Genomic DNA, 71,173 nt, shown 5'->3' on the forward strand with positions numbered 1-71,173 from the left:
GGGATTAGCCTTCTTGGCGAGGTCAACCGGATTGTGACACGGTTGATAACCAGAGGAGACGTGGTGCTAAGGTTGTAGGGTTTGGGTCTTTGTGATCTGAAGCCGGATCGGTGTGTCGCTCTCCGAACAAATCGTTGTTTATCTTGAACTTGACGGAAGATCGGGATCCCCGTCCCCATTAATCACTATCGCTATCATCATTACTAGCATGTTCATCACCACTACTCTCATCACCATTTGATACCTTGCGTTCACCCTTAGTCATAAGGCATAGGTGTGTAGAGGATGATGGCGATGGTGGCGGTGAAGATGATGAAGAGTCAATAACAATGGCGGCCACATTCTCATTGTCACTATCATCATCGGATGAGCCACTAGATGAATCAATGTCCGTGAGCCAATCACCGATGATGTATGCCTTTCCACTCTTCTTCTTATTGTGGAAGTCCTTCTTCTTGCCATCTCTCTTCTTGTATGGCTTGTCTTTCTTCTTCTCATCTTCATCACTTGAGTCATCTTTCTTGCCTTTATTCTTGTTCTTGAACTTGTCTTTCTTGGGCTTTGTGCATTGGTGAGCTAGATGACCAAGTTCTCCACAATTGTAGCAATCCATCTCGGAGATTGGCTTCCTTCTAGAGCTAGTGAAGAACTTCTTCTTCTTGCCATCAAACTTGATGCCACTCTTGTTGAGCTTCTTTAGCATCTTGGCGGTTTTTCTCACCATGAGAGCAAGGCTTGCATCATCAACTTCATCATCACTTGAGCTCTCATACTCAAGCCTTGCTTTGCCCTTCTCTTGACTAGCTTTGAATGCTAAGTCCTTTTCTTTCTTCTTGTTAGAGGATGAGCCATCTTGAGGTGTGATGTGTATGTACATCTCATGAGCATTGATCTTTCCCAAGATTTGTGTCGGTGTAGCGGTGGAAAGATCACCTTAATGAAGCACGGTCACAATATGCCCATATTTATCAATGGGGAGGACACTCAAGATCTTTCTTACAACATCGAATGGTTGCATTTGAGTTAGTCCAAGCCCATTGACTTCCTCTACAAGAACATTCAAACGTGAATACATTTCATTAGCACATTCTTTAGGAAGCATCTCAAAAGAATTAAGCTTTTTCATGACAAGATGATAGCGTTCCTCACGCTCACTCTTGGTTCCCTCATGGAGCGCACAAACATCTGACCATAGTGCATGGGTGTCTTTGTGGTCCCTCACCCGATTGAACACATCTTTACAAAGGCCTCTAAATATGGTGTTTCTAGCCTTTGCATTCCATTTTTCATAGTTCACCTCATCGCCTTGTAGGTTAGTAGCATCCCGAGGTTTTGGGAAGCCTTGTGAGGCGGCTCTAAGTATTCCAACATCTATAGCTTCTAAGTATGCCTCCATGCGAATTTTCTAATATGAAAAATCATCCCCCTCAAAGATAGGAGGAGGTCCATCCCCGTGAGACATCTTTCTCTAGGCGGTTAAGCCTAAATACGTGAGCACGAGGCTCCGATACCAATTGAAAGGATCAAGATGCCCAAGAGGGGGGTGAATTGGGTTAATTCTAAATTTCTTTGCAATAATTAAACTCTATGGTTAGCCCAATTAACCCCTTGTGCCTAGAAAGTGTTTCTATTGATCTAACGCACAAAAGTTTAGCACCCTAGGTTCCAATCATACTCTAGCATGGCAATTCTAGGAATGTAAATGACAAGAATTGAATTGCTCAAAGTAAATGCTCAAAGTAAAGAGAGGAGGAACGCGGCGATGTTTTGCCGAGGTATCAGAGAATCGCCACTCCCCACTAGTCCTCGTTGGAGCACCCGCTGTAACACCTCGGGTGTTTAAATATTAAAATCTGACATGTCATCATATGCATTGCAAAGCATTTGGCATTTGGTGAAAACTTTGATGTGCATTTACTAAAACAAGTTTACATTTGTGTAATGAGTGTTGAATTGTATTGTTTGACTCTAGTTCAAAGTTTGTCTGGGTTTTGAATTTTTCGAGAAAACCCCGCGTTTCAACATGTAAATCCTACCCTAAAAATCCATTTCAAAATCTAAGCATATTTTGGGGTTGGGCCCAAAAGCAAAAGTGTAGAGCTTGGCAAGTTATACAAAGTTTGTTTTTGGAGTTTTTCAAGTTGTTTAGAAAATTTTTGAGTAAATCAAAAAGGCGTAATTCGGTAAATTTCCCTATTCAAATTCAAAAGTTCATTTCAAAATCTAGACCGAATTAGGAGATGGTTATAAAAGCAAAGTTGTAGAACTTTTGATTTTGAACAACTTTTATTTTTGGATATTTTTGAGTTGTTGCAAAAATTTGGAAGTAATTTAAGTTTCAAACTGGAGGGCAATTTTGTAAATTCGATGAACAGTACTCACCGCTCAGGCTACACCGGCGGCGACCTTCGGTTTGCTTCCAGGCGCGGTCGTGGCCGTCTTTGGCGTCGCGCTGGCGCGGTGAAGGCCACAGCGCAGCTTCCTTGCGCTTCTGAGCTGCTCTATTTAGCCCAGGCCGTCGCCGTTGGTCCCGTTCTCTTGCTCTGTTTTCCCGACGCCACCGCCATAGCTCCGGCGAGCCCGCACCGTCTCCCTAGCGCCGTGGTCGTCTTGGTAAAGGCCGTTCCAGTTCCGTCTTTCTCTTGCGCATCCACCCAGCCAACTGTGGTCGGCTGATTTCGTCGGGAACTCGCTGACCACGCTCTTCTTCCTCGCGGCCGGCAGAGTCCCCGTCGAGCGAGCGCCGTCGTGGCCAGTACTCTACGGTGAGCTTCTGATCTCAGGAAGCATTGTTTTAGCTTCTCCATGATGCCGTGGTGCTTAATATCTTGTTGATTGCTCGTTTTGTCCACCACAGCCACTGGAACACCGCCGTCGCCATTGCTCGCACCGCCGTGATCGCTGTGAACGCCGCCCCGCTTCACCGTTGCTTCTCCGGCCTTAATTCTTGCTTGAACGTGTTCGTGGTGAGCTACTGGACCTTCCCATGCCCTCTGTTTCCCCGTTTTCAGCTTCGTTTCGCCGGCGTAGCACTGCCGTGCCACCGCATCCGCCATGGCCGACGTTGAGCTAGCATAGGACCGTTATCGGATCCAGTAGGGACGTCAATCGATGCGCCTAGACTTGGTGATCATTTTGGTACATTGGCCATCGCCGTTGATCTCACCGTCGGCGAGTTATCTCCGGTCAGAGCCGTCGCTGCCGTGGTCAACGTCGGAGGTTGAAGATGACATGTGGGACCCGTTGTCAGTGACTCAGCGTTCTAATGGATTTTTCTATTTTCAGATTTGATTGAATAGTATCTGTTTTTGTTATTTTTGTATAGATTTATTTAAAGCTCCAAAAATTATGAAAATTTTTGTGTGACTTCTCTGTGATGTATAGTATTTAATAAAAATATGAAATAATGTTTTTCAGTAATTTTTAAATGTGATAAAAATTGCTTAATTAATTCATAAATGGATTTCCATAATTTTTCTAGGCTTATTTATTTATCCAAAAATTATGAAATTTGTTTTGCCACTTAGTTAACATGTAATGAACATGTACTAAAATTTTGAGCTCAATTGGAATAAGTTGATTTATTTCATAATTTTGAATTAAATAATTAATTCATAAAAGCGAATAGTAACCTTTAATCAAGCTGTTGAAGAGGTTAATCCGTCTGTTGAGGTTGGATCGAAACTTGTGTAACGTCGCAGGAACCGGACTTTTCCGTCAACGAAGGCAAGCCCCGGATGCATACAACCCTACCTTGTGTTTTATAAATTAATTTCGCTTTTCCTTTCTGTTACTGCATTAAGTGATTAGGAGTTAAGTAAAAGCCTAATCGGTGCATTACCACCCTTGTTATTCCATATTTACCATATTACCAGTTTTAAACTCGTATATGCCTAGTTTTGCTTAGCTATGCGTAGAACGATGAAATTCGGGTGACTACTTGCCACCTGCAAGAAACAAATGGAACATTGGTTAATATTGTTAGCATGTGATATGGGAATGTGGAGTAATAAATCTAGACTGGGCGGACTCGGTGTGCGTGAGCCACAAGACATGGAGGTCTTGTGAGCGGGTTCTTTCCGCCTGTGTCGATTAAGGCACGTCCGTTGTTGAATTGTATGAGGTGAGAATTTGTAGTACTAACCACATACTCCGGTAAGCCTGAACTTGGCAATTCTATTACGAGAATGGCTACTCGCGCACTGGGAGTGGAGAGATGGCGGAAATAGCGTGTACCCACGTGGCCATGGGCTGGAATGGTGGAGTGTTGTGTTCTCGGGTGGCGCGGACCCGTTCTTGTTTTAGAGGATCCGAGGGTAGGTTGGTATATGTAAGTCGGGGACCTGCATATGTCATGTGGTCTGGAATTCCCAGCTGGGTTTTTAATCGGTTCGAATCGTCGTTGCTCCTCGGTTATGGAGACTCAACTCACTGTTCATCATCGTAGAATTAATAACCGGAACTTGAATAAAGCTTGTGAAGGTGTTGGATATGAAGTTTCATGATCTCAGTGCGGATCGTGTCAGCTTTGTATATAATTCTCGAGAAGTTTTCTATATAAAGAATGTTGTTAAAAGAGCTTTTACGCAAAAGAACTTTGATCATTGTTAAAGCTATACCTTGAATCCCTGAGCCTGCATTACTGAGTTTATCAGTTAATATTTCGGATAAGTCTTGTTGAGTACTTTTGTACTCAGGGTTCGTAAGTCTTGTTGAGTACTTTTGTACTCAGGGTTCGTTGACCCCTTGTTGCAGGTGAGCCTCATGAGCAGATCTATTTTGGATCGTGTTGCATGACTATCGTTCGTTCTGACGATGAGAAGTAAATGTGTGATCCTTGGGCAGGATGTTTATTTTGTGTGATATGTTTATATTAATTATGCCACTCCACTACTACTATGGTTTGTAATAATCATCGAACTTAGTTTATAAGGTTTGAAACAACTGATTTGTAAACTATGTTATCGTAAGACTTCCACTGTTTTTACTCTGGTTTTGATATTTGAATAAATGTTGTAATACTGCAATGACTCTGTAACGTGATCCTGCTCAGAAATCGTGGATGATTCGGGGTTCACCGAGGACACCCGATAGTCTTTTTAAGTTCATGGAAACATATGCATAAATGTCAAAGGTCGTCGGACAGTGACAGGTGCATGTGGGCCCTATAACTTAGGAGGTTCTGCCACACCCGCGCAAGGGTGTAGCTCCCCCTTGATCTGCGCAAGGATCAAGTGCTCTCTACGGGTTGATTCTTCGACACTCCGTCGCGGTGAATCACCCACAATCGCTCACAACTTGAGTTGGGTCATCCATAAGCTCCGCCGGATGATCACCAAGCTCCCAATCACCACCAAGCCGTCTAGGTGATGGCGATCACCAAGAGTAACAAGCACGAACTCTCACTTGACCACGACAAGCCTAATGAGAAGGATGGATGCACACTTTGCTACTCTTGATCTCACTAATGAGGGCTCTCTTTGGGATTCTCAAATCTCAATCACCTCACTAGGACCTTGCTCTTCTTGGCACTCTCAAGGATGTTTCTTAGCTGTTGAAATGAGCAAAAGTACCCCCACACACGAGTGGAGGAAGTATTTATAACATGGGCTAAAAAACGAACCGTTATGTACCTCTGCGGGGTGATCGGACGCTCCGGTCAAGTTGACCAGACGCGCCGATCAGTTCACCCCAAACTCCAGTGTTTACAGTGTGACCGGACGCTGGCCAGCGTCCGGTCGTGATTTTCTCTCTCTGGAACCTTACTGGAGTCGACCGGACGCTGGCCCTCAGCGTCCGGTCACTTGACCTCTCAGCGTCCGATCACTCCAGACGAAAACACCTTGGTCAAATGAACTGACCGGACCCTGAGCCAGCGTCTGGTCACACCGGAGCCAGCGTCCGGTCAGTATTTGACCCTCCATTCACTTCCAACTCTCGATCATACGTGAATGAAGTTTGCTCCATTGGATCTAAGGGCTATTTTGGAGCTACCTAGTGTTAGATTTAGCAAGTGTGCACCACACCTAACTCACTAGACTCACTTAGGTCAAGCTACCCGTCCATACCCCCCTTAATAGTACGGCCAAAGAAAAAACAAAGTCATAAACTACTCTAAGTGTCTCTTCAACTCCAAACGACACTTAGAACTAATCCATCCTTAACATTGTCGTCCATCCTTTGAAAACCGAAACGATTCCCATCGTAGGGGCATGACCACCATGATTGCCCAATCGATCTTCATTACCGTGACCTAACTTGATCGCCTCTGCAAAACACACGTTAGTCACAGTAATCACGTATTGTTATTAATCACCGAAACCCAACTAGGGGCCTAGATGCTTTCACAAAGAAAGTGTTACTTTGACACGGACATGGGTGTCGGAATCCGACTCGGATTTGGGTGTCGGTTTTGTCCGAGTGTGTAAACTCCTTTCCTCTTAATGAAACTCATGCGGTGGCACGTTCGCGAAAAAAATTGGGGTGCCGGTTGGATAAGAAAAAACTTTATTCAAAGCGGGTAATGTTAATGTCTCTTTGGTGACATACGATAAAGTTACTAGGTATAGTGACAAGTGTCAAGTCCAACTCGAATTCAGCGAATTCTTGTTGACATAAGAGTTTTTGTAAAGGGACGGGTGTGAAAGGTCGATTCCCCTTTTCTATTGAAGTAGAGAAGGAGGTGATTGATCTTTTCTTAAAAACGTCATGGTGGTACAAGCTTCACTACGGATACACAAAAAATCCATATTGCAAATAGGTGATAGTGAGCTGCCTTTTCCAACTTAAAATCAACACTTGACTACTCGTTCATGATTTCTCTTTTGGGAACGGGCACTTAAGGAGTTCAAGGAACAATAACTAGAGTCTTAAAGCTGTGTTTTTTTACAGTAGGAGACAGATCTAGAGCCTGGAGAATCTTTGGTTGCCCTTGAGACTTGCAACAATTCTATATAGCCGGTTAAAACTGAAGCAAGCATGACGGCAAAAGATTTCTTGATTTCTCCAACCTAAAGAGACGGCGCTGCTAGTTTAATGAAATAGGTACTGTAAGGATAAACAAACCTACATTCCTCGGCCATCAACGGGCATTATTTTCTTCTATCACTTGAGAAAGGGTCATCGTCATGGCTGATAGCCACATCCCATCACGGACTCCTTCAACCTCAAGCTAGGGCATGCATGCCTACCTCACCTATCAAAAGGCAAACTTTGTCAAATTGTGGCGCGTCATTCCACCACATAAATTATGTTCAACCTGCTGATTGAGCAATAGGATAGGGCACCCACATTGGCCATAGTTTTTTATACTACTAATCAAGATGACTCCAAGAGGTTATGGCTTGTAAAGCTCTTGTTTCATAGCAGCGCAGATGCCTTGTTTGTCGCTGTCAAAGTGCATTAATTTGTCGAGCTTGGTGGGCTACTTGCGCTAACACGACAAAATACCACTTTTTTGGGCAGCAGCAACGTCAAGGAGATGGCATCTTGGCATCGACTTTTGGGTTGGTTCCAGATTTGTCTTCGGGTGCGGAGCCGCCATGGAGCTGGAAAAGATGACATATTCCAGCCGTGTTTTGGGAGGAAAACCTGTGGCGACCAATTCTTGCTCATTGCTGATGTCAGAACTTTTTTGCAGCGAAGAGCCGAAGATGATTTGAAAGGCACCTTTCGAATTTGTTACGATTTATTCTTCTGTTGTGACGAATTTGTGATTTGTATACAATTTCAAACAAGGACTACCTGGCTATTTGGAAATTGGGGGACGGTATACAAGCTCCACATGATACGGCTTAATTGGCATTAGGTAGACGGGATAAGAATTTCAGTTGGGAATCCCCAACCGTCGCGAATCTTCAATTCCACCGCGGATTTTTTTTATGCCACTCGTATGCAGACAAGGTCACAACAACCGAAGCAACCGCTGTCAGCATACCACCAGATGGGAATTTGCGACGGTTTTATCTCTGAACATATTAGCTATTTGATGCGGTTTGTTCACTGAACAAATTAGCAGAGAAGCAAAAGTTAACAAACGACACCAAATACACACCTGTTTGAACGATCCGGCTTATATTTGAGCAAATCCAAGGTTTGCTCAGAGAGGTAAAACGGCTTTTTATACAAAGCTGGTAAACATTTATTTATCAATTACTATTACATGATACCGGGGCAGGTGCTTCTTCATCTTCAAACACAGCACATTTTAATAATTTGCAACTTAGAAAAATAAATAACTACAAAATTAAATAGCATCGAAGAGAAGCAGAAAGTAATCACTCCACTCAAATGTATAATGATCTCATTACCAAAACTGCATGTGTCCAACCCATCCAACAATAAATACAACCATTTCCCATGCACCTCTGTTGCAGCACACATCTCAAACCATATCTCGAATACAAGACAATATACACTCTATATCAAAACCATGTGTGGTGGCAGCTTCTGGTTCGTTGAAGCAAGCAATGCATTCACAAATTACCCCACCCACAAAAAAGATTCCACATAAAGAATTGGCTGACAAAACATCAAGAAAAATAACAAGCCCAGACCTTGCAGCGACAGAAAAAACAACTATGTCGACAAGATGGACTGTAGCAGTAGCTGTTGCTGCGGTTGCAAGTTGGAAAACGCTGATGCAAGAAAATCAGGAGGCAAAGTCTGCTGGAAACGCCTCAAGACATTCACCATCCTGTTTCTAGTTTCATCAGTGGCAAGTTCTGTTCCATTGCACAAAACCTACAAAATATACAGATTGGAGAATAAAACATTCAGGTATTCATTCATGACAGTTGAACAAAATTACATGGATATGTAGGAAAATAAAATAAAATAAAATAAAATAAAATAAAATAATGATCAGCAGAATCACAGATTTCAAAATCAACTGCTCATGCATTACCTCTGCAAAAATTGAAACAATTTTAGGAAGATACTGACTATGAGGACCGAGAATTTCAGTATCCGACCTGCAAGCAGAAATGGTTATGATAAACTGCAAAAGCATTATCCTTGTTGGCAGAAATTTCAGTCATGAGCCTACCTCTCCACCATTGAGCAAAGTTGTTCATGTACAACTTTAGCTTCAATCTTGTCGTCTTTTATAGGCAAGCAGCTAAGCCAGGCTGGAACAACCTGAGAAGCATGAATTGATTCAGTTTGGAATAGTTCCATGCGCAAAGTAACTTTCTCCTGGCAAAGCTAACAGCAAAATCAACACCATGCAATACAATTTTTAAGCTTAGGGTGTGTGATATGATGAATTTTTGTTGTCCATCATCTTCTCAATCCTCACTTTTTTTGTTTGGTTGTGGCATAGAATAAGTTGGTTCTCCACCATTTTATACCTCGCAAGCAACAATTAGTACAAGCATCGGGAAAGGGTAATTCCACCAAAATTCATGGGACAAACTCGATGCACCACCTCATCTAGGATGGGCTGGTTCCTCAAACCAAAAACCCTCCCTAAGGTCTCTGTCTCACTAGTCATTCCCTCGCTCCTCGAGTGTGTTTTTTGAGGATCTAATCTGGCCCCACCTCACCTTACTACTCTCCAGTCTCCCCCCTCCTTTCCCTTATGATTTATGACCACCTAGGGTGCACCAAATGACTTCTGCGAAAATGTGTCACATTTGGTTGACAGTGGATATAGCCTATAATTTGTTTATCATATCGCAACTACACAATCATCTCAAGCAAGTTGTGGAAGGCACATTACTAGAAAATATTGGCCATATCATCAGGAAAAGATGCTGAGATTAGAGCATACCTGAGCTGCATCAATACCATCACGATGAAATTGGCATATTTTTCCAAGTGCCGAGACAGCATTATCATATGCCATGATATTGTCAGGAAGTCGTGCCTCAGGATGTCTTATAACATTGTTTAATTTCAATAGGGCCTCTGAAATCGGAAGCAATACATTGTTGGATAGGTTGGAAATGTCACGTAAAATATAAGAAGTGTAAACACTTAAAATGTAAAGAACATACCTCCTACTAGAGGGCGAAAAACATGACCACCAAACTCAGCACATACACCCACACCATAGACAGCAGCCTAAATGAAGAAATGATTCAGCATTATATCAGTGTTCAATTTCACCTAGTAAAAAGGGTGAATGGATCAAGGGAACATGACAGAATAAAAAACAGACCTGCCGAACATCTGAATTTTCGTCGTTTGATGCCTCCAAAAGGAAAGGAAGGTATGTGTCATAATACTTCAAAGCTGATTCACGACATTGCTCTGCAACATCATCAAAAATACAGATAGCTATCCTTCTCTCTTCGGGTGTTTTATCTTTTCCCTGCAAAACCACAAGGTACCAAAATGAGATAGAATAAAACCCAAAAAAGATAGCATGGAGGCACCACACAGCAAGTTAAGAATGGAAAAACAAACCAGGGTAATACTGATAAAGAAAAAACTGCAAAATTACTTGCAATAAAAAAGAGCTCTTACAAATAACAAAATAGGGCAGGGTTCAATTGACTTACCAACATTGGTGTAATGTACATAGAGAGCTCTTCAAAAAACAGCAAGAAAGAACCTTTGAAGGTTTTAATCAAAGTCCCTAGGCACTCGCTGACCTGGAAGTTTAAAGAACGTAAATTTAAAAAGAAAAAATAGGTTAGCCTTTTAACATAATTTGCAGAAGACAGTATCATTGAAAGACTCAGGATAAAACAGACAAGCGATTTCTAGACAAATAAACCTGATCAAATACTTCCTCCTCCTGTTCATTCTCTTCTTTGAGTAGCTCTCCTTCATCAGCATCAAAATCTTCCGCTTTTGTTCTCTCAGAACGTTCTCTTTTCCGGGTGGCGCTGGCTATAATGACATTTTTAATCTCATCCGAGATAGCTCGTACTTGGGTTTGATCAAGCAGAAGACCAGAAAGCTGCTCAATGAGTAACATCAATGTTCAGTGACACAGCCACAAACTATTTCAGAATAGAGAATATTTAAAAACTACAGCACATTTTGTTCCATACTTCCATCCACAGAGCATAGCTAAATATTTCCTCCCCATTTTTAGAAAATCAAGAGGTGATGATCACACATCAGCACAAAAACACAACCCAGTAGCATACACCCTATTACACACTGACAAATAAAACAGCTGAAAGCACAAGCATGTGCATAAATCGTGAGCACTAAGATTAAATCCCTAGGAGGTGGAGCAGTAACTTCATGTTCCGCCACCACAAAAGGTGGCACCCTCTGTTCTATTTATAATAAGGTGCATCTACGCTCAGCAAGGTCTTCAAATTCATTCTGACAATTTATTTCTTCAATACAAAGTCATGTTCTGGTAGAAGAACAAAGATCACTCATCTAAACTCCATATAACATCCTAAAGTTAGCAGCTTAGACCCCAATTGGCAACCTTTGGCAAGAGTACCAAGCTTAGACTGGCTGAGCAAGAGTGCAAAAAACTGACTCCTCAATGTATTCAAACTGTTTTATTTATCACTACATGAGACTACCATCAGCAATTCTGAATAAAAAATGGATGAACAATCTCAGACATACTGAACAATAGAAGATATTTTTAAACACTTTCTACAAAAGATCATTTTCAACAAATAGAGCAATAGTTTTATTAACTCCGCCTATGGTGGGGCGCCTTTGGTGTCCCAGCATAGCAGGTCCCAAGCCCTGGTAAAGGAGGAGGGTTGTGTTAGGCGCGGCGAGCCAATGTAAAAACTTAGCCACTTTAATGGAGATGAAACCCAAAAGAATCCCGTTGGGGCATAACCCTCCTAACGACGCGCCATGTCGGAACCTGGGTATGGTGTTAAATGAGCAAGGGTCGGGTCGTCACCCCCGTGACGGAGTGAGCAAAGATCGGGTCGTCGCATCCTTAGTGGCGCGCCACATCGGCGCCCCGGTGTGATGCAAAATGAGCAAGGGTCTTCACACCTACTTCGGCGGGTGCGAAGGGTAAGGAAGCTAATCGAGCCAACTAGGATCCGTTTAGCTAGCTGAAATGTAGGGTCCCTTACAGGTAAGTTAAAAGAGTTAGTGGACACAGCGGTTAGGAGGTGTGTAAATATTTTATGCGTCCAAGAGACTAAATGGAAGGGGCAGAAGACGAAGGAGGTGGACAACTGGACAATACCGGCTTCAAGCTCTGGTACACAGGGACAACTTCAAATAAAAATGGAGTAGGAGTTTTGATTGATAAGAGCCTCAAGGATGGTGTGGTGGAGGTGAGATGGCAAGGGGATAGGATCATCTTAGTTAAACTTGTCATTAGTGATATGGTCTTAAACGTAATTAGTGCGTATGCCCCCAAGTAGGCCATGATGAGAGTGCTAAGCGGCTTTTTCTAGGAAGACTTAGATCGCTTGGTTAGAACTGTCCCTAGTAGCGAGAAGCTCTTTATAGGAGGTGATCTTAATGGCCATGTAGGTACATCAAGTGCAGGTTTCGAGGCGGTTCATGGGGGTTTCGGATATGGTAGTAGGAACTAGGAGGGAGAGGAAGTCTTAGACTTCGCCATAGCTTTTGATCTGATGATGGCTGACACTTTCTTCCGTAAGAGACAGTGCCATTTAGTGACCTTTAGTAGCGGCCAGTACTCTAGTCAAATCGACTTTGTCCTTACAAGAAGGAGGGATAAACGAACATGCGTGGACTGTAAGGTGATATCTGGAGAATGTGTGGTCGCTCAACACAAGCTGGTGGTGGCTGACTTCCGCTTTCTGGTGCAAGCTTGTGGGAACAAACAAGCTAGGGTTGCTAGAACGAAGTGGTGGACATTAGAAGGAGAGGCATCAAAGGGGAAAAGGTCATTGAAGAGGGCATTGGAATGATGAAGGCGATGCAAACAGCATGTGGGAGAAGATGGCAACAGGCGTTCGGAAGGTTGCTTCAGAGGTGCTTTGAGTGACCAAAGGGAGCGGATGCGACTCGAAAGACACTTGGTGGTGGAATAAAGATGTGCAAAAGGCTATTAAGGAAAAGGAGTGCTATAAGCGCTTGTATCATGACAGGTGTGCAAACAACATAAAGAAGTACAAGGTGGCAAAGAAGACTGCAAAACGAGCGTTGAGTGAGGCAAAGGGGCGGGCCTAGGAGGACCTTTACCGACGTTTGAGTACAAAGAGAGGAAAGAAGGACATTTATAGGATGGCTAGGGCTCGCGATAGGAAGACAAGGGACTTCAACCAAGTTAAGTGCATAAAGGATGAGAGGGAGCAGCTCTTGGTGAAGGAGGATGAGATCAGACATAGATGGCAAAAGTATTTTGATAAATTGTTCAATGGTGAGAACGAGAACACCATCGTTCAGCTGGACGACTCGTTTGATGACACTAACAGGCGCTTTGTGCAGAGGATTCCAGAATCGGAGGTCAGAGAAGCCTTGAAAAGGATGAAAGAGGGCAAAGCGATGGGCCCTGATGGTATTCCAATCAAGGTGTGGAGACGTCTCGGGGATATAGCTATAGTATGGTTAACTAAGATGTTCAACAATATCTTTCGATCGAACAAGATGCCTGAGGAGTGAAGAAGCATATTGGTACCAATCTACAAGAACAAGGGAGATATCCAAAGTTGTACTAATTATCGGGGAATTAAGTTGATGAGCCACACTATAAAGTTATGGGAGAGTCATCGAGTAGCGCATGCGAGGAACGACGCATATATTAACAAACCAATTTGGTTTCATACCCGGAAGGTCAACCACAGAAGCAATCTTCTTAATAAGACAGATTATGGAGCGGTTTAGAGAGCAGAAGGACCTCCACTAGGTTTTCATTGACTTGGAGAAGGCTTATGACAAGATACCAAGAAATGTTATGTGGTGGTCTTTGGACAAACATAAAGTCCCATCAAAGTACGTGACCCTCATCAAGGACATGTACAACAATGTTGTGACTAGTGTCCGAACAAACGATGGTAACACAGATTACTTCCCGATTAAAATTGGACTTCATCAAGGGTCAGCCTTAAGCATGTATCTCTTTGCCTTGGTAATGGATGAGGTTATCAGGAACATACAAGGGGATATCCCTTGGTGTATGTTGTTCGTTGATGATGTAATGTTGGTGGACGAAAGCTAGACGGGAGTAAATAGGAAACTAGAGTTATGGCGGCAGACCCTTGAGTCTAAAGGTTTTAGATTGAGCAGAACTAAAACCGAATACATGAGATGCGACTTTGGCAGAGTTGTACAGGAGGAGGGAGATGTGAGTTTGGAAGGTCAAGTAGTGCCTAAGAAGGATACCTTTCAGTATCTGGGATCGATGCTACAGAGGGATGGAGATATTGATGCAGACGTTAGCCATATAATCAAAGCAGGATGGATCAAGTGGCGACAAGCTTCTGGCATTCTCTGTGACAAGAGGGTACCACAAAAGCTAAAAGGCAAGTTCTATAGAACGGCGATTAGACCAGCTATGTTGTATGGAGCAGAATATTGGCCTACAAAGATTCGACATGTTCAACAACCGAGTGTTGCAGAAATGCGTATGTTGCGATAGATTTGCGGTCACACAAGAATGGACCGTTCGGAACGATGATATACGTGATCGCCTAGAGGTAGCACCAATTGAAGAAAAGCTTGTCCAACATCGGTTGAGGTGATTTGACCATGTCCAAATGAGACCTCCAGAGGCACCAGTGCATTGTGGAGTCCTAAGCCAAGCTAATAATATGAGGAGAGGTAGAGGAAGACCGAAATTGACATGGGGGGAGACAATAAAAAGATATTTGAAAGCTTGGGATATACCTAGAGATCTATGTTTGAATAGGAGTACTTGGAAAGCAGCTATTGAAGTGCCTGAACCGTGACTTGGGGCTCTTGGTGGGTTTCAACTCTAGTCTACCCCAACTTGCTTGGACTGAAAGGCTATGTTGTTGTTGTTGTCGAGCAATAGTTTTATTACGGAAATGGTAATAACTTTCTGCTTCTAGAAGACAAGACAACAACATGTGCAGGGATAAAGACCATGGGCCCATGAAATTCTGCACATATCGTGATACAGAACTTTCAGGATAAAAAATACATGCCTAGCATTATTCTTAATGTTTCATTCACACTTGGCACAATAAAATATTGCAGATAAAAACATATACCAGTACTTATTTGGTAACAAGGGGGTAGGCTAGAAAAAAAATGAAGACCAAAACATCCAAGTGAAGCTTTAAAACCTATCATTTACAATATTTAAAATTATCAAGCAGATGTGCGAAGTTACAAACCTGCATACACTCGTTTAAAGAATCCAGCATGGATGAGCACATTTCTGTTTCTGGCTCCTGTACAAAGGATGCCAAAAAAAGTTCAGGTGTCAGCATGGGTTAGAAAACAATAACCAAACTGCTGAGATATCTTCGAATAGACCTTGTGCAGTGCTTCAACAAGTGCCGGAATTATGTAGTCAGACAACTGTTTAACATAAGACTGATCACGGCCTTGAGCCTGCCCCTTCTCAACAGCCAACTTTGCCGAGCGTAGGAGTTCGGGCATGGCTGCATTATGTCCAGAAATTGTAAAAAGAGCAAATCTATGTGCACGATTAAATCATACTGCAACATTAAACTACCTGCAACAGCAGCTCTCCTGACTTCCTCATGGAAGTAAAACTTCAGCAGAGGGACCAACGTTGGGGCAACCTACATGAAAATTTATAATCAATCACATGCTGGAAAGGTGTAGCCAGAACTTGAGGGACTTAGAAATTAGATACGTTTAATGTGATAATGAACCTGATCAATCCATGGGAAGAAACCCTCCTTAAGCTCATCAGCATAGCAGCTCAGCATGTTGCAAGCTGTTGCTTTCTCTTCCAGCACACTAGTTCGGATTCCTATTCTTTTGTCACCAAGTGTGATTGTTTCTATGCTGTATAAAACACAGAAAGTTAGGGTAAGTGTCAGAAAAAAAAATACACATTTAAATGTATGATGCACTCCTTGACCCACCAGAAAGGGGGTGGTAACAAAACCTTACCATGATACATATATAAATAAATAAATAAATAAATAAAAGCATGTGAGAAGTCCATAAATAAAAAGGCATCTGCCGACTATAGGCATATTACATCTATACAAGTCCATGTATCGTTGCAACTGAGCAAGACAGGTATAGATAGTTCTAGGTGGCAATAGTCTGCCATGATTCAGGATTAGGAACACAAACTCTAATCAAGTAGATAAAAACATTTCAAGAGAATGGATAACAGACCTATCATCATCTGATTCAATATCGTCATCTGATTCGGCTGAAGTAATTGTAACATCAGGCTTCAGCTGAGCAGACTGAAGCAGTGGAGGCATAACAACACTCATGTAAGGAAGGAAATCCTGTCCAAGACATTTGCATAGCCTGGCCCAAGCCTATAACATGTGGAGATAGGTGTTAGACATGTTTAAGGTGCTGTTAAGCCTAGATTCCATTGCTTTGAAGCAATACCTGCAACATGTAGCTGGTAATTGGATCATCAGTTTCCATTGGAGCTCCTTGCAAAGCCATAAGTACTTCCATAACCTAGCAGAGGGCAGATGATTAGAATAATAATATTGCCTGAACAAAAATATCAAAGCTGATGAGGAATGAACATATAGGATGTGTTTGGTTCATGGGATGAGATGGGATGGAACCATTCCATCCTGCTTTTGCCAGTGTTTGGTTCAAGAACTCAGGGATGAGGGCACTCCAGAGTAAGAATATTCCTACAAAGATTCAGGCTCCGCTCGTTGTCGCAAAAAGGCAGAACGCGTTCGTCCCTTTTTCACGGCGTTTCTCACCGTTTCTCTCTCCCACCTTGCTCTCTCTCTCTCCGATGTGGCAGCGGCGTGCGATGTGCGGCGACAGACGCGCCCACAAGGTGAGCGACTGCAGCGCTGGCGGTAGCCACGCATGCGACGGGCGCGGACCAAGCAACAGTGATGGATGGGCGCACGAGGGCTGGTACCGAGCGAGAGCGGACGTGAGGGATCCGACGGACGCTGATGTGAGGAATCTGTATCGGAGAAGAACTTAGAGATAGGGAAGAAGGGCATATTTGTGTGACGTGTTGGTCCCATAGTTAACGGGATTAACTGATCTGATATCTGGTTCAGTCCATTCAACCAAACATGAAAACAGAACCGCTCCATCCTTCCAACTAAACAATAAACTAGGCATGGAACCGTTCCATTCCACCTCGCTCTCCAACCAAACGCACCCATAAAGAGCAAGTGGAGTGGAACTGGCATCCTCAATAACAATTCTATCAAACAGAAAACCTATGCATTTCCTGAATTCTGATGCGTTAGTGGGAACAGGTTGAACAATGAAACTGACTCAACATGAACAGTGATGAAAAAAATCAATAACAAGCTAGTTGCAACGAAGTAGAAGTATATTATTTGCAATCTGCAAGAAAACATGACAGTTGGAAGGAGAGGCCAACCTGCCTTGCGTCGTCTCTGAACTTATCCTTACCCACAGCCATTCCTACCAAACTTATGCACTCCATGGACTTGGCACGAAGCATCCTATTGGACTTATCAGTTGCATGCATCAAGATAGATTTTAGGTATGGCATGACAGAATCATAGTATTTCTTGAAGTGATCCTGCAAGACAAACAAACAAAAAGTTATGTCATAATGCCATAAAATTATTATAAGCTAGACAAACAAAAAAAAACGCTGTCATAATATTATGAAGTTGTTATTATCAGCAAGCTAGAAAGCACTACAACCATAGAACAACACTATGATGCACGATAACAGAGATCCATTATGCATAATAGCATAAAACTCCCATGTGAACAGTTACCTGTGACGAATCTGCTACTGACGCTAGAGCTGTCAATGCTCCCTCCTGCACCATTTGCTTGCCATTCTAGAATATGAACATGAGCAGTTAGCATGTTTACTAACCATGATAACAAACATATTTGAAGCAAGCTGAAACCTAATTCAACACAAGTAAGTGCATACCTGGAGAAGAACAAGTAATTTGTTCACGATTCCATCCAAGTAAGGCGTCAAAATTTCCGGTGTACAATTCTCACTAAAATTCAAAATCGCTGAAGCTGCATGTGCCTGTCAACAAGAATAGCAAATTAGCAATACAGTAGGTAGCCAGGTCCTAAGATGTATGACATGTGAATAGGTACACAGGCTGATTTAGAATGTAGGCATAAAGAATTGTATTAGCTTAATATCTGAATCCACGCAGAACACTTAAAACAACATTCAGTTCAGAAGGCTGGCATCCATAACGTGCTACCTTCTATTAATGCCTCACTTTTTGTGATGGTGATGAAACAATGAACTTAGTAGTTGCTTGGTAATTAAATTACTTTTTATTGAATAAACTTGTCATAGGTCGAAGATCAAAAGGAATTCATTTGACATTTAGATGTGCTAACTGCCCGCATCTATTTGTAACATGTAAAATGCACAAAAGTCATCTTGGTCCACATCAAGCTGTTTATTGATGCAACCTCGATTCTAAAATAAGTATTGCAAGAAAAAGGATGTGAGATAAAGTTTTTGCTGACATGACAACTAACCTGAACTCGTGGATTCTGGAAATCATCCATAGCATTTGCCAATGCAGGCAGCACCTGCTGGTGGTAATGAACTTGAAGATCTGGACCCAAATCCGTAGAGAGCTGACCAATGGCATTGATAGCAGCCCATCTCACACGTGGGTGGGGATGTTGAAATCCATTCAATATCATCGAAACGACTTGTTCCAAACTTTTAAGCATAACCTGCCAGGAAAAACAGCAACCAATGAGAAGATGGCCTATTTCGGAAATTTTCATCCACATGACACAACAGATCAGATAGCATCCTGTGGTCTAATACTAGCCAACAGCTCTTGCAGAATTGGCAATTTAGTATTTGTCGTCCCATTCTACAACAGGAATCCATGGAAAAAAATATTGTTCATAACATCCCATTTCCTGATGCTGTGATGCAACATGCTAAAAATATAAATTTTATAACTACCCAAAAAAGCAAAACAAATATCCTTTGGGTTGATCAACTGATTGGTAAATATTTGACATATATTTATAAAGTCAATCAGGCTAACCTTTGCACATCCTTCCGCAATCTGTGCAAGTGTAATGAGCGCAGCATGGTGCTTCTGCCACTCAGGAGCAGACAGGTACTGTGGTAGCAGCTCAGATGCAATAGGCACAATTGCGTTCCCACCAATGGCAATGGCAAGGCGGTCAAGGCACTCCTGTGCCACTCCATAGTTGTTCCCTTCCCCTGCGTCCTCATCTTCAGTTTCAGCAGAGTGCCAAGCAGGGTCATCCTCGACATCAAGCAGCATCTGCATCAGCACTGCAAACAGCCTACCAACAAACTGTGGGAGTCGCCGCATCATTCCTGGTGCACGCTCCCTGGCCTCTGCAAGGGTAATCACAAACTCCACCGCCAAGTGCCTGGTCCCATCTTCCAGCTGTGCAGCCTCAGCAACTTGCAACATTGCCCCCACCACATCAGCAATCTGCCTCCTCAGGAACCTTGGCTCAGCGCCAGCAAGCTCCACGAGCAGCTCCAGTGCCTCCTGCGCAGAGGCCTCCTGGCCAGAGTTTAGGCAATCAGTGAGCGCCCTCATCATTGCTGGGAGCAAATCCTGCATCTTATCCCGGTCGGAGTTGGTTGGCAGGCACTGGACGAGGTTGACTGCCGCACCCAGGGCCGCAATCCGAACATCAGGGGACGTGGGATGCGCCAGGGCGGAGGCGAGGAGGTTGTGGATAGTCATCAGATGGTCGAGGAGCGATTCCGCGATGTAATCCGCCAGCCTCGCGAAGATGAGCAGTGCTGACTCCTGGAGGTTGGGCGCCTCGGGCCCCGACGCAGCGCGGAAGAGGAACGGCAGCAGCTCGGGCCAGGCGTTCTCGGGCAGCAGCGAGGCGGCGAGCTCAGAGACGGCGTCGCAGACCTTCTTGGCGATGGGCTTGGGAGGATCGGACTGGAGCGCGGAGAGGAGGTGCGCCTTGAGCGCGGTCTGGCCCGCGGGGGAGAGCTGCGGCCAGAGCGGTGCCGGGGGCGTGGCTGCGTTGTTGGAGGATGCGTCGGAGGACGGGGTCGGGGAGAGGACCTTGCGGAGGAGGACCCCCGCCATGGCGCGCAGGTCGGCGGGGGTGGCGGGCGCCCCGAGCGAGGTGGCAAGCCGCAGCGCGAGGGGCTCCGGGTGCGAGGCCCGGAGGCGGTGGAAAGCGGCCTCGGCGGCGGAGCGGTCGGCGTTGGACGACGACATGAGCGTCGAGAGCAGCGCGTCGAACGCCGCCGGGTCGCCCCCCAGCAGCGCGGCGGCCGCGGCCTGGTCCTCGGCGGACGCCATCGGATCGGAATCGAATCCGGGGCGAGCGGGCGGGCGGACGGCGGCGGTTAGGGTTTGAGGGTTGAACCGGTGGTGGCGGCGGCGGGAAGGGGAGGGTACGTGAGGGTGGTGGAGAGAGAAATTGTGAGAGACTCGGGGGTTGGGTTTAATATTATCACCCCGTTCGCTTCATCAGACCTATAAATCGGCTGACGCTTGAGAGAAAAAAACTATATTATAAGGACGAGGATCGACCGAATCGGGTGTATATGAGTAGGTTTTGGGAGATGCGGCTCGAGCGCTCGCAGGCCGGGGGCCCGGGGGATGCGACCTTGCGCGGTGGGGCGCGGACGTGGGGTGGCCGGGTGGGGCTGGGGCAACGCCGCCGTGAGAACGAGAGCGGCTGCCCGCTCGCCTTGCCTGTGTGGGTTTGGTTCGATTTCGTTGCGGGCGCCCGGGCGGGGTTGGGGGTTTTCGGGACGTTGGGTTCGGGCACGGGGCCGGTTTCGCGGGATTCCCTTGTCCAGTTGTCCCCGTCACCTTTCCATCGTTGCCGTGGATTTTCGCAGCGATTCGCTGATTTTTTGCACCGCTCGGCTCGGCTCGTGCCCCCATGGCCAAGGGGAATATGGGCCTGGGATCCGTTTCGCCGATGCTTCCTTTCTCCTTGCCGCGCCGCGTCTTTTCGGCGAGCACGGGGGGTTCTGGGTTTTACAGCTGGTGGTCTGAGCTGGGCGCGTGGATGGAATCGATGGACAGGAACAGGAGAAGGTGGTGACGGCCATGGAGGGCTATGATTGGGCATTGATGGGTACAGGCAAGCTGCCGGGTGCCATCTTCCCCCGCGTCATCATCATTGATGCACGGTTATTAAGCCAACAGTAACGCCACAGCAGGGCTCGTCATGGGTGCTGGATATCACGTGTATGTGCGTGTATAAGCTAACGGTGTATGTGCTGGAAATCCGGCACGAGAAAGTATTTTGATCTGCTGCTAACGGTGTATGTGCGTGTGCGTGTATAAGCTGAGACCAACCTAAGAGAGACTAGTTGGTTTTTTCTATTACATAAGAAAATTTGCAGCAAAATTCAAGTTGAAAAAAGAACTATAGCCTATATTGTTTGGTGCATGACTATACCCACCGTATAACCAATTTAACTAGGCTCACTTGGTGTTCATGCCTGTACATGTTTTTTTTTCGCGAGGATGTTCATGTCTGTACATACAATGCATTAATTTGCATATATGACATCATGTCACCGTGCTACAGGTTATCTAGCAAAATATAAAGTGACGTATTGAGTCCTCACGTGTACATTCCGTTATCACCGTTATAACTTTACCTGAATGAAACGCTATGCGTGTGTATACAATCTTTACGTTTCGTTTATATACAAGCCGCCACAACCGCGAGCGTCGTATACTCGGTATGTGCTTTGTCACATGTAACTTTAATGCATTAATTTGCATAGATGACATCATGTCACAATACTACAAGTTATCTAGCAAAAATATGCGGTGACGTGTTGAGTTCTCGTGTGTACATTCTATTCTCACCGTTATAACCTAAACTGATTGAAACGTGATGCGTATGTATACAATCTTCAGACGGGTGTTTTTGTCACATGTAACTTGGGTAAATGTTGGTTGTCCCTATCATTTAAAATGGTTAGCACAGCTAGCATTATGGAAAATACCACGTGTCAATAGATAATAAATTTAGGACATATTATTATGGAGTAAAACAAGCGATGTATGTAATCCTCAATTAACTATAGTATAGAAGACAAGTTCTACCATATTTAAACGTAAAGGTACCTTTTTTGCGAGGAAACCAAAAGATACGTACCAATGGCAGGGGCACACGTGATTGGTGTCTTAGGGAGTTAATTCACCTAAATTACCTTATAACTTAAGATAAAATTTTGAGAAAACTACTTCAATAGTCCATTTGTAATAGAAAGTGAGTAGAATTTAGCAATCCAACTCCAAGATATGCCTCCTGTAATAGAAAGTGGAAATAATGAATCTTAGTGTTTTTTAAGGAATAAATGAATCTTAGTGTGATCGTTGTGTTAGGATAACTGTTTCCATTTTGTTGTAAAAAAAACTTTTTCCATTCAAGTTATTGCGAAAATATGAGGCAACAAATGAAATTACTAGTTCCATTCCATAGTTTAGGACAATCTAGTAGGGCTACGAAGAAACGATCAATGATACATTTTGGTTGAAGGAAACTATGTGTCTCATGTAGTGTGATTACTATATTTCTTAATTCAATTTTTCTTATAAATTGGACGATTCTGATGGCCAATATTCCGTAAGTTCAAAGTCGTGACATCGCCAAAATAGCATGGGCGTCTAGCTGGGTACCGATCGCGATTTGACAGCATAACACATCTAGCTGGCATCATAGTTGGCCATGTAGCCCGAGCCCGTCGGCCTGGCCCGAGGCCCGTTTTTTTGGCCCGGCCCAAGCACGGCCCCGCACGGAGGCTAGCGGGCCCGGGCTGGGCCGACCCAGAGTAGCAGGCCGTGCCTGGGCCTTACCCCAGGCACGTGAGCCGGCACGACACGACCTGCTATAGTCGAGCCGGCCCGCTAGCGGCCCGGCTTGCGGCCTCCCCGCGCCCCAGCTCACCTCCCCGGCTCCCCCCCCTAACCCTATCTCATTTCCCCAATTCCCCGTATCCCCGGTCGCCGACGCCGTCCCCATTTCCCCAGCCGCGAGCAGCATCGGCCATCAGCGTCACCTCCCCCTCTCCTCTCCCATGAGTTTATACCCTCGCCCTTCTCCGCTCTGCTCCTCGCCCTCGCGACCTCCCTCTCCGCTCCGCTCGGCCACGCACCGCGCCCCTCCTCCCTCCTCGCGACCTCCCTCCTCCATCTCTCCAGACAGTGGTGGCGGCAGCGCCGCCCTCCCCGACCCTCTTCCTCCCCTCTCCCTCAGATCCGACGAGCAGCCAGCGACGGTGGCGCCCTCTTCCTCGGATCCGGCGAGCCAGCGACGGTGGCGCCCTCTTCCTCGGATCCGGCGAGCCAGCGACGGTGGCGCCCTCCCCTACCCTCTCCCTCAGATTCGGCGAGCCCAAGGCGGCCCAGGCGGTGGCATCTGCTGCGGGGGCGCTCACCGGTGGCGGATCTAGGGTTCAAGCGCACGCAGCAGTCTTCCTCCCGCGCGCAGCGTCCCCACCTCCAGGGCGAACGCGCCGGCGGCGGCGGCCGCCTCCCGTGGCGCCCTGCCTCCTGCTCTCCCCTTCCCTCTCTCGTGGGCCTCGAGCTGACACGACCTGGCCATGCCTCGCGGGCCGGGCCGGCACGAAAATCGGCCCATTGGGCCGGGCCGTTGGCTATCGGACCGTGCTGGCACGGGCCCGTGCCGTGCCGGGCCGGCCCGGCCCGTTGGCCATATATAGCTGGCATCAATAGTTTTGCCGGGATACAGAAGTTATCAACGTACACACTTTTTTTTGCACCCCTGATAAAAACAACGACAGTGAGCCTCGTGTATCGAGCGAACGAATTTTGGCTAGTTCCCCAGCATGGCAATTTCCCAACCCTTGGACTCTCTTGTCCACGTATTGGTGTCTCCTGCCAATAAATGTGAAAAGCATCTCGTGTCACACTCACACCAAGAAAAGTTCCATCCTTCAAGCTAAGCAATGGGCCAATCTAGTGATAATGCACCATTTTCCTCGAGGAGCAATAACTGACAACGCACAAACAAACAAGCATAGCAGTCCTTGAAGCACAAACAATTCAAAGGTTTCATCAGCACCCGAGTTCTTTAATCACATCGAGAGCTACAAGCAATGGAGCCGCTGATAGCCGGATGGGCCCACACACACATAAACCCGGCTTTTAAGGTACACAAACTCCACTTAACAAGATAACATGCCGTCCACTTCATATCACTTTAAATATATATAAACAAAAGAACAAACAAATGGTGTTTTCTCTCCAACACTGACACGAGAACGAAACTAATTGTATAGCAGCACTCACACCTTAGTTTTTTAATTTACTTCGACACGTCGGATATTCCATATGACAAGTAGTTGGCAGCAGTCGTCAAAGATTCTTGCCGGGTCGTTACTGGACCGCGTTGCACATTCCGGGGCGTGTCCGGCACCAAAGCGGCTGGATGGGCTCGGCCCGGACCCCCCTCCCCACCATGCGCTGCCGCCAGTCGATGAGCCGGTCGGTGGCCTCGGCGTACCGCTTCCTCCCCGACGCGTCGCGGTTGCCAGACCAGAGCGCCTCCGCCATGGCCGACGCTCTGGGCCAGACCCGGCCGTCCAGGACGGCCGTATCGACCTGCTCCGTCCACATCGCCACCTCGCCGCCGATGACCAGTTGGGCCTCCTCGGGGGTGAGCCCGTACGCGATGTCGTAGTCGTACACCCGCTGCCACGTTTTGTAGGGCCCGCACCAGGACCCACCGTCGGCTTTGTAGTCGCTGTTGGGATCGTCGTAGATGCTGTTGTTGCCGACGAAGTCGCCGTGCCCGCAGTCGAGGTAGTAGAAGGAGGCGGAGGAGACGATGGCGCGGTACCCGGCCTGCACGATGAGCTTGGTGTTGTTGGCGCCGTTGTTCCACGACTGCAGGATGGTGGTGTCCGGCGGGATCAGCGACGTGCTCACGTTCACGGCCGCGTCCAGCAGCACGTCCTCCCAGAACACGGCCGTGCGGTTCCTGGACACCACCAGCGGGTGCACCGCGCTCACGTACCGCTCCAGGAGCTGGCTCAGCGTGCCGCCGCGCTCCAGGTCCGCCTGGATCGTGGGGTCCGCCTGCCAGCAACCCGGGGTGACCTCGTCGGCGCCGGCGTGGTAGAAGCCGTCCGGGAAAAGAGAGGTCAGGTCGTTCACCACGTTGGTGATCACCTCGTACGTCTTGGGCGCCAGCGGGTTCAGCTGGCCGGCGCCCGGCTCGGCGGCGAGACGGCGGTTCCAGTCGCCGTCGGGCAGCCAGAACTTGCCCGCGCAGGTCACGGCCTCCGGGTACGCGCCGGCCCACGAAGCCGTGTGGCCTAAAAGTAATTGGGCCGTTAAAACCAAAATCTAATGCACTAGAACACGAGAAGCTGGCCCGTCGAAAGCAAAGCCGACGAAGCAGAGGAAGGAAGCTGGAAAACAGAGTGGAGAGTAGGCCCACACCGACGGCTTACCCGGCGAGTCTATCTCAGGCACGACGCGGACGCCGCGGCTCATGGCGAACTCGACGATGCGCTTGACGTCCTCGACGGTGTACTTCATGTCCTCTCCGTAGGCGCCCTTTTCGGCGAGAGACGGCTCGGAGGGCAGCACGATGGGGAACGACTGCGAGTCCGTGATGTGCCAGTGGAACACGTTCATCTTGTTGGCCGCCATGGCGTCGATGGTCCGCAGGATGTCGGACACGGGGAAGTAGGTCCTCCCGGTGTCGAGCATCAGCCCACGGTGCGGGTACAGGGGCCGGTCCTCGACGCGCACACCGGCGGCCACCAGCAGGAGGTCCCGGCCCCGGCCCCGGCCACCGGCCCGCCACGACAGCTGCGAGAACGTTTCCAGCCCGCGCATGGCGCCCCACGCGGTGACCGCGGTGACCGTGGCCGCGCCCGTGGGGAGGATCTCCAGCGTGTAGGACTCGTCCACGCCGTGCTGCAGCGGGGCGGCGAGGTCGGACACGGCCAGGGTCAGCGTCTCCAGCGCGTTCCCCGCGGTGACGTTGATCGCCGGCCGAACGATGGGCCGGTACATCTCCTTGAACAGCAGCTTGGCGTAGCGCTCCGCGGCCGACACGAGGTACGGGTTACCCGACGACGCGACGATGTGGAACGACGGCGACACCGGAACGGCCGCGTGCGGCTCCGCCCACGACATGGACGTCGGCTTGGGCCAGACATTGACGGGGAACGACGCGCCCGCGGCCGCGCACGTAAGGAGCGTCGCCGGCGAGCCGAGCAAGAACAGCAGCCGAAGGAGGAGCGTCGCCATTAGAGCTCTGGATTGAGCTGCTCCGCGCTGCAGCTCTTGATTGGTGCGGTCCTCGACGTCAAGGCTCTTCGCTATATATATGTATAACTGTGGTATTATCTAAAGCGATAATTGCACAACCAGCATAGTTTTCGCTACTGCCTCCAAGTGGCTCAAACCAGTGTTCTTGGCACTTTGCGTTAAAAAAAAAGTGTTCTTGGCAGCTGGCACTAGCGTTCGTCTGCTTCTTGTGCCGCTTGTGTCCACAACCTCTTCGTCTCCGGTTGCGTATCATATCTCAAATCTGGCCTTGGAGCATACGCTTCGCCGTTTAAGCCCTTGTTTAGTTTTCACCCTAAGTTTTTACACCACGTCACATCGAACGATTGACACGTAGAGTATTAAATATATACTAAAAAATAACAAATTATATAGATTGCGACTAATTTGCGAGACGAATCTTTTAAACCTAAGCAGTCCATGATTTGACAATACAGTGCTACAGTAACACATACGCGAGTGATGGATTAATTAGGTTTAATAAATTCGTCTTGAGATTTACCGACGAATTCTGTAATTTATTTTTTTATTAGTATCCAAACACCTCATGTAACATCTGATATAACACTCCGAAACTTTATACGCCCGGAACTATACAAGCCCTAACTTACACGGCGGAGCTGGCCTAAACAATTCGCGTTCAGGCTCCATTTGTCCTTGTCGGAACAGAGATCGAGTTGATTTGACGTCTTCGTCGCGTATTCGCGTTGTTCGAGGAGACGCTGTGGCATACCGCATACCTTCCACGGCGTGGGGTTGTTTAGAGCGCAGTGAGCGGTCAGTGGAAGGCCTGCCGAACTGAGGTAGATTGCAAAATTTTACAATCGGGACACTGTAGCATATTTCGTTTGTATTTAACAAATTTTGTCTGATCATGGACTAACTAGGCTCAAAAGATTCGTCTCGTGATTTACAACCAAACTGTGCAATTAGTTATTTTTTTACCTACATTTAATGTTCCATGCATGCGTCCAAAAATTAATGTGATGGAGAGAGAGTGAAAAAACTTGGAATTTGGAGATGATCTAAACAAGGCCTGAGATGCGAATGCGATGTTGCCAGGAACCAATGATCTCTGTATGCGAATGCGATGTTGCCAGGAACCAATGATCTCTGTATGTCCTTCTGTACTAGTAATAGAAATGGTGCGTGCCGGCCCAAAGTTTCAAAATAGATATTTGAATCCCTAAAACGTTAGTTCAGGACTTCAGGTCTCATCCAGATTCAAACAGATGTTTATCTAACCCGATAGGTAACGTGGCATGATGATTCAATGCCTGCATAAACTGGCAAATGGAACCCACATGTTAGTTGCAAGGCACTATCTTAAAAAAGTATTTTTTTTCATACGACCTCCTCAGATGAAGATGATTCTTACATGAAACTTGTAGCCCTCGATGAAATCTATAACTTTCTAGTTTTTAGTTTTATTATTTAAGGCAGTTAAGATCATAAAAAAATAATATAAAGTTTTAGTAGCATATTAATCACGTATCAAGCTTGTCGCCTTAGAAAAATTATACTTCCTCCGTTCCTTAATATAAGCCATATAATTTTTAGCACCAATATTAACGCACGGCTTGGAAAATGATGTGAGACCGAGGAAAAAAAGAAAAATCAAGCCATCTTCTCTCTCCCAATCAGATTGCTTCCTAAATCTAAGGGATTGGTTGGGGCATGTGGTATGTATGGTGGGAAGGTTTTCAAACTAATCGGCGCGGGAGCTGATACGTACCTACATTTTGAAATTTTCTTTAAAAATCTATATGGCTTATATTAAGGAACAGAGGGAGTATCTTTTTATATAATGTTGGAAGAAGATACTCTGTGAAAGGATCAAGATGCCCAAAAGAAAGGTGAATTGGGCTAATTATAAATTTCTTTACGATAATTAAACCCTACGGTTAGCCCACTTCACCCCTTGTGCCTAGTAAGTGTTTCTAATGTTCTACCGCACAAAAAGTCTTGTAACCTAAGTTCCAAACCTACTCTAGCATGACAATTCTATGAATGTAAAGACAAAAATTGAATTGCTCAAAGTAAATACTCAAAGTAAAGAGAGAAGAAGGAACGCGACGATGTTTTACCGATATATCAAAGAGTCGTCACTCCCCCACTAGTCCTCGTTGGAGCACCCGCGCAAGGGTGTAGCTCCCCCTTGATCCGCGCAAGGATCAAGTGCTCTCTACGGGATGATTCTTTGACACTCCATCTCGGTGAATCACGCACAACCGCTCACAACTTGAATTGGGTCATCCACAAGCTCCGCCGGATGATCACCAAGCTCTCAATCACCACCAAGCCGTCTAGGTGATGGCGATCACCAAAAGTAACGAGCACGAACTCTCACTTGACCACGATAAGCTTAATGAGAAGGGTGAATGCACACACTTTGCTACTCTTGCTTTCACTAATAAGGGCTCTCTTTTGGATTCTCAAATCTCAATTACCTCACTAGGACCTTGCTCTTTTAGCACTCTCAAGGGTGTTTCTCAGCTGTTGGAACGAGCAAAAGTGATCCCTTGAGTGAATAGAATAAGTATTTATAACCTCTCATTCAAAACGAATCGTTATGTGCGTCTGTGGGGTGACCGGACGTTTCGGTCAAGTTGATCGGACGCTCCGGTCAGTTTACCCTGAAACCCAGTGTTTAAGTTGTGACCGGACGCTGGGCAGTGTCCGGTCACGATTTTTCCTCTCTGGAACCTTACTAGAGTCGACCGGACGCTGGCACCTGGCGTTCGGTCACTCACCTCTCAGCGTCCGGTCACACCAGATGACTTCACCTTGATTAAATAAACTGACCGGACTCTACGTCAGCGTCCGGTCACAACAAAACCAGCGCTCGGTTAGTATTTGACCCTCCATTCACTTTCAACTCGTAATCATATGTGAATGGAGTTTGCTCCAATTGATCTAAGGGCTATTTTGGAGCTATCTAGTGCTAGTTTTAATAAATGTGCACCACACCTAACCCACTAGACTCACCTAGGTCAAGCTATCCATCCATACCCTCTTAATAGTACGGCCAAAGGAAAAACAAAGTCATAAACTACTTTAAGTGTCTCTTCGACACCAAACGACACTTAGAACTAGTCCATCCTTAACCTTGTTGTCCATCCTTTGAAAATCGAAACAATTTCCATCGTAGGGGCATGATAACCATGATTGCCCAATCAATTTCCATTACTGTGACCTAACTTAATTGCCTCTGTAAAACACACGTTAGTCACAATAATCATGTATTATCATTAATCATCGAAATCCAGCTAGGGGCCTAGACGCTTTCACTCTGTATATGAAAATTACAGCGTTCAATAAAATCTACAACTTTTTAGTTTTAAGTTTTTTTTTCATTTGAAATCGTTAAGATCTCAAAAAATAACATATTATAAAGTTTAAACAACATGTTACTCGCGTACCAAACTTGTAGATCTCATCCTAACAAATAGAAATTTTATATTATTTCTTGCTCATTTTAACAACCTCAAATGACAAAACTTAAAACTATAAAGTTATAGGTCTCATCAAGGGCAACAATTTTTATATAAGAATCATTTTCATTCGAGGTCATATGAAAAAATATAATGATTTTTCTAAGATCGAGCTTTGCCGCTAACATTCATGGAAGCACCGAGTCAGCATATAACATCAGCTATCGGGTCTGCTAAACACCCGTTTGGATCTGGATGAGACCCGAGCAAACTACAGAGGACCTAAATATGCATTCTGAGACTTTGGGACCTATGTGACACCTACAAATAACTTTAGATCCTATGGTAAATTTCACTCTAATACTAGGTACTCCCTCCATTCCAATTTATAAGTCATTCAAAAAATCTTGGAGAATCAAAGCATCTCAAGTTTGACTAAAATTATTGAGAAAAATAGAAAGATTTATGGCATCAAATAGGTTTCCTATAAAAAAATATAATTAATAAAGAATCTAATGATACTTAGTGCTATCACAAATGTTATTATCTTATCATATAAATTTGGTTAAACTTAAGATATTTTGACTCTCTAAAATTTTTAGAACGACTTATAATTTAGGATGGAGAGAGTACTAGGCTAGCAAATGTGCTCGAGCATCAACGGAACAGACACAATATTGCATGGTCAGCTGGAGACGTGTGGATTAAAGATTTATGTAATAGTACGTCACGTTCCACTATACATTGAAATCGAATTTGTTTCGTGAACGGAACAGACACATTATTGCATGGTTAGTTGAAGATGTGTGGATTAAATATTTACTAGGAAATATGTCCATAACTGGAAAAAAATTCATAAGCCATTTTTAGACAAATCATGTTTGGAAAAAAACCTGCTGTGAAGAGACCCATTCTCCCATGGCCACTGACTATCTGACATGGTATATTTAACAAAAAAGAAGGCGTTGAACTGGACAGGTGATTGGAGACTAATCATCTGATCTTCTACCTCGCAAAAAAATTAATCATCTGATGCAGACTATAGAGTTCTGTTATGGTTAAACCCAAATCCTAGGCACAAAGCAGACTATCGAGTTTCGTTATAGTTAAACCAAAATCCCAGGCACAAAAAGCAATAGGTGGACCATGAGTAGAAAAATCAACACAATTAACGATAAAATAAATAAATTTATTGTTTCTACCCCTATTTTAAATTGTAATTGTGATTTTACCTTCACTTCTTTTTTTAACTTCCTAATTTTGTGCTCGCGACTTCAAATTGAAGCCTCCTTTCATCCTGTTTTGTGCCCGTGTTAATTGTCCATAGATAAAAAAAATGGCCAAAAAAATTAAAAAGAGAAAATACCCGTAGGAAAGGACTAAAATACTCCAACCTTATCTCTTTTCTCGGTTTCTCCCTGAACGCTACGCTCCTCACCCATTCAGTTTTCTGACTTCCACACACCTGATCCAGAACTCCATGCGGTGGCGTGTGCCGTGGGCGGGCGCGAGTGGCCAGGCGACCTCAGCATGCTCGGCGGCGGGCGGCCCCTTGCACGGGCGAGCGCTCAGCGTGATGATGGCGCTCACGTAGGTATCTAATTGGATTACAATTAGAATTTCTATTCTTATATTTTTCTATTTAGATTAGAATTAGAACTATTTTTATTCAGATTACTCGGAATAGGAGATATCTAATTGGATTAAGATTACTCAGAATCGGAGATATCTAATTGGATTAGGATTTCAGACTACCTTAAGTAGTCATTCACTTTTATATAAAGAGAAATGCTATATATGGTTTTCATATTCATGAAATTAGTTAAGGAAAGGCAAGACGAAAAAAATTGGTGAAGAGAAATTTTATCACTTTAATATTATTATGTATAGAAGATATAGATGTAACCGTCACGTTCCATTATACATTGAAATCGAATTTGCTTACTGAAGCAAGTGCAACCTGTTATCACCTGCTGGACCTGCAGGTGTTAGGTGGTACGAGCAACAAAATAAGTATTTCTTGGTCCCAACTGGGAGGAGCGCCGCCACCACCGCACCCAGTCTCTATCACCGCTGGTCTCCCTTCTTCCTCCCTCCGATATATCGCCGGAGGTCAAAGGGAGTGGAGATCTATCTTTTTTAATAATTTTTCTCAGTAGATCGAGTCCTTAGGGTTAGGGTTTCTCCATGCCAAGTTTCTTAGTTTTGATGATTTATCTCCTCCTCCTCCTCCTCCTCCTCTCCGACGACGGCGAGAGGACAGGGTGGAATCGTTTTCTCTATGACGGCTCTGTTGAAGATGAGAGCAATAACTACAGCGTCAACATCCTCACTGGTATGACGACATGGATACTTTTATTTTCGGATGATGACATTAAGGCGGAGATGGTGTCGCACACCATGGAATAATTTTCTCCGATCACTTCTCCGTTGTATTGTAGTTAGATTTGGCCACAATGAAGGGTTATGGAGAATAAATTTCAGATTAGTCTTTCTCATTCTTCAGTGGCAGCAAGAAGAAGGAAGACATTAGAAACAAGAAGTTTCTCAACTCCGCCTACATGAATGTTGGCCGTTGTTCGTTGGGCATCTGTTCTCAGGCCTTTTGCCGAGTGTTTGCATGTACGATCATCCATACTACAAAGCGTCGTACATGTTTAGTTTTAAGATATGGAGCTATTCACAGCATAGGTATAATTTAAATGAAAATCAGCTGGATATTTGTGTAATCCAGAGTGCTTGTAATGTGTTGATGTACCTAGCTATTATCTAATATAATTCTTCTTTCGTCGCAAAAAAAAACGGATATGGTTCTAGAATAATGCTCAGTCAAACTATCTTAAATTTGACTAAATCTATATAGAAAGACATTATTATTTGTTACACTAAATAAGTATTATTATATTTATATTAATATTTGTTATACTAAATAAGTATTATTGTATTTATTGTGGAATATATTTTGTAATATAACTATCTTGAGTCTTCAACGTTGATACCATTTTTCACAAACTTGGTTAATTTTGAGTTGGTTTGACTGTGACCAAACCCAGAATTACATTCTTCTAGGACGGAGGTAGTAGAGCGCAATGTTTTTTTTTTGTCCATTTGATGGTATATACGAAGCGAGCTTGATTAGGATTTTCAGATCGGCAAAAAATTGAAACACATTGGTGGATATAAATCGGAAAAGCGGATTTCTATTTTCAAGAACAGACCTTTTGCATTCGAAACGTGTCATACCAGAAAGGACAACCGCATGCGTGAGCTACAGAAAAGACGGATCATCTTCCCTCTGATAGAACACTCACAGAGGATAAACCGATGCTAGTCATGGATGGATGGGACTTGCCTGACGACATGATGTACGAATCAAACCCGTCATTCTGCATCAGCGACATCATGCTGTAGCTCGTGTAGTAGCTCGGTGACAGATCAGGAAGAGGAACCGTCTGGTCGGAGTCCAAGTACTGCACGACCCTACGCATGCTGGGCCTCACGTTAGGCGACGGGTGCGCGCACATCAGACCCAGCTTCAGCACAAGCGTCGCCTCCTCCACCTCGTACATCCCCACGAGCCGTGGATCCACCACGTCCAGGAGCGAGCCGTTGCGGTGGCGCTCGATCACCCAGTCCACCAGCACGACCCGGCCGTCGCGGTTGACGTCGCGGTCGATGGGCCTCCGTCCGCAGGCGACCTCCAGGAGGAACACGCCGAAAGAGAAGACGTCGGTAGAGGTCGTCGCCTTCCCCGTGCGCACGAGCTCCGGCGCGAGGTACCCCATGGTCCCGACCACGTGAGTCGTCTGAGGATCGCTGCCGTGGTCGTACAGCCTTGCCAGACCGAAGTCGCCTAGCCGGCCGTTCATCTCGTGGTCAAGCAGCACGTTGCTCGCCTTGACATCTCGGTGGATGACGACCTGCTCCCAGTCCTCGTGCAGGTACAGGAGGCTTGCCGCGACGCCCTTGATGATCCGGTACCTCTCGTGCCACGAGAGCACCGGCACGTGCTGGTCGTGCAGGTACTTGTCAAGGCTCCCGTTCGCCATGTAGTCGTACACCAAGATGAGCTCGCCTTTGCGCCTGCAGTAGCCTAGCAGCTGCACGAGGTTCCGGTGCCGGAGGCGGCCGATGCTCACCACCTCCGCGACGAACTCCCTGACGCCCTGCCTGGAATCATGCGACACCCTCTTCACTGCGATCTCTAGGCCACTGGATGATGGGAGCACTCCTCCTTTGTACACTCTCCCAAACCCCCCGACGCCGAGCAAGTTCCTGTCGCTGAACCCGTTGGTGGCGTGGAACAGGTCCTTGTACGAGAAGCGGTGCGGGCCGAACTCGTCCTCCCAGTCTTCCCGCACCTCGGAGAACCGGCGCCGCCTCCACACGGCGAAGAAGACGGCTGCGAGCGCTGCAGCCACGAGCAGCGCGGTGCCGAGTGGCAGCAGGACGTCCAGCACCTTGGACCGAGGCTTGGGACCCACGCGTGGCAGGACGGGGAGCTTCGACACGTCGAGAGGTGGGGCCGGTCCGTCCAGGCTGAAGCTCCACCCGAGCACGTAGTGGTGCGTGACCATGACCCCAGTCGCCGAGGAGAAGCCGACGTACATCGGGCCCCGCGCGACGATCGTGGAGAGGTCGACGGCCGTGGTGATCAGAGGCCTGCTGGGCTTCGGCACTTGCACTGGCGCTAGCGTCACGTCGAGCTGCCCGGCCTGGCCGTCGTAGTCGACCCACACCTGCATCGGCTTCCGGCTGTTCAGCTGCAGCTCCCGCAAGGCGCCGCCGGCCGCGTCGTCGTAGTAGCCGGCCGGCGTGGCTTGCTCCGACACGAGGCTGTTGACGTCGACGCCGACGTGGTTGCTGTTGATGTCGCGGAGCTCCGGGTTCATGATGGTGTCCAGCTCCACCGCTAGGACGGGGTCGCTCGCCGTGCCGTTGATCGCGCCGAAGACGCCCAGGTACTGCCCGGCTTTGGCCGCGGAGAAGTTGGTGGTCGGGGCGACCACGAAGGCGAGGCCGTGGTCGCTCAGACCCTCGTAATCGCACACGATGGCGAAGACGAAGCACGTCGAGAAGGACAGTGCCCGCCCCGTGGTGGCGTTCGACGCCGCGGCGGAGGACGCGTTGAGGAAGTGGACGGGGGCTGGGCGGAACGCGTGCGCTTTCGCCTGGAACGTGGCGTTGGTCAGCGCGAGGAGGCCGCCGGGCGTCACGGCGGCGAGCCCGTCCAGTGCGAGGTCCGACGCGGCGAAGCCTTGGTAAATGAACTGGTGGCCGTCGTCGTCCGCAGACGACGAGGGGACATGGATCACAAGGAGCAGGACGACCAAGGATGCCAGCTTAGCAGACATAACTCTGTTCGCCTTGATAAGCCCTTAGCAGGTTCAATGCTCGCTTCGCCTTGATAAGCCCTGGAAAAGCTTTCAGGCTCTATACTCTCTTTGAGATTTTCGGTTGACTGGATGCTGAACTGGTGGCCGAGTGAGAGTTTTGCGGCACTAGGGCTTAGAGAGAGACACAAAGAGGAATGTGCAACGAACATACGGACTACTGTCAGGTATAACCATAAGCGTCAAAAATTGTTATCAACATACGAACATACGCGTTGATTTAATTGTTGTCATTGTCAACATAAAACCTGTCCCACGCGACAATGTGATGTGTACACCCTGACTGTTCTGCGAGCACAGCCTTGGTAGTCGCCGTGCGCTGGTGGGCGCACTCGTTGTCGTTGTGACTGTTCTGAATGAGGTCACTCGCCTTGATGCGGTCGCCACACACCAGCCACCAGCAAGAAAACGAGTTCTGTGAAGACGAGAGGCGCTGAAAAACCTGACTCTTCCACGCAGCTGAAACAATCAGCAGCCTTTTCAGACTGACTGACACTGGAGTGACCCAACCAATGGACTGTTCTTTAGGAAGACTTTTACAGACCTGGCTTATCAGCTATGAAAATGATCCAATGCACTGTTCTTTAGGAAGACTTTACTTGACCCGATATTCATAAGACAAGACATGAGCCGCACCATCAGAGGCTCAGCCCACAAAATCAAGGAGTGCACGGCACTGATCGACGTGCACCACAGGATATTGTATAGTACAAATAAAATATTTTCCTTGTAACTCTACCCCTCCAGAGTATATAAGGAGAGGCAGGGGTCCCCTAGTCGACATCTACATATATCTCATAGTCAATACAATACAACAAAGACACAGGACGTAGGGTATTACATCGATCAGACGGCCCGAACCTGTCTACATCGTTGTCTCTGCGCCTTGTGTCACCATCCGGTTCCTGATTACACGCACCCCATCGACAAATCTACCATCGTTGGATACCCCTCGGTGGACTACCAAACATCTTTTGTCGACACATGCCTATTTTATTTGAGTCTGTCTATTGTACAACCATGTGTTTTATGCAGTTTCAACACATGAATTTTTTTGCACCATAGGATTAAGATCCAACAACCTCCACCCTTCTTCTACCTCCAGCATTCAGCCTCCACAGATCACAGATCACAATTTTTTTCTATGGAATGACAAATCACAGATCCCGCCCAGATCCCGAAGATGAGCACCGACGTGCTCCAGTCGCTGAACCTCCTGCCGCTGCCTCCGGCAATCTAAGCAGCCTCTGGCACCGTCTCGCTCTTCTTCATATCCTCTTGCTCTTGAGCAGGAGAATCGGCACTTGGAGGACCTTGGAGGGACGAGTCTCTGCAGAGTTGGGCCCAGCCACGGCGCCGCACTCTTGGCCGGCACGCAGCGGCGTTGACGAACAGAGGGGCTCTAGCGCCACTAGTGATGGAGGCTGCGGCGGTTCTCGTGACGAGGGCCATCAGCGGTGGAGAGGACGGGAGAGTAAGAGTGTGGGGGTATTAACCCCTATACCCTTACGGCTAAGCTTGGGCTGGCCCGGATCGATGAGTTCGGTCCACCCGAAAGACGACGTGCGGCCCGGTTAACCTGATCGGAGTCCCGCACAAGGAATCAAGACGGATTTGGCGACCAAGCAGGATCCTGGTCGGTTAGAATAGGAATCCTTATCCGGCCACATATGGCAATTGTAACTGACTAGGATTAGTTTCCAGATCTGTAACCCTGCCCCCCGGACTATATAAGGCGGGCAGGGGACCCCTCTAAAAAACATCTCTCATTAACAGACAGCAATACAAATCAGACGCAGGACGTAGGTATTACGCCTTCTTGGCGGCCAAACCTGGATAAAACCTCGTGTCTGTCTTGCGTCTCCGTCTTGTTTGGGGCTTACGCATCTGTCTACCGATAATCTACTACCTTGGGCATACCCCTAGGTAGACTGCCGACCATATTTCGTCGACAGTGGCGCGCCAGGTAGGGGGTGTGCGTACTGCTCTCCAAGCAAACAAGATGGTCATCATCTCCGGCTCCATGGCTACGCCCAACGGCCTCACGTTCACCGTCAGCCAGATCACCTGGACCACCGGCTCCGACGACTCCATCGCCATGACCACGGAGGAGGCGTGGATTCAACCTGCGCCGACGACTACTTCACCTGCATCGGCTACGGCTCCGACCACGGTGAACACGGCCCCGACCACGGTGAACACGGCTCCAACCACGGTGAACACGGCTCCAACCACAACGGATACGGCTCCAACCATGATGGACCTGGCTCCGACCACGGGACATCTGGCTCCGACCACGCCTACAGCCACGCCGACAACCCGTCATCCGCTTCCCCGCTACAGAGGAAAGCAGATCGACAACACCGACCTGCTCGACTCCGTTGATTGGGTTGGCATCCAACTCACTGAAACCCTGGCTCTGGTAAGTACGATTCAAAGCCAACCTAACGAGCAGGTAACAGCTCCCCACAACAGATCTATCCGACCAGCTCGGACCAGTCGTCCTGCGTGACTTGGAACAGATCTTGTGGTCGTATCAACTCCTGAGGGGCGTTTCGCTCGTCGCCAGCCAGCTGTCGCGATGGGTCTCCGACTCTACGAGTACAAAGTCCTGATGGAGAACCACCAGGTCCAGCCCTACGGCCTACAAAACGCTGCCTCCAGCTACGCGTACAACCTGTGACGCCGCTCGGATCTGTGTCCTATACACCGATCTCGGCCGAAGCCATGCAACATCGTCAACATGGTCCGGATTGAAGATTATCAAGAAGGATCCGTCCACACAGTCCGAGAGGGTGACTCCAGCTCCTCATCCGGCATCGCATCCAACGCATCTGTCCACACCGAGCTTCAGCGTCACGAAGATGAAGGCGTCAAATACGATCTGGATCTACCAGACCACGCCCCGGGTTTCCCCCAATTTCCATCTTTCCCGCCAAGACAAGGGGATTTGATCCATGTTGTCAGCAACGACGAGCCGCCAGCAGTTGGCGAAACAGAACAAGAAAAGACTGCACGCGAAGCACGCAATATTGACCGGTTTAATCGCCGACAAATCGAAGCTGAAGCAGACCAGGAGGCACGACGCATAAGGGTCCAACCACGTGACCTCAACAATGCTTTCGACAGGGTAGGGGACAAACAAGTCTTCAAGACCCCAAGCGCCAACGTAGCCATCGCCATGGCGACAATGCAGCGGCTGCCCAACACTCCCGAGACCCAAGCAATCCGTGATGACATACAAGCTTACCTGACGGCTGCTATGGCTCAGACCGTAGAGATGAATCAAGCCCGGGCTCCATCCGTTTCTGTCGAATCAAGCCACAGCCACCAATACTCAAGTCGCTCACAGCCACTCAACCAACGTGGCTCGCGCAATAACGACCCATCGGACAACCGTCAAGGCGGAAACGGTGGTCATGATGGTGGTCGGGACGACAACCCCCATCGGGAGGATAACCGCCACGACGTTCGAGGCGACAACCGCCGAGATAACCGTGACAATCGCCGTGATAACCACAGTCACAGGGCTAATCCAGATGGCAATCGAGATCGCCGCGATGGCAATAACGATCTCCGCCATTACCTCGTCGGACGTGATCTGCGCGCTCTCATCAACCAGAGAGCCAACGATCGTGCATCCCATGAAAGCTATCGCCGTATGGAATATGACACTGCCCACGGCCCGCCGGGTTTGAAGCAGTTCACTCCACACCTTCGCAAAGTCATATGGCCCAAGAATTTTAAACTCGAGAAACTTCAGAAGTACGACGGCAAGGAAAACCCCGAATTATGGGTCATGCTCTACGAAACTGCGTGCCGCTCAGCCATGGCTGACGAGCACGTCATGTCTAACTACTTCCCAGTCACTGTTGGTCATGTAGGTCACCAATGGCTGGTTAGCTTGCCAGCGAACTATTTTGACTCTTGGCAGGAGCTCAGGCAGGCCTTCATCGACAATTTCATCGCTACTTGTGAACAACCCGGCAACAAGTACGATCTGCAACGGATCCGAGATTGGAAGGATGAACCACTGCGTGAGTACGTTCGGCATTTCTTGGAGATGCGCATCAAGGTCCCATCAATCTCCGACAACGAAGCAATCGAGGCTTTTGTCACCGACCTCCGCTTCCACGACGCCCTAAGAGACAAGCTCCTCCGGAAGAGACCCGAATCAGTCACAGCGCTTTTGGCCACCGCTAAGAAATACGCGGATGCTGACGACGCTAAAAAGATAATCGTTGAAGAAGCAGCAAGGGTTCCACGCTCCGACCACCCCCCACACCGCGACGATTACCGCGGCAATCGTGGTCAGAACGACAATTTTGACCGCCGCAACCAGCGCAACGACTCCCGTGACCACCGTGATCAACGTAATCAGCGGCGCAACCACCGTGACGATTACAGGAGCAAGCGCGCTCGGGAAGACGACGGCGAGGTCAATACTGTGAAAAAGGGCGGTGGACGTCGTAACTACGAGGACGACTACGCCAAAGCATTGAAGGGGCCCTGCCAGCTCCATCCTAAGTCAAACCACACCATGGAGAATTGCCGCGTCCTCAAGACTATCTACACGCGTCAACAGGCTCCGGATACGTCCGACAAGCCTAACGACGCGGGAGAACAATGCAACGAGGACAACGACGACGACGATGCAGACCCTCGTCATAAATACGTCAAGCCGACTGATCGCGTGCACACCATCATCGGCGGCAAGGTGTCCATTGAGACCAAGCGAGAACGCAAGTTGCTCGCCCGCGCTTGCTTGAACGTGGCAAACACCGACAACCTTCTCACCGATCCACGGCTTCCTCTGTGGTCTCACCGTGAAATCTACTTCAGCAGGAAGGACCAATGGGCCGCCATACCCGAGCCAGGGCATTTTCTCCTTCCGGTGCGCGCCATCCAGCGAAGGGCCTTGTTGTGGAGCACCCCTATGGCGACGAGGTCTTCGATGGTTTGCTCGTTGCTCCATGTCGACGAAATATGGTCGGCAGTCTACCTAGGGGTATGCCCAAGGTAGTAGATTATCGGTAGACAGGTGCGCAGGCCCCAAACAAGACGGTGACGCAAGACAGACACGAGGTTTTATCCAGGTTCGGCCGCCAAGAAGGCGTAATACCTACGTCCTGCGTCTGATTTGTATTGCTGTATGTTAATGAGAGATGTTTTTTAGAGGGGTCCCCTGCCCGCCTTATATAGTCTGGGGGGCAGGGTTATAGATCTGGAAACTAATCCTAGTCAGTTACAATTGCCATATGTGGCCAGATAAGGATTCCTATTCTAACCGACTAGGATCCTGCTTGGTCGCCAAATCCGTCTTGATTCCTTGTGTGGGACTCCGATCAGGTTAACTGGGCCGCACATCATCTTTCGGGTGGACTGAACCCATCGATCCGGACCAGCCCAAGCTTAGCCGTAAGGGTATAGGGGTTAATACCCCCACAGCTAGTCCCTGAGCATCATGTATTATGCTGCGACACGCCATTTTAACCTTCTCCGACAAGCAAGGCTTGAATTCTTGATGCCTCCAACCACCGTCATCACCGGAGAAGTAGGTTGTCCGAAGAATGTATGGTGCTCTTAAGAAAAAAGAAAAAGATTTCTGTCCTGAGAAGTGTGCCCACTTGTATTTCTAAAAAGAAATGTAAGTGGTCTTGAAGCACAGCATCCTTAAACATTAGAAGCGTAGGGGTCGAAAAACAAACACATTCACCGCAAGGTGAAGTGTGCCCACTTAGTCCCCGAGCCTGGTAGTAGGTGACGCAGGCACGTGGTGCCAGGGTCTAAAAAAGAAATTCCGCTGAGGTTAAGAATCCAATTGTCGTACAGGCAAAACAAGATACACCGACAGGTGCATCGCATCGACGTAATCCCTGAGCTTGCTAGAAGGCGAATTATGAGCCTTGCAGCGAGGTCTAAAGAAAAGTCTCTTAACTGTATGTGAGTACAGATCACATGTAGCCAAGGAGAACCATTATGCAAGCAGTGGTCGGGGCAGTCCCCGAGCACGGCCGTGGTCGGAGCGATCCCCGAGCACAAAAGTGGTCTGGGCAGTATTCAAGCACAGTAGTGGTCTGTGCAGTCCCCGAGCACATTAGTGGTCTGGGCAGTATCTAAGCACAGTAGTAGTCAAGACAAATCCACGATCACTTGCGCTGCTTGTACTATTATTTTGTGTACTTTTCTCTATTCTCTGCCAAGGCCAGTCTGACACGTCTGGTCAAAAAAGTAAATAGGTATAGTACGTCATTCTGTCTTCTTTTTTTTTTGCAAACAGTCGGTTGACACCTGTATTGAGGTGTGTCAGTGTAGGCCCCCTTACACCATCAACGAAGAGGCGCGTACACTGTTAACGAAGGAGCGCGTTTATTGGCGTAGATTTCGAGGTTGTGTGAACAACCGTCTGCGGCGCGTGCGCACGACTCCCAATATTCTCGGGCGGACGAAACGACGGTGCTCTTTGTTTTATATAACGCAGATCTCGTAAGTTACTCATACCATTCCCCATTGTCATCCGCCGCCGCAACCTTCTTCTTCCTCCTGCCGAACCCTATTCCCCCAAAAATCATCACCAATCCCCTCGGTCTCCCGCATCCACCCACTTAGTAAGTACGAACTAATGGCGAAGAGAGACGCCTAGAAGAAAGGCGGGGTCATGGCGAAGGAATGGTGGAAGTCGCGGAGCAACGAGCAGACCATCGAGGACCTCGTCGCCATGGGAGTGCTCCACAACAAGGCACTTGCGGGATGGCGTGCACCGGAAGGAGAAAGCTTCCCCGATCCACAACCATGTGAGATTGTGGTCTTTGAAGATTTCTTCAAACGGGGTTTTGGGATTCCAGTGCACCCTTTCCTTCAGGGTCTCTGCTTGTACTACGAGATTGGGATTTGCAATCTGCATCCCAACTCGATTCTTCTTGTCTCCACCTTCATCCATCTCTGCGAGGCTTATGGTGGCTTCCAGCCCCATTTCGACCTCTTTCACCACCTATTCTGTCTTCGGAAGAAAGGGAGCGGTGGCTCGAAGATCGCCGGTGGTGTTTACCTGAACCTGCGTGACGGCATGAAGGCTCAATACCTGCACTGCCCCTGGAACACCTCATTAGACGAGTGGTACAAGAAGTGGTTCTACATCCGTGAAGAGCCGAACACCATCACTCTGTGTGATGTGGGACTGATTCTAGAGAAGAAAAGCAGCTGGTCGGAGAGGCCCGAGAACTTGGAGCAGATCGCCGAACTGCTCGGGATGATCCCGTGGGGAAGGCTTGATGGCCCGAGCGTTGTCGGCAACTTCATCAGCCGAAGAATCCAGCCTTGCCAGAAAAGGATTCACCCCGGCTTCGAGTACCAAGGAGGCGCTGACCCGACGAGGACCAGGAAGGAGCCGCTCGACAAGATGGAAATCAAGGCCAGGATTGGAGAGCTGTTCAACCTGGCCGATCCCAATTATGTTGCACTGAATGCCATCGAACACGCCTTCAAGCTGGCTTGCCCTCCCCCAAAGGTAAATGACGCCTCCTTTTAACTGTAGAGTCATGTTGCATCAAGAAAATAACTGTCTTTTCCTTCATTTTGTGTCTTAGTGTAATGGCCGTGACCGGGCAGGAGTGTTTGTGTCGCCTCCCCCCAGTGTAGAATGGCCACAAGCTACTGGGCCAGCCGCCCAGACCAGCGCCAGGACCGACGACGTTCACTGGGCGGTACTCGAGACCGTAGAGGACGCCTCGACCAGAGCCGCTGGCAAGCGTCCGGCTGCCAGCAAACGACGTCAAGCCATCTTCCCCCTGTCGGACGACGAAGCAGAGGATGCAGACATCTTCCGGCTCGTCCCCCGAAAGAGGAGAAGGCAGGTGGGACCGTCGGAGCAGGGTGGCTCCTCTGTGCCAGCAGTGGTCACAGCACCGACCACTGCAACACAGAGCACAGACGAAGGGAACATGCCGCATCACACCCTGACGCCCGTACCGGAGGTTGAACAAGTCCCGGTAGAAACTGCTGAGCAAGCGGAGCAGGGGCGGTCGAGGAGACGTTCCTTCGCCACATCCTTCCGCAAGTCAAAACTATAAGTATCTATACTTTTGATGTAAGCTTTGCGTTTTGCATTGGATGCTATTATCTTCTGAATTTGTCTCTGAATGTATTAGATCGGCGTCCACCGAAAGCCCCGACCAGCTAGCTGGGTGCGGAACGTCCTTACCAACAACGGCGGGACAAACTGCTCAGCAACTAGCCGTGGAGGAGCCCATGGCAGGGACTCCGCCTGGGCCTCAGCAGGCGGACGACCAGACGCTAGTCCCCGAGCAGAATACAAGTGCTCCAAGCATGAACCCTGATGAGGCGGATACCACGGCGCCAAGGGAGCTGGATCTAGCCGAGGGGCAGCAGCCAGAAGTTGCCCGGAACATGGTTGCCGACGCGACGGCTCGTGGGAAAGCCCTGGTGGTCGTGGAGTCTGCGAACCCCGGACCAGTGCTGCCTCCCGAACAGGAGGTTGAAGAGGATGAAGTGGAAGAAGTCCTGGGCCGTCCCCAAGATAGGCGACAACATGTTTATGTGTCGCGCTATCGGAACGACGAATGGGTCATGCACGAGGAAATCCCAGAGGTCGAAGAGACCTTAAGAGTCGAACGGGCGACCAAGCGTCTGGTGACTGAAGTCCAGGTATATTTGGCTTTAGTCCTTGACCCTGTTGTGTAGTCGAACTGTCTGACGTAGCTTGTCTGTGTGCAGGACTTGATGAAAACTGCAAGATACCGAAAAAGGTGCTTCGACCAGATAGAAGGAATCATGATGACCAATAAGGAGCTGACGGCTGAAGTGGATCGCCTACGGCGCCAACTTGAAGCCGTCGACCAGGAGAGGACAGACCAAGAAGCACAGAACCAAAACCTGGTCGGTCAGCTCGAAAACAAAGAGCAGGAGAAAACAGATAAGTGTTCACCGTATCATAGCAAGTGCGGGACTTGTGTTATTTTGTTCTTGACAGTAATAGCTGTAATGCAGGTTTAGAAGCTGAAGTGACCCGCCTCCAGGGGGAGAACAGTCGTGCGCTTGCAGAATGTGGTCGCCTGAAGGAGGACAACGAGAAACTGGCACGCCGCCAGTCGGAACTCCAAGACCACACTAACAAAATGAAGGACGACCTAAAAAGTAAGCACTCCAGACCACCTTTCTCATTCAATTGCCCACATTGCCTTGTCGTGTCATCACGTTTGATGTCTTGTACTGTTTTCAGTTTTGAAAGTCAGCGCCAAGAGGCACCTTGAGGCCGTGATCAAGGAGCGTGACGACTGGAAAGCACAATGCCTTAAGGCCATCGAGGAGCGGGACACGTGGAGCAAGCGGTGCCAAGAAATGGCAACTGGCATTGTGCCCGTCCTCGACCTTATCGACCCGGCGCTCACAGAGGAAGAGCTAAGGATGCCTCAGCTCGGACTGGTCGAGAGATGCAAGCAAGCATGGGGATGGTTCTAAGACTTCGTGAAGGAGGCGGGTGAGTACACGGGTGCCCATGTGCTAAGCATGGTGCGTGCTCACTACCCCCTGATCAATCTCAAACGCTTGGAGGCTGGGTACCAAAAGGAGATAGACCCAGACAAGGCCGAAGAGCTTCGGACGGCCCAGCTGGACTTGTCATCAAAGATAATTGGCGATATTAACCTGTGCGGAGGTGGGACAGCACCTGTGCAGGGTATGCCATCGACAAGCCAGCTGGAAATGCCATCAGCTGCAAGCCAACCAACGAAGCCTGCAGTCTCGACCAGCCAGGCACCGGCGGGGCCATCCCCTTCAGCTTGACTAGCTCTAGAGTCCCCGAGACTCGAGTAGGATATCAGAGGCGGCGAGCAGTAAATGCCATGCGCCCCGACCAGCCAATTTAATAGGCTTAGAGCTGTAGAAGGAGGACATAGTTGTGTTATTGTAAACTTGAGCCTTTTCAGGCAAGCTTGTAATAACGTAACTGTATATCATTATAAGCTTGTTTGTTTTATACAAAACGCACTTTAAGCTTGAAATTTTTTGTTGGTGTAACTAAGTGGGAACGTGTTAACGTTCTGTTTAGTTGTACCGTTTTGCTCGACACGTCACCCTAAAAAGTTTGTGCGGCCCTAGTCTGGCATGTGGTCGGAGTATGAGGTACTATGACCTGTGCACACGTGGACGTAGACAAGTCAAACCAGGGGGGACCTACCGATCACCCGCAACATAGAGAGCGGATCCCGTGCACGTGTTGGGAGGAACCGGAGACAGGGCCTGCTCCGAAAACCATAGAAGGAGTGGTGGTCGGCTTGTACTGGCTTAAGTTAGAATAATCATAAAATTCGGAGTGACACATTAGAGTGGTCGGAGAAATCATAGTTGCTTTAGTAAAGTAAATTGAAAATACAAGTAGAGTACATATCTCAGTAGTTAAGCATAGAAGCGTCTAAGCTTGTCGATGTGCCATGAGTTCGGTACGTTCGTGCCGTCTAGATGAGCTAACCTGTAAGACGTTGGACGTGTGACTTCCTTGATCATGAAGGGTCCCTCCCATGGGGTTGCGAGTTTGTGGACACCAGCCTGGTTCGTCTTCCACTTCAGGACTAAGTCCCCGACCATGAAGAAACGCTCTTTAATGTTCTTGTTGTAGTACCTGCGCAAAACAGCAAGGTATTTCGCCGTGCGTACGCAAGAATCAAGCCTTTTCTCTTCTGCGCTGTTGACTTCTAGCTCCCGTACTTCGTCGACCTTGCCTTCGTCGAAGTTCTCTACCCGTGCTGATCTGAAAGCTATATCTGGTGGGAGGACTGCCTCAGCGCCATAAACCATAAAGTATGGTGAGACGCCGGTGTTACGACTGGGCTGAGTTCGGAGGCCCCAGACAACGGCTGGTAACTCCTTGAGCCATCTTCCAGGAGCTTTATCGTTTTCTCTGTACATCCTCTTCTTCAATGCGTCCAAGATCATGCCATTTGCCCGCTCGACTTGTCCATTAGCTCTAGGATGCGCCACCGAGACGTATTTTACAACTATGCTCCTTTCATCGCAGAAGTCCCAAAAAGCGTTCCCGGTGAACTGAGTACCCAGATCAGTAATGATGCTGTTGGGCACGCCGAAATGGTGGATGACCTAGTCGAGGAATGTGACAGCTTTCTCTGAGGATGCCTATACCAGAGGCATGTATTCTATCCACTTAGAAAACTTATCAATTAGCACGAAGACACATGTAAATTTCCCAGGAGCTGGTTTGAAAGGCCCGATCATGTCCAGTCCCCAGCATGCGAAGGGCCAAGAGGCTGGAATCGTCTAGATCTCATGTGCTAGTACATGGATTCTCTTGGAGAAGAACTGACAACCTTCACAGCGGCGGACTAGCTTCTCTGCGTCGGCCACTGCTGATGGCCAATAGAACCCGGCTCGGAAAGCCTTGCCGACCAGTGTTCTTGAGGCTGCGTGGTTGCCGCAGGAGCCAGAGTGGATTTGGTCTAGGAGATGCTTGCCTTCCTCCTGGGTTATACACTTCATCAAGATTTCCTCCTTAGCGTTTTTGCGCCATAACTTGCCATCGACGAGCAGATACTGCTTACTACGACGCATCAGGCGTTCATTTTTCTGTTCGATCGATATAACCGCTACCGTCTGTTAAGTACTTGATGAAAGATGTTCTCCAGTCCTGCTCATGAGTGGTCGGAAGCGGCTCGGTTGTGCTCGGCGCCGGAACCGTAGCCACTAATTGCTGGTCTGAAACTTTGTCGGTCGTTGAATCTTCGTCTTCAATGGAAGGCGTGAGCAGGTCTTGGACGAATACGCCATGTGGGATTTTGGCTCGGGATGATCCTAACTTTGACAACGCATCCGCTGCCTGGTTCTTGTCCTAGACCACATGTATGTACTCGATGCCATAGAACCTGCCTTCCAGCTTTCTTATCGATTTGCAATATGCGTCCATCTTTTCACTGGTCGTGTCCCAGTCCTTGTTGAGTTGGTTGATGACCAGAGCCGAATCTCCGTAGACATAGAGACGTTTAACTCCAAGCTCAACCGCAATGCGTAGACCATGCAGGCATGCTTCATACTCGGCGGCATTATTAGATGCTGGGAAATAAATCCTGAGGACGTACCGGAGCTGCTCCTTGGATGGTGACACGAAGAGAACTCCCGCTCCCGCACCGTCAATGTTGAGAGAACCGTCGAAGTACATCGTCCAATATTCGTCGGATCCCGGAGAGGTAGGCGTGCTTAAGTCTGTCCACTCGACGATGAAATCGACGAGTGCCTGAGACTTGATTGTAGTACGGCTTGCAAATTCCAAGGAAAAGGGGCATAGCTCCATTGCCCATTTGACGATGCGCCCGTTCGCATCCTTATTGCGAATGATGTCCCCCAAAGGATACTCGGTCATGACCACCACACGATATCCGTCGAAGTAATGTCTCAACTTTCGAGATGTTATCAGTATGGCGTAGAGCAGTTTCTGAATCTGTGGGTACCTGGTCTTGGATTCGTTGAGTACCTCACTAATGAAATAAATTGGCCGCTGTACCTTGTAGGCGTGGCCCAGCTCGTCGCGCTCGACCACCATTGTAGTGGAAACCACCCGATCGGTTGCCGCAATGTAAAGTAGGAGAGTTTCGTCTTCTCTGGGAGCAGTAAGTACCGGAGGTGACGTGAGGTATTGTTTCAGCTACGTGAAGGTAGCGTCTGCTTCCTCCGACCACTCAAACTTCTCAGACGATTTAAGCAGTTTGAAGAACGGTAGTCCTTTTTCTCCTAATCTTGATATGAAACGGCTTAGAGCAGCCATGCAGCCGGTGAGCTTCTGGACATCCTTCACCTTTTTTGGGGGCTTCATGTCTAAGACAGCTTTGACTTTCTCCGGGTTAGGGCGTATGCCGTCGTAACTGACGACGTTGCCGAGCAATATGCCAGAAGGGACACCAAAGATGCACTTCTTTGGGTTTAATTTCCATTGGAACGTATTAAGGGCTGCGAAGGTGCGTTCCAGATTGTCAACAAGGGTATGTGCTTCCTTGGTTTTGACAACTACATCGTCGACGTAAGCCTCGACGAGATATGGTCGGCAGTCCACCGAGGGGGGTGCCCGTGGTGGTAGATTATCGGTAGACGGTGCATGTAATCAGGAACCAGGTGGTGACACAAGGCGCAGAGACAGCGATTTAGACAGATTCGGGCCGTCTGGTCGACGTAATACCCTACGTCCTGTGTCGTTGATGTATTGTATTGAGATGTATATGAATTAACCTCTTTGGATCTATCCGCTATGGGACCCTTGCCCCTCCTTATATACTCCGAAGGGACAAGGTTACAAGTAAAGTATCCTATTTGGTACTATTACAATGTCTTGCGGTGCACGCCAAGCAGCGCCGTGCACGCCTTGATCTCACGGGCTAGGCCACCTCGGATGGTGCGGCCCATGTACCATCTTGTGGTACCCAGGGGTCTATCCCCCACAGCTAGTCCCCGAGCGCCATGTATTCTGATGCGACACACCATTTTAACCTTCTCCAAACAGTGAGGCTTGAGTTCTTGACATCTCCGACCACCGTTGTCGCTGGAGAAATAGGTTGTCCGAAGAATGTATGGTGCTCTTAAGAAGAAAGAAAAAGATTTCCGTCCTGGGAAGTGTGCCCACTTGTATTTCTGAAAAGAAATATAAATGCGTCCTGAAGCGTAGCGTCCTTGATCATCAGAGGCGTAGAAGTCGAAAAACAAACACATTCACCGCAAGGTGAAGTGTGCCCACTTAGTCCCCGAGCCTGGTAGTAGGTGACGTAGGCACGTGGTGCCAGGGTCTAAAAAGAATTCCCAGTTAAGTTGAGAATCCAACCGTCGTACAGGCGATACAAGATGCACCGACAGGTGCATCGTACCGATGTAGTCCCCGAGCTTGCTGGAAGGCGAGGTATGAGCCTTGTAGCAAGGTCTAAATGAGAAAGAATATCCCCAACTGTATGCGAGTTGTCTATCGCATGTAGTCGAGACGCAAAGTCCCCGAGCCGTGGTCGGAGAGTGGTCGAGGTAGTCCCCGAGCATAGGTCGAGGAGCGAGCGATGAAGTCCCCGAGCCGTGGTCGAGGCAATCCTCGAGCACAGGTCGAGGAGCGACCGATGAAGTCCCCTTGACGTGGTCGGAGCTCAGCGGAGCTGCTCGAGATGTGATCGACGTGGTCGGAGCTCGGAGTGGTCTGGCGAGAAGTCCCAGAGCACGGAGTGGTCTGGCGAGTCCCCGAGCGTGGTCTGGCCAGAGCCCCCGAGCACGAGCGTGGTCTGGCCAGAGTCCTCGAGCACCGTAGTGGTCTTGGCGAACCCTGAAGCATGAGCTCGCTGACCGAACTGTGTTCCTGAAAAATAAACACGGAGAGCGGTAGTACATGATGATGTACAAAATATATTGATCTCTCTGTTGGAGGTGAAGTAAACACTTGGTGTTCGGTTGGCGATGAATTATACTTGGTGTAATATTCGAAAAATAACATTAGCTGTTTTTAGCCCTTTTGTTATGTAGAGGCGTAGCGCGATGTATTAACCTGTCCTGAAGAATGCGCCAGCCCTGGGCTGACCAACATCTCGTAGCGCGAGGTACGGAACGCTGCCGCGCGTAGAGTGCCAGTGTTACCAGGGAGCGACTGCCGACTACCCGTAGCGCAGAGGGCAGACTCTCATGCACGCGTGGGGTGGAGCCGGAGACAGTGCCGGCTCTGGGATTGTCAAGCAGGAAGGAAAACGTATCGGTGAACCGTTGTAAAAACTTATACATATTTTGGATTGTATGTATGGAGAAAATTCGACGCGGAGCGCACCCTTAGGGTGGTCGGCGGAGGTGTACGATGATCGAAGAAATTTTCAATTAAAAATAATACTTAGCTTTATTGACGACCGGTGGGAGTAGTCGGCGTGTTGCGATGTTCGAGAGATGGCTTGATGTGTCGTTGGCGATGAAGTTGTCCGGTCCTCGAGCTTTTCGTCTTATCGTCACGACTGTGGTCGCGATTGTCGTAGCGCCGTTCTTCGCGGCGATCATCATTGCGACGTGGTCTGGTGGTTGAGGTGGTCGGAGCTCGGCGGAGCTGCTCGGGACGTGGTCGCGGTCGACGTGGTCGCGGTCGACGTGGTCGGAGTTCGGCGGAGCTGCTCGGGACGTGGTCGATGTGGTCCGGATGGCTTGCTTGTGGCTCGATGCAGTCGGACGGGCGCGTGGGGTTGTAGTTGTAGTCGTGGTTGCGTCGGAGCCATGATGATGTTGAGGTCTTGATCTTCGAGAGCTGTTGTCGCTGCGAATTTGTACTCCTTCCCAAACGTCGGCACAGTGTTAGATCTTGTCGTAATACACGCATGCATCTTCCTGTATCTGAGCGAAGCACGCATGCAAATACATATACATGTATACGCAAGAAGCCAAGTTCGGACCGGCATGCATGCTGCTACATGTTGTCGGAACTTCCGGGAAAGTCAGAGTTGTTGATCGAGACGGAGTTGAAGTCGAGCTCAGCGGGCAGAGTCAGAATCGGTACCAGGTGAGTCGATCCTAGTACGGTGCTTGATGATGCCACTGATGAAGTGGTTTACGATCGAGACGAGGCGGTTGCTCATGGACCAGGCGCTTTGTAGATTGAAACACGTGATCCAGGGGAGATGGCCAGATCAGTTCGCCGAGCAGGTCGTAACCTTTTTTGGTCAGGTATCTCTGCTTGTATGCCTTACATGAGCACATGTGAGCCCGAAGGAGATCTGAACTATCTTCAGCTTGCATGGCACTGTAGATCACACAGCCTTCGATTTCTTGCTTGCCTGACAGCTTGCACCCGAACGTTCATGCATGCGGTGGACTGGTAGCCAGCAACAACCAACATGCAAGTCCAATCTAGTCCTGTAGGGTTACGATGAACTGACGCCATGGTTCATAGAAGTAGTGGCCGATGCCAAATCTGCGGTAGTAGATTCTGAACGCCCCTTTCAATGACGCTGCTGAAACTGGGAAGCAGACCCGATCTCGTTGAAATCTCGGCTTGCTTCCCAGGTATACAACACCGGAGACGATGCCGTAGATAGCCGACTTAACGACGAGTTCGCACAGCGACGTCAAGCCATGGCAAGAGCCTCAAGACGACGACTCCATCGTAGGTGAAGGACGCCGCCGCCAGAAGCTAAATTGCCACGGATGGCATTGATCTTCAGATCCCATCTGGTTCGCCATAGATCAGCGGCGCACAACCCCTAAAAGGGGACCCCTACCTGGCGCGCCACTGTCGACGAAATATGATCGGCAGTCTACCTAGGGGTATGCCCAAGGTAGTAGATTATCGGCAGACAGGTGCGCAGGCCCCAAACAAGACGGTGACGCAAGACAGACACGAGGTTTTATCCAGGTTCGGCCGCCAAGAAGGCGTAATACCTACGTCCTGCGTCTGATTTGTATTGCTGTATGTCAATGAGAGATGTTTTTTAGAGGGGTCCCCTGCCCGCCTTATATAGTCCGGGGGGCAGGGTTACAGATCTGGAAACTAATCCTAGTCAGTTACAATTGCCATATGTGGCCAGATAAGGATTCCTATTCTAACCGACCAGGATCCTGCTTGGTCGCCAAATCCGTCTTGATTCCTTGTGCGGGACTCCGATCAGGTTAACTGGGCCGCACGTCATCTTTCGGGTGGACTGAACCCATCGATCCGGGCCAGCCCAAGCTTAGCCGTAAGGGTATAGGGGTTAATACCCCCACACTCCGAGACTTCCACCACTCCTTCGCCATGATTCCGCCTTTCTTCTGGGCGTCTCTCCTCGCCATTACTTTGTCCTTTCTAGGGGGGTGGATGTGGTGGCAAGGGGATTTGGCGATGTTTATCGGAGGAATAGGGTTTGGCAAGAGGAAGACGAAGGTGGCGGCGACGAATGACGATGGGGAACGGTGACAGTAACTTGCCAGATCTATATTATAAATAACAAAGAGTACCGTCGTTTCGTCCGCCCGAGTTTCTTGGGAGACGTGCGCACGCGCGGCGGACGGTTGTTCACACCACCTCGAGATCTGCGCCAATAAACGCGCTCCTTCATTAACAGTGTACGCGCCTCTTCGTTGATGGTGTAAGAGGGCCCACACTGACACACCTCAATACAGGTGTCAACCGACTGTTTGCCAGAAAAAAAAAGAAGACAGAATGACGTACTATACCTATTTGCTTTTTTGACCAGACGTGTCAGACTGGACTTGGCAGAAAATAGAGAAAAATAAATACACCAAATAATAGTACAAGCAGCGCACGTGACCGTGGATTTGCCCTGACCACTACTGTGCTCGGGCACTGCCCAGACCACTTTTTGTGCTCGGGCACTGCCCAAACCACTTTTGTGCTCGGGGACTGACCAGGCCATTCTCTCGCTCGGGGACAACTCCGACCACGGTGACTGCTCCGACCACGGCCGTGCCCGGGGACTGCTCCGACCATTACCATACTCAGGAGTTGCTATGACCATCACTGTGCTCGGGGACTCTCCCGACCACTTCTTGGAGTTTTGCTCTCCTCGGCTACATGTGATTTGTACTCACATACAGTTGAGAGACATTTATTTGGACCTTGCTACAAGGCTCATACTTCGCCTTCCAGCAAGCTCGGGGACTACGTCGGTACGATGCACCTGCCGGTGTATCTTGTTTTGCCTGTACGGCAATTGGATTCTTAACTTCAGCGGAATTTCTTTCTAGACCCTGGCACTACGTGCCTGCGTCACCTACTACCAGGCTCGGGGACTAAGTGGGCACACTTCACCTTGCGGTGAATGTGTTTGTTTAAATCAACCCCTGTGTTTTCAATGATTGTAAGGATTATTAACATGCTCGGAGACTGCCCCGACCACTGCTTGAATAATGGTTCTCCTTGGCTACATGTGATTTATACTCACATACAGTTAAGAGACATTTCTTTAGACCTTGCTACAAGGCTCATACCTCGCCTTTCAGCAAGCTCGGGGACTACATCGGTACGATGCACCTGCCGGTGCATCTTGTATCGCCTGTACGACGGTTGGATTCTCAACTTAACTGGGAATTCTTTTGCCGGCGCTGGCACCACGTGCCTACGTCACCTACTAGCAGGCTCGGGGACTAAGTGGGCACACTTCACCTTGCGGTGAATGTGTTTGTTTTTCGACCCCTACGCCTCTGATGATCAAAGACGCTATGCTTCAAGACCACTTACATTTCTTTTCAGAAATACAAGTGGGCACACTTCTCAGGACAGAAATCTATTTCTTTTTTCTTAAGAGCACCATACATTCTTCGGACAACCTACTTCTCCGGTGATGACGGTGGTCGGAGGCGTCAAGGATTCAAGCCTCACTTATCGGAGAAGGTTAAAATGGCGTGTCGCAGCATAATACATGATGCTCGGGGACTAGCTGTGGGGGTATTAACCCCTATACCCTTACGGCTAAGCTTGGGCTGGCCCGGATCGATGGGTTCGGTCCACCCGAAAGACGACGTGCGGCCCGGTTAACCTGATCGGAGTCCCGCACAAGGAATCAAGACGGATTTGGCGACCAAGCAGGATCCTGGTCGGTTAGAATATGAATCCTTATCCGGCCACATATGACAATTGTAACTGACTAGGATTAGTTTCCAGATCTGTAACCCTGCCCCCCGGACTATATAAGGCGGGCAGGGGACCCCTCTAAAAAACATCTCTCATTAACAGACAGCAATACAAATCAGACGCAGGACATAGGTATTACGCCTTCTTGGCGGCCGAACCTGGATAAAACCTCGTGTCTGTCTTGCGTCTCCGTCTTGTTTGGGGCTTGCGCATCTGTCTGCCGATAATCTACTACCTTGGGCATACCCCTAGGTAGACTGCCGACCATATTTCGTCGACAAAGAGAGACAAAAAAAACACATGTGTGTTGTATAACATTTCTGTTTTATTTTTCTTTCAAATGAAGACAAGATACTTTTCATAACACGACAAAAAAAAGTTGTTAAAGCTTCTGCTCCGACAACGGTTATTACATATATTTTATATTAAAAATACGAGCTTTGTTAGGGTGCTTGGAGGAACCGGCGGTTCCTCTCATGGAAATTATTTATCACAACTATTAATTAAAAAAAATAATTAATTGTGATTAAGGACAGTTTAGTACTTTTCCTCTCCTGTCCGCAATCTCTAACCCAATTCCACGAACAGGTGGGAGTCGCTGCTCCTGCGTCGCGGGATCTCGCCGCCTGGCTGGGTAACCGCCAATCGCGTTTGTCGATGACACTAATGCACCCCATCCATCCCATTGATCGCTGTTGTCTGCTCCTGACGGTGCACGCGCTCCGCTGCTCCCTTGGGTTTGCTTGGTGTCCAGTTCGAGGGATCTGCGATTACGATTCCTACGGCACATGTGTGCGACGCGACGAGTAGCAACTACAGCCTTGCTACATCGCTGCAACGGGTCCGGAGCCAACGCCTGGTCCGCCGCGGTTCACCGGTGTCGGTGCGATCACGAACCAAACACCGCCCGTTGCGGCCAGTTTCGCTACCGTGTGTCGACGTACTATGTTGTTGAATCGATCTCCGCGGCCGCCGTAGCTCCGCTCGAGGTATAATCTGCAATTTTTAGATCCGAGATTAAAAAATACGTTAGACAAAATCACAAACCTAACACAATTTAATATATTTGGCACAAAGACAATTAGCAATTTCTATTTTTTTTTTATAGTCAGACAAGGATAAAAAGTTAATATATTATAGCACAAAGACAATTAACAAATCATAAACAAATGACAAATGGACAAATACAGGCTATGCCACACGACCAGCACAAAAGTGGCAAAAAAAGAGTGTAAACGTTTGTTAGTTTCGGTTTTGCAAAACAAAAGCAACCGATTAGAACATGTGCTATTTAAGATGAGGCAGCGATATTCAGATAGTCTCATGTCCAACATCTATGTATGCATTTCGGAATCAAGGATAGAAGCAGCGACGAAGCCAGCGGGCAGCCATGATTTACATGGAGCCCGGGCTTAGCCCGGGCTACCGCCATGAGGAGGAAGAAGAAGGCAAGGAGGGGCTGGAGGAAAAAGGAGAGGAAGCCAGCCCTGACTTCGTCGATTCCTGGCTTCGTCGCTGGATAGAAGTTACTAGTTGAATGCTCCGTACCAACCAAAGTACTCCTCAAGAGGAAATACCATTATCAGTAGCTCACGAATCAACTCACAATGAATGCTCCATATTAATTTGGAGTATTTTAGAAGCCTTCAGTAAAACACAATAAGATCAATTTCTTATTACAACGACAACAGGATCAACAGTTACACTCCCCAAGTACAAAAGCCTATCATCTTCCTTTAGAGAGATCAGAACTGGCACCCATGCTCATGGACGACGACACGCATGCCATCGTATCCTTGCTGCTATACATCCGCTCCATCACGGTGAAGCCGAAATACTCCGGTGACAAGTCCGGAAGGACCATGTCGCCGTCGAGGTACTGCATGACCTGCCGCATGGTTGGCCTTGCGTTGGGCAACGGATGCGAGCAAAGCAGACCGAGCTTTAGTACCAGAGAGACCTCATCAGGATTGAAACCGTCAGGGGTCATCGTGTCTGCCGCGTCAAGGATCAGTCCCCTGCGCCAACGCTCAGTCACCCAATCCACGAGCACCACCGTGTGATTGTTGTGCTCGTATTGCTCGATTGGCCTTCGTCCACAAGTGACCTCCAGAAGGAATGCCCCAAAAGCAAAGACATCAGTTGCCGGCGTTGCCTTGCCGGTGTGGCCTAATTCAGGGGCCAGGTACCCCATAGTGCCGACCACATGCGTCGTATGCGCATCAGTTCCGTGATCGTACAACCTCGCGAGGCCGAAATCTCCTAATCGTCCGTTCATCTCGCCGTCGAGGAGCACATTGCTTGCCTTGACATCTCGATGGATGACGACCTGCTCCCAATCCTCGTGCAGGTACAGCAGTCCAGACGCCACTCCTCTGATGATGTGAAATCTTTGAGGCCAATCCAGTGCACCCTTGCTTCGGTCGTAGAGGTACTTGTCAGTTGTCGAGGCTACCATTCGGCATGTAATCGTAGACCAAGAGAAGTTCACCTTTGCGCCGGCAGTAGCCGAGTAGCTGCACGAGGTTGCGGTGCCGCAGCCGCCCCATGCTCGCGACCTCAGCGATGAACTCCTTCATGCCCTGCTTCGACTCATGGGACACCTTCTTCACAGCGACCTCGGTGTTGGACTTGCGGAGGACGCCCTTGTACACGCTCCCAAACCCTCCGGCGCCGAGCAGCCGCTTGTCACTGAACCCTCCGGTGGCATGGTACAGGTCCTTGTACGAGAACCGGTGCGGCCCGAACGCGGTCTCCCAGTCCTCGCGGAGCTCGGCGTACTTGATCCGCCGCCGCACCAGGGCGTAGATCAGGACGCCCACGGCGAACACCAGCGTCGCTGTTACGATGGGAAGCACGATCTCCAGCACCTTCGACCGCGGCTTGGGCCCCGCCGGCGGCAAGGCTGGCAGCGCCGAGATGTTTAGCGCCGGGGCCGGCCCGTCGAACGCGAAGCTCCAACCGAGCACGAAGTGGCGCGAGAAGAGGATGCCCGTCGCCGAGGTAAACCCAACGTACGCCGCGTCCTGCACCACGCCAGAGAGGTCGACGGTGGTCTGCAGCAGTGGCTTCTTCGGCCTGGCCAAGCCCAGAGGGGCCATGGTCACCGTGACCTGAGTTGCCCCGCTGTCGTAGTCCACCCAGACTTGCATGGCCTTCCGGCTGACCAGGCTCAGGTTCCGGAACTGCCCGGTGCCGTCGTCGTAGTACCCGGCGTCCGCAGCGGCACGCGACACCAGGCTGTCGACGTCGACGCCGACGTGGTTGCTGTTGATGTCGAGGAATTCGGCGTTGAAGATCGTGTCCAGCTCCACGGCGAAGACGTGGGTGCTGCTGTTGCCGTTGTCGGTGCTGTTGAGCAAGCCCAAGAACTGCCCCGGCAGCGCGGTGGACAGAACCACCATGTCCGAGGAGACGACGAAGGCCAGGCCGTGGCTGCTCAGCTCGATGTACGGCCCGAAGATGGCGAACACGAAGGTGGTCGAGAAGGACCGCGCGGCGGTGGCGTTCTGGGCGCCCGGGTCCCGGAACGGCAGCGGAGACGGGTGGAACCCGTGGCCTATCATCTGGATGGTGCCGTTGGTCAGCATCAGGAGGCCGTCCGGCGTCACGGTGGACGCGCCGTCGAGGGTGGGGTTCGCGCCCTTGAAACCGTTGTAGACGAACTGCTCGTCATCGCTGCCGGCGGTGGCGTCGGCGCAGCGGCCAACAGGAACGAGGAGAAGGATCAGCAGAGTAACCAGGTGGAAGGTCTGAAACAGCATTGCTTCAACGCTACGGTCGATTTTCTAACGAGGCCTCGTTTAGATGCCATCCAAATTTTAAGTTTTTTCACTCTCTCTCCATCACATCAATTTTTAGCCGTTTGTATGGAGTATTAAATGTAGGTAAAAAAATAATTAATTACATAGTTTAGTTGGAAATCACAAGATGAATCTTTTGAGCCTAGTTGGTCCACGATTGGACAATATTTGCTAAATAAGACGAAAGTGGTACTATTCATCGGGTTCAAAAAATTTGCAAAGTGAACAAGGCCCAAGCCTCAGTTTTTGTCCGACAGCAGGAGTGTTTAACTAATCTGCTGCTCCGTGAACGCGCGGCAGGGTTAGCCGTCCAAACGCTTCCGGCTGCTGCACTGTAGCTATTGTAGAGGTAGATGTCGAAATGATCCCATGTTGTACTGTAGCTACAGCAGGGGCGGGTGCAAAAAACTAGACCTGCTATCACATCTAATCACTGTAGCAGCATGACAACTTGTCATGTCTGTGTACTAGGATTAGATAGGTAGAGTTGTATATATAGCTTCCCACTGCAACTTAGTAAAGAGAGCGAGTTCAGTTTTGTCATCTCCTATGTAGAGCTCCGGCCAACGCTGATGTTTGTGTTGTGTGTGTGCGCTCTATTCTCCCTCCCTTCTTCTACCTCTAGCCATAGTATGTGGTCACCAACGTTAGTGAGCGGTCGGCTCACCCGTGCCAGAGATCCAGTAGCCAACAAGTGGTATCAGAACCGTACAAGCGCTGTCGTCGGATTAACCACTGGCGATGACGGACGGCTTTGAGATGGACGATAGCAGCGGCGCTGCTGTGGCTGTCCAGCCACGACAGGAGTTCGTGATGCGCACGGTGTGAGAGGTCAGCGGCATCAGTTGGCCGACGCTGACTCGCACCAACTATGGCGAGTGGGCGGTGACCATGAAGGTCAAGCTCAGAGCCCGACAGCTCTGAAATACTATTGACAAGGGCACTGACAACGAATAAGACGACATGTCAGCATTGGAGATTATCCTCGTTGCTGTGCTAGCGGAGTACCGGGAGCCGTTGGGGGCGAAGAACTCTGCTGAGGAGGCGTGGAAGGCCATTGCAGCGATGCGCGTCGGTTTCGACTGCGCAAAGAAGGCGACGGCCTAGCTGCTGAAGCAGTGTAGGATCTCTGGTACGCCTAGAGGGGGTGAATAGGCCTATAAAAATTCAACTAAAACCAAAATCAAATTCTTCCGTGGCACTGTCGCACCGGCAAGAGTGATTAGTTCACAGTTTAAAATCTACCCAACGAAATTTAGATAGGATAAATTTCTTAGCTTCCTGTAGGTTGGTAGATCACAGACCGACAGCTGAAAGTGGTGGAAACACCATACACAAGTAGATTGGCCTTAATCCTAGAAATCACCTCAACAATAACAAGAACATAAGTGTAGCAACACAAGCACAAGATGATATAAGGATTTATTCCGTGGTTCAGTTCATCACCAAGGCTCGTCTAAGTACACATTGTTGAGGTATACCACTAAGGCTTAGGGATTTGCAACCCTACCTCGTTCTCAAGTCAAGAGAGTGAACTCTTGAGATGATGGATGATTTTACTTGCTGCAAAAGATGGTTACAACCCTCCCGAGGCTACCACACAAGTTAGCAAGCTCTACGGGCGACGCTCTAGCCGGCTAGGAGCCAAGCTCCAAGAGTAACAAACACAACCATCGGTTAAAACGTGAACTAAGTGCTTTTTAGAGTTTAGGAATCAATGGAGTTTCTCTCTAACCCTTGTCCCTCAAGGATTGATGGAGAAATCAATAGATTTACTTAGGGGCTTTAGGTCAACAATGGAGTGAGAGAGAGAGAGCTCCTGCTCTATTTTGGACGTGCTGAAGTAAGAAGAAGAGAGCAGGTTGGTTCTTTTTGTTACCGTTGGGGAGGAAGGGAAAAGGTATATATACCCCCAGCTCCCAATGGTCACTTTAAATCACAGATAGCCATTGACGAGGAAAGTGAAAGGTATATATACGCTCAGCCATCAACGGACACCGCACCCAAGTGGTTGGGCGAGACAAGGCCACGACCAAAGGGTCGAGCGAGTCAGAACCCGCGACCTTAGAGTCGGGTGAGCCAGAGCCCGCGACCTTGGGGTCGGGTGAGACGGGGTCGTGACCAAAGGGTTAGGCGAACCGGAGCCTGTGCCCAAGGGGTCGGGAGAGTCAGAGCTCGCACCCAAGGGGGTCAGGCGAGTCGGAGCATGCACCACGCAAGACAGCAAGGGTAAAAGTGAAGTATAGACTGTCTTGGCTGTGAATCTAAGAAATCTTGTGGTTGTTTGAGCACTTGGTAGCACATATTAGCTTAAGCATTGTGTCCCTCATTATATTATGACTTTTCCTATACTCAAATTCAAGATATAAAAGAATCTTAAACCTCTTTTGAGTTTAAAGCCATTTATTTGTAATTGGGGGCTCCTCCTTTTCATGTAGCATTCTTAAAAATAAATTCCCTGCTTGTCATCAATAAATCTCATTAGTTCTCTAATTGCGTGGTCATTATCATCAAAACCTCCAATTAGGGCTTGATTGCACTTTCAAGCAGGAGTACGTCAACCTCAAGTTCAAGGATGGTGAGTCAGTGGAGGACTTCTCCCTTCGCCTACAAACGCTCATCAGCAAGCTAAGAAGCCACGGTGTCACCATCGATAAAAAAGAGGCGGTCTCCAAGTATCTCCACTCCATGCCGATAAAGTACATCCAGATCGCTCTCTCCATAGAGACGATGCTGGACTTGTCCACCCTCACCATTGAGGATGTGACAGGTCGTCTGCAGGTGGTGGACGAGCGCATGGAGCAGGCCACAACAACGACGAACAGCGGCAAGCCGCTGCTGACAGAGGAGGAGTGGGCTGCCCGAAGGAACTTCGGGGAAGCCTCCTCTAGCCGTGGTGGCGATGGCAAGCACTGCGGCAAGGCTTCTTTGAAGAAGAAGAAGGTCGACCCCAATGCCTGTTAGCGCTGCGGGAAGACATGCCATTGGGCAAAGGAGTGCTCAAATCGTAAGCAGGAGAAGAAGGATGAGGCTCATATAGCGCAGGCTGATGATGATGATGAGGCCACTCTCCTGATGACGACGTTCTGTACACTGCACGACGTTAAGGCCAAGAAGAAGGGAGAGGTGATGACGGTGGAAGGGCCTGGGAAAGCTCTGAAGGCTGTCAACCTTAATGAACCGCGCGCCCAAGTTCACCTCGGACGTGTGGACGGTGAGCAGGAGTAGCGGTGGTACCTGGGCTCCGGCGCCAGCAACCACATGACGGGCTCCAAGGAAGCCTTCTCCGAGCTCGACAGCGACGTGACCGGCACGGTAAAGTTTGGTGATGGCTCAAGGGTGGCGATCCAAGGACGTGGCACCATCATCTTCAGGTGCTAGAACAGTGAGCACCGCACACTGATGGATGTGTACTACATCCCACAGCTACGTTCAAGCATCATCAGCATCGGGCAGCTGGACAAGTGCAGATGCGAGGTACTGATCGAGAGCGGGATCATGAAGATTCAGGATCGGGAGTGGCATCTTCTCGCGAAGGTAAAACACTCACGTAATCGATTGTACCTGCTCGACTTGAAGGTGGAGCAGCCGGTGTGCCTAGCAACACGGCACACCGAGGAGCCATGGCTGTGGCATGCCTGGTTCGGCCATCTTAGCTTCGACGCGCTCGGTCGGCTGGAGAAAATGGTCCAAGGGCTATCCCACATCAAGCATAGAGGTGAGCTGTGTGACAGCTGCCTGGCCAGGAAGCAGAGAAGGCTGCCATTCCCAAAGGCGGCGTTGACAGAATATCATCGGCAGTCCTCCGAGGGGTATCTCATAAAGGTAGATTGATCGGCAGTGGTGCGTATAATCAAGAACAAGAAGATAACAGAGACACAAGAGTTAGACAGGTTTGGGCCGTCTGCACGATGTAATAGCCTGCTCCTATGGTCTGTTGGTTTGTATTGGCTATTGTATGAAATTGCGTGTGTTTTGAGGGGTCCCCTACCCGCCTTATATAGCCGGGGGTAGGGTTATAAGTTGGTTAGATCTAGGAGATAACCGATAAAAATAACAGATTACAGGGATCACGGATCGTAACATATCCTAACAGATTACGCCGTATCTTTAGGATATCTTCCTGGTGTCTTGCGGGGCGTGCCGAACAGCACCGTGCTCCGCAAGGCTTCATCTTGTGGGCTGGATCACCCCTGGTGGTGCAGCCCATGTAGTCTATCGTGGGTATCCGAGGTCGTACCCCCCATAGGCGGCCAAGTAGCACACGACAAACACTCTCGAGCTCATCCACGGCGATCTCTGTAGGCCAATCACGTCAGCCACAAACAGTGGTCGGTGGTACTTCCTCCTGCTCGTGGATGATTGCAGTCACTACATGTGGCTGCACTCCTAACAAGCAAGGACGAGGCGGTGGAGGTGATCAAGAAGTTCAAGGCGCGCGTGGAGGCGGAGAGCGGCAAGAAGCTACGCGTGCTGTAGACTGATCGCAGCGGCGAAATTACTTTGGTGGAGTTCGATGTGTACTGCACAGATCAGGGTGTGTTACGACACCACACCACGCTGTACTTGCCAAAGCAGAATGGCGTGGTGGAGCGGTGGAACTAGACGGTGGTCGGCATGGCTCGATCCATGATAAAGGCCAAGAGCATGCCGACAAGGTTCTGGGGTAAGGCGGTGACCACAGCGGTGTTCATCCTCAACCACGCGCACATCAAGGCCCTGAAGGACAAGATGCCATTCAAAGCTTGGTATAGGTGCAAGTCGAGCATGTCCTTTCTTTGGACATTCGGCTGCATTAGCCACGTCAGGAAGACGAAGTCGGTCCTCACAAATCTGGAGGACAGGAGCACACCGATGGTGCTCCTAGGCTACGCGGAAGGTACCAAGGCGTACCGTCTCTATGATCCACATGGAGGCAAGGTGATTGTCTCACGCGACATCATCTTCGATGAGAAGGCAGCCTGGGACTGGGATAGTCTGAGCACGGTGGAAGCTAGCGGCTTCACCAGCACCTTCATCGTCGAGCACTTGGTCATCCACGGTGGTGGAGACGCTGGAGAAGAGGTGTCGACCACTCTAGCAACAGAGCCGAGCACTCTTAGGGAGGTGCCGAACACTCCGGGTGGGGTGCCGAGCACTCCAGGAGTGGTGCCAAGCGGTCCTGCAGTGGTGCCGACCACTCCAGGATGGGTGCCGAATGCTCTCATAGCGGAGCCAAGAGGTCTTGCAGTGGTGCCGACCACTCCAAGACTGGTGCCGAGCACTCAATCTGGGCACAAAAAACCAAAAACCAAGAACCGAACCGAACTAACCAGAACCAAAACCGAACTAACCGGAACCGAAATTTTTGGTTCCAAGTTCGGTTCCAGATTCCCAGGAACCAAAATTATTACGGTTAATTCGGTTCCAGGACTTGGTTAACCGAAATGACCTGAAATAACTGAATTGAAGCTGAGCTCTGCCTCTGCGCTCGTTGATGGCCGTGGCCCATAGAATACAGCCCAACCCAAGGTAAACCCTAAGTCCTCAGCGGTCACTCACTCACTCTCCTCAAGTCCTCAGTCACTCTCTAGTCCCCACTCCCAATCCCGCCGCCGTCGCTCCCCACTCCCCTCCTCGGCTCCTCCCTACCCCGCGACATGCGGCCCCTCCCCTCGACCTCCGGTCCATTGCTTCCTTCTCCCCCTAGTGACCGGCTCATGGCCCCTGCTTCCCCACCCCGCGCCGCAGCAAGCAGGGCGAGGCGAACTGTGGGGCGGCGCTCCTGCTCCATGGCCCGACCCGCAACGCTCCTCCTCCTTCCCTACCCCAATAGCCAGTGCAACGGGCCGACCCTGCCTCCTTCCCTACCCCGGCGACTGATGCAGCAGCGCGTGCCCGCTGGCCATTGCTTCCTTCTCTCTCCGGCGATCGGCGCATGGCCCCTGCTTCCTGACCCCACACCGCAGCTAGTAGGGTGAGGCAAACTGCTCCTTGGCCCGACCCGTGACACTCCTCCTTGTAACACACCTGGTGTTACGAGCTCGTTTAGCACCGCGATTTAGACCGAAGTAAAATTTTTGAAGCGGGCTTCTCTGATTTTTTATTTAAACGTACTCCTACATGTAACAGTGACACTAAGAGCAGTGGTAACCTGTCCCTGTCGGTCGTCTCTACAAGACTATACAAGTTGACCGACTGCTCATCTGTTGCTTGCGAAGTTGGTGGTCTCATTCGAATTTTTTTATTGGAGCACGTGGTTCTTGGCCTGCCTGCCTCCGCAGAATTTCTTGTGCTAGAATTGTCTCGGAGATTGTGCCGACAAGTGAAGTAACTCTCTGACGTGCTATACAATAACCATTGCGTTGTCTTATTTCTCTGCTGGCCGTGTCGTGACTCACGACGCATTGCGCGAACGCCACGCCACCGGCCTTGCCTCGTCCTTTCTTGTCTCCGTTTGTCCTCGGGCGTGCGTTGTACGTTTCCTCCTCCCTTTCTTTTTCTGCTGCTGAGGAGACGTCTTAGTTTCTAGTACGCCGTAGCCACCCTCCCCTCCCCGCTCTAGTCCATAGCATCACGTAGCTGTACTGCAACTCGCCATGGCCGCGCCACTTGTTCCGCATGCCGCCGAACCGAGCTGCAGCTACCGAAGCGTCCGCGCCCACTGTTGCATTGTCTCCACCACGCGCGCTGCCCCATCCGAGCCAGCCGCCTAGTGCATGGAGCCACCCTGCCAGCATCGTAGCTCCACGTCGCGCCTGGAATGCTGCACCATGCGTGAGTGCACGTGACCCAGCCGCGTCGCAACCGCAGTCACCAGCGCTCCTCGGCGCCAGCGCGTGTGTCTCCACCCCACCGTTCCCTTGCTTGGTTGTGCACCCTGGTTCAGCCACCCGCGCTTGGCCATACTGAAGTGCCGCCATGGCTAGCCAAGCATCGCAGAGCGACTCTGCCTCAGCCGCGCCTCTCTCCTTAGGCGCGCGCGAGCATGCCGCACCATCGCGCCTCGCCTCCTTTCCTCGCTCGGTACCGTAGCTGCTCCCCAATGCTGCCTGCTACGCTGCCTCTCCCACAGCGCCACCCCCTTCCCTACTCCTGCACCGCATCTCCGCTCCTCCGCGGGTGGCACTGGCGCTCCCCTTTCTCCTCCCCACATCGTGCGCTAGGTCGCAGCACCATGCCGCTCCATCTCTTCACCGTGACCTTCGCTGCCCGCTGCCCAGGAATGCCATCGCGCCAAGTCATGACCCGCACGGCGCCGCCACCACCAAGCACACAGCCTGCACCTCAACGGTTGTCATCGGTGAGCGCAATCTTGACGCCTCCCCGCGCACACTCTGCTCGCGTGTGTCTAGGTCCGCCGCTGCTCCGCGGTCGGTCCTCAACCACCGCCGTGCCCTCCTCGGCCGGAAGTCGGCCACCGACCGGAGTCCTCCTGTCCATGCTGTGCTTGGGTGGAGGACGGGATGGACCGTGTGGTAAGAACAAAACTATTCCAGGGTCCCCGATGTAATTTTTGTGACTTGGATGAATAGTGTTGATGTCGTGCGTGGTAGTTTTGGGATAACTCGAGGGCCACGTCGCATATATGCCGTCACCGGACCGCGTGGGCCGGTTCGCTAGGCAGCGGCCTACTGCTGACCGTCCGCCTAGGCCGCCAGTCCGGCTGCTGGGCTGCCTGCCCCGCTGGGCTGGTCGGCTGCTCACCCGCGCGCGCCCATGGGCCGTCTCCGCCTGGGCCACCGCTCGTCTATCTGCCTAGGCCGGTCTGGTGTCTTCTGGGCCGTGCGCCCGTGTGTGGCTTGCTGGGCCGCTCGCGCGTCGCGCCCTGATGGGCCAGTTAGTGGCTGCCGGCCGTACCAGTGTTGAAATATTTTTCAAAAATCGGTTTCTAAGTTTAACTTGTAAAATCGATATAAAATGGTATAGGAGTCCAAAAATTATGAAACCAGTTTTGTTAGTCTTCTAAAATCATGCTCTATCTGTTAGTATATTTTGTTCACAAAGTTTGGCAATATTTTTGGGAGCTATAGAATTATTTTAAAATGCTTAATATTGTTAAAAGGTGAACTTGTAGGAATTTTCGGGATAAATCGGTAATAGTGTTGACTCTAAAAATTTGATAGTAAACTACTAATATTATTATCTACTCACTGTAATTTTTGTAGCTCAATAATAATTAGTTTGCTAGGTAGATAACGATGCTCTATTTTGAATAATGATTAAATCGATAGAATGAAATAAAGAAGCAACTTGGGTTTATATAACTAAACTAATCGTTGGGAAATAATGTCTTCTTCAACAGCGTGGATAGGTAGCCTAAGTACGGTCGTTGTTACAACTAGCTCGTTAACTTGGGAGGCGTAAATCGTATTTTACGAATCACGGTTGTAGTTGATTAATTATGTCTTTACATTGCATATCATATAGGTACGATGATGGATCAGCGGATCAATTGAAGGATGATTGGGAATCCAAAGATGGTGTAATGGTATTCTCTCTAGGAGATGATGCAATGGGCTTTCTATTCAGTTGATGGTGGATGATCTGAAGATGCAGATACTAACTTTTAAATATATCTTACCCAGGCAAGCCCCGGTGCATAACCCCTACTTTTCTGCAGTTTAAATTATATTTGTGCATTAAGTTTTAAGGTGTTGAATGAAACCCACTTGCATATATATATCTTTATTCTATGAGTCTTACTAGTATGATAGGATCGTGTAGATTGCTATGCTACAGGACTCCGATAGAAGTTGAGTGATTGCCTGTCACTCGCGAGAGATAGGAAATATATTACTGAATGATTATCACTTGAAAAATATAAAATGGTGGAAAGGGAAATGGTGACCGGGCAGGGATATGGTTTGGATATTGGTGGGTGTAAGAAGTTGTGTCGCCGTAGACGCGGGGCATGGCTTGGTTACACTGCTTTCCCTGTCTGTGTCGATTAAGGACCGATCGTTGCATATGACTCTAGGTAGGTCACAGACTTATTATCCCGAGCACATACTTGTGTATGGGCGCTTGGAAGACTTGTTGCTCTCTTGTCACGGATCTGGCTCTTTCTAGACCGACTGTCAGGGTTTCTTTTTGGTGGAGGAGGTCCTTGCACCGCACTGAGTCCGGGACTCAGGGGCGGGGGCTTGGAGTCCCAGTTTGGACAGAGACCTGGACACCCGGGACAGGAGGGTGATGGGTTGGTCCTACTTGTGCCTAGGGTACAAGCGGGGCATGTGTTTTTAGGGTACCTAGCTGGGGGCATTGATTCACGAATCGCCGGGCGATCCGGTACGGCTTGTCTACGGTTTAGCATCGTAGTAAGAACTGAAAGATGAAAGATGGAAGATGGATAAAGAAAGTCTGATTGCTTACCACCTGCTTGAAAGTAGCATAGGTGCTTACATAGAATGGTTAGTTAATAAACCAATGCGGCTATTAATAAAAATTGAATATAAGGACGCACGCTTAGTAATGCTTCCTACAAATGCAACCCACAAGCCAGATAGCCTTGCATATCCTTGGAGTCTTTTCTTTTCTCCTATTGGGTAAGTCTTGCTGAGTATAATTGAGTACTCAGGGTTTTATTCCCCCTATTGTAGGTGACAGGTGGATGCTTGAGCTGACTCTTATGTGTGGATTCCTCTTGGTGGGCTCAGCGAGGATTTCCTTTACGCTGCGATCGTAGTTGTTATTTATAACTCTCAACAAATGCTTTTATAAATGAAGGTTTCATAATCTGTTATCGTAGTTTGTATATCAGTACTTCATCATGTCATGAATAGATATTTATTTCCGCTGTAACTCTGTTCACATATTTATATTCCGCTATTTAATTAAATGATTCATAACTCTGATAATATGATTACATTCCTCTATTATAATAATAAATGTTATCCTCTGATGTTGTATTAAAAGTGATGTAAGAAATGGTTAAAAATGATGTAAGCTTTATTCTCTCATTTGTGATCCTGATGGCGAAAATGTGGATTTTCGGGTTCTCCCCTGGGGTGTGCCCGACGGAACTGAGTAATTTAGTGTTCTCCCTTGAGTGCTTAGTGTCTAATGGAAGACAAGCACTCCTGTGAGGCATTAGATTAGGCGGTTCTACCACACTCCTCCTTCCCCACCCCGATAGCCGGCGCAGCGGGCCGGCCCTGCCTCCTTCCCTACCCCGGCGACCGATACGGCGGTGCGTGCCCGCTGCTTCCTTCTCCCCCCGGCAACCGACACCTGTGTGCACGACGGAGGCGAATGGATCTACATCTTCTATTTTTTGTTGAATTTGGTCATCGATCTATGTATTTTCTGGATGTTCAATTTAGAATTGGTTAGTTCGGTGATAACTGAAACCGAACCGAAAAGAACCGAAACTGAATTGCTCGGTTCTCACTTTTCAAAAGAACCGATCGGTTAGCAGTTTCTAGGTAACCGAATTTACTATAAATCCGAAGAACCGAACCGATCGGTTTTGGTTAACCGAATGCCCAGGCTGACCGAGCACTCCTACAGTGTTGCTGACCACTCCGGGAGTGGTGACGAGCACTCTAGGAGTAGTGCTGAGCACTGCAGCTAGGGAGCCAAGCACTCTAGGTGCTGTGCCGACCACTCTGGTGGAACAGGGGACTCCATCGATGCCGATCAAGTTTGCCTCACCTCCAAGCGACATCACTGAGTTCGTGGATGCCTTCCATAATGGTGAGGAGGTGCGGTTCCACAAGCTAGATGACATCATCGGCAGCACAGGGCCCTTAGGCCTGGTGGGTCAGCTGCTCAATGACCTAGAGCTACTTCTCATCAATGCAGAGGAACCACCCATGTTCGTGCTGACTGAGCACGATGCAAATTGGTGATGAGTGATGCAGAGGAGATAAAGGCAATCGAGGAAAATGAGACTTGAGAGCTCATCGATCCACCTCCAGGATGCCGTCTGATCGGCCTAAAGTGGGTGTACAAGGTCAAGCGGGATGACCGTGGCACCATTGTCAAGCACAAGGCACGCCTCATCACCCGAGGCTTTGTCCAGCGTGAGGGCATCGACTTCGAGGAAGTCTTTACGCTAATAGCACACATGGAGTCTATCTGACTGCTGCTGGCTTTGGTAGCAGCAAAGGATTGGCGTGTCCATCACCTGGACATAAAATTAGCCTTCCTCAATGGCGAGCTGGTGGAGACGGTCTTCGTCAGGCAACCTCCGGGTTTCACCGTTAAGGGAGCGAAGCACATGGTGCTCTGACTGTGCAAGGTGCTCAACGGGCTATGACAGGCCCCGCGAGCATGGAACACCAAGCTTGACGCCACGCTGGGTGAGCTTGGGTTCACACGGTGCACAACCGAGCACACACTCTACACGTAGTGATGGAGAAGAAGGAGCTCGTCATCGGCATATATGTGGACAACTTGATCGTCACCGACACACGTGTGGAGGACATCGACAGCTTCAAGCGCAAGATGGTGGCTCATTTTCTGAATGAGCGATTTTGGCACGCTCTCCTACTACCTCGGCATAGAGGTGAGACAAGGGAAGGAGGCGCTTGCGCTCGGTCAGAGCACGTACGCCTCAAAGCTGTTGGAGTAGAGCGGTATGGCTGAGTGCAAGCCATGCGTGACTCCAATGGAGGAGCGGCTGAAGCTAACGAAGGCTAGTACCATGACAAAGGTAGATGCAACACTCTACCAGAGCATCATCGGCGGTCTACGCTACCTAGTACACACGAGGCTGGACATTGTGTTCGCCGTGGGCTACATCGGCCGCTTCATGGAGGATCCCCAAGAGGATCACTAGGCTGCGGTGAAGCGGCTACTGTGCTACATCAAGGGGATGGTGGATCAGGGGATCGTCTTCCCCAAGACTAGCGGAAGTGGGACGCATCTCACTGTGTTCAACAATGTTGACATGGCGGGGGACATCGACGGACGACGAAGCACCTTTGGCGTGCTTGTCTTTTTCGGGTCGGCTCCAATCTCATGGCTATCGCTGAAACAGAAAGTGGTGGCGTTGTCCACATGTGCGGCAGAGTACATGGCGGCGGCCATAGTGATGTGCCAAGCTGTGTGGCTATGCCGGCTGCTGGGTGAGCTGACCGGTGTGGAAGCTCACCCACCAGCACAGATGGTGGACAACCAACCCGCCATCGCCCTCATGAAGAATCCAATTCTCCACGACTAGTCAAGTTCTACTTCCTTAGGGACTGTGTTGATGGAGGGCAGATCATCATCGAGTTTGTCAAAACAGGTCGGCAACTCGCGGACGGTCCTCACCAGGCTGCTCGGTCGTCTTCGGTTCACGGAGCTGAAGAAGATGATTGGCACAGAGGGGATTCTAGGGCTAGCAGCAGGATTATGGGAAGAATTGTTAAGTAATCTGCTACTCCCCTATGTGAATGCATGATAGAGGCAGGCACCGAAAGGCTCCCAGCTATTGCACTATAGCCGCTGCAGGGGCAGGCGCCGAAAGCCCCCCCCCCAGCGCACTGTAGCCACAACAGGGGCAGGCGTCAAAGTCAGTCCCGCTGTCACATCTAGTCACTGTAGTAGTATGATAGCTTGACATATCTATATACTAGGATTAGATGGGTAGAGTTGTATATATAGCTTTCCACCACAACTCAATAAAGAGAGCGAGTTCAGTTTTGCCATCTCCTCTGCAGAGCTCCAGCCAATGCTGGTCCTTGTGCTGTATGTGCGCGCACTCTGTTCTCCCTTCCTTCTTCTATCTCTAACCATAGTGTGTGGTCGGCAATGTCAGTGAGCGGTCGGCTCACCCACGCTGGAGATCCAGGGGCCAACAATGAGTACTAGGCCCCTGACAGGATGGGACTTTGCGAAGTGTTTGTCGGGAGGAAAATTCTTGGGATCCTTGTAGCGCGTTAAGAGTAGAACCTGTCAAGCTTAGCTGGCTGAAATGGGTTGGGTCATGTGGTTTAGTGGTTGGTCATGTTTCTGTTTCTCTGATACTCCCTCCTCTATTGCAATAAGCAATCTATAGAGATTTTTTAACATTTTTTATAAACTAATTTTAAATCTAACATTGTTTTTTTCTAAAAATAACACTTTTGGCCGCACCTATTGCCATGGCGCGGCGAAACGCCAATGCCACGCCATGAATGATGGCGTAGAGGGAGGATGACATGGCGAAGACCGGGGGCGCTGAGCGGTGACGTGGCAAGGTCTGTCACGCCACCGACCTTGGCACGGCAGTGACGCGCCCTGATTGGTGGCGCGGCATAGCCGGCTAAAAGGCCCATGGCCCTGTCCCACCTACCTGTCGCGCCCGCCGCGTCCATGCCCCTGCCCGCCACGCCTGCCCGCCGCTTGGAGAAGAATATTTTTTACTTTTATTAAGTTGTTACCAAAATATTTTTAATAATAAAGATGAAATTAGAGAAGACTATTTCAAAAAAATGTAGGCATGAGAGATTTGGTAAGTCTAATCTGGTCTAATGAATTTAGTTTGACAAGTTTTAGTAGCAATTAAAATTATAGCTTGTCAAAATTTTAAAATGTTAAATTTTGGAAGCGCACCCATCGTACCCTCTCTGTCTCCCATTCTTTCCATCTCTCCCCGAAGAGGAACGGCTGAATGGGCAAAAGGTCATCTTCCTCTTCGCAAAAATCACTGTAAGGTTTGCTTGTCCTTTGGTGTATCCTAGGGGTG

General features: G+C 49.2%; 3 protein-coding genes and 1 pseudogene across 4 annotated transcripts; all 4 read right to left on the bottom strand.

Annotated features, from left to right (window-relative positions):
- Window positions 1-8,276: 8,276 nt before the first annotated feature.
- On the bottom strand, window positions 8,277-20,536 carry LOC136542499 (uncharacterized). Its single transcript, XM_066534972.1, has 19 exons — window positions 19,059-20,536; window positions 18,529-18,732; window positions 17,951-18,055; window positions 17,787-17,852; window positions 17,417-17,581; window positions 16,435-16,509; window positions 16,207-16,358; window positions 15,729-15,864; window positions 15,566-15,635; window positions 15,364-15,491; window positions 15,222-15,278; window positions 10,724-10,909; window positions 10,506-10,598; window positions 10,163-10,315; window positions 9,999-10,065; window positions 9,773-9,909; window positions 9,047-9,138; window positions 8,906-8,972; window positions 8,277-8,742 (listed from the first exon to the last, which is right to left on the bottom strand). The coding sequence occupies exons 1-19, from the start codon at window positions 20,322-20,324 to the stop codon at window positions 8,578-8,580; spliced, it is 3,384 nt and encodes a 1,127-aa protein (XP_066391069.1). The 5' UTR covers window positions 20,325-20,536; the 3' UTR covers window positions 8,277-8,577.
- A 3,549-nt stretch (window positions 20,537-24,085) lies between these two features.
- LOC136547020 (beta-hexosaminidase 2-like) lies at window positions 24,086-26,308 on the bottom strand. Of its 2 annotated transcripts, XM_066538988.1 has the most exons (3): window positions 25,475-26,308; window positions 25,176-25,336; window positions 24,086-25,097 (listed from the first exon to the last, which is right to left on the bottom strand). In XM_066538988.1, exons 1-3 carry the CDS (start codon window positions 26,280-26,282, stop codon window positions 24,396-24,398), a joined length of 1,671 nt encoding a protein of 556 aa, XP_066395085.1. In that variant the 5' UTR covers window positions 26,283-26,308; the 3' UTR covers window positions 24,086-24,395. The 2 variants fall into 2 exon arrangements, with proteins under 2 accessions (XP_066395085.1, XP_066395084.1); XM_066538987.1 differs by having other exon boundaries at window positions 24,086-25,336.
- Window positions 26,309-32,989: 6,681 nt separating this feature from the next.
- Window positions 32,990-35,267, bottom strand: LOC136542500 (L-type lectin-domain containing receptor kinase SIT2-like). Its single transcript, XM_066534973.1, has one exon. It carries the CDS (start codon window positions 35,107-35,109, stop codon window positions 33,040-33,042), a length of 2,070 nt encoding a protein of 689 aa, XP_066391070.1. The 5' UTR covers window positions 35,110-35,267; the 3' UTR covers window positions 32,990-33,039.
- Window positions 35,268-55,331: 20,064 nt separating this feature from the next.
- LOC136542501 (L-type lectin-domain containing receptor kinase SIT2-like) lies at window positions 55,332-57,498 on the bottom strand (annotated as a pseudogene).
- Between the last annotated feature and the right edge of the window lie 13,675 nt (window positions 57,499-71,173).

Source organism: Miscanthus floridulus, chromosome 3 (assembly GCF_019320115.1).
Source record: "Miscanthus floridulus cultivar M001 chromosome 3, ASM1932011v1, whole genome shotgun sequence".
NCBI classification, from domain to species: Eukaryota; Viridiplantae; Streptophyta; class Magnoliopsida; order Poales; family Poaceae; genus Miscanthus; species Miscanthus floridulus.

Coding starts and splice junctions, on each gene's coding strand:
- LOC136542499 (XM_066534972.1), bottom strand. CDS start 20,324: ATGGCGTCCGCCGAGGACCAGGCCGCGGCCGCCGCGCTGCTGGGGGGC. Junction 16,510..17,416: donor TCAGAGACGACGCAAGGCAG/GTTGGCCTCTCC, acceptor GCCCTCTGCTAG/GTTATGGAAGTACTTATGGC. Junction 10,066..10,162: donor AAAATTCAGATGTTCGGCAG/GTCTGTTTTTTA, acceptor TTCTTCATTTAG/GCTGCTGTCTATGGTGTGGG.
- LOC136547020 (XM_066538987.1), bottom strand. CDS start 26,282: ATGGCGACGCTCCTCCTTCGGCTGCTGTTCTTGCTCGGCTCGCCGGCG. Junction 25,337..25,474: donor GCCTGAGATAGACTCGCCGG/GTAAGCCGTCGG, acceptor AATTACTTTTAG/GCCACACGGCTTCGTGGGCC.
- LOC136542500 (XM_066534973.1), bottom strand. CDS start 35,109: ATGTCTGCTAAGCTGGCATCCTTGGTCGTCCTGCTCCTTGTGATCCAT.